Genomic DNA, 72,089 nt, shown 5'->3' with positions numbered 1-72,089 from the left:
GGCAACTGCTAACAGCTATAAAAGAGGAAATCGACAGTAACACAATAATAGTGGGGGACTTTAACACCTCACTTACACCAATGGACAGATCATCCAAAATGAAAATAAATAAGGAAGCAGAAGCTTTAAATGACACAATAGACCAGATAGATTTAATTGATATATATAGGACATTCCATCCAAAAACGGCAGATTACACGTTCTTCTCAAGTGCACACAGAACATTCTCCAGGATAGATCACATCTTGGGTCACAAATCAAGCCTCAGTAAATTTAAGAAAATTGAAATCATATCAAGCATCTTTTCTGACCACAACGCTATGAGATTAGAAATGAATTACAGGGAAAAAAACGTAAAAAAGACAAACACATGGAGGCTAAACAATACGTTACTAAATAACCAAGAGATCACTGAAGAAATCAAACAGGAAGTAAAAAAATACCTCGAGACAAATGACAATGAAAACACGACGACCCAAAACCTATGGGATGCAGCAAAAGCGGTTCTAAGAGGGAAGTTTATAGCTATACAAGCCTACCTAAAGAAACAAGAAAAATCTCAAGTAAACAATCTAACCTTACACCTAAAGAAACTAGAGAAAGAAGAACAAACAAAACCCAAAGTTAGCAGAAGGAAAGAAATCATAAAGATCAGAGCAGAAATAAATGAAATAGAAACAAAGAAAACAATAGCAAAGATCAATAAAACTAAAAGTTGGTTCTTTGAGAAGATAAACAAAATTGATAAGCCATTAGCCAGACTCATCAAGAAAAAGAGGGACAGGACTCAAATCAATAAAATCAGAAATGAAAAAGGAGAAGTTACAACAGACACCGCAGAAATACAAAACATCCTAAGAGACTACTACAAGCAACTTTATGCCAATAAAATGGACAACCTGGAAGAAATGGACAAATTCTTAGAAAGGTATAACCTTCCAAGACTGAATCAGGAAGAAACAGAAAATATGAACAGACCAATCACAAGTAATGAAATTGAAACTGTGATTAAAAATCTTCCAACAAACAAAAGTCCAGGACCAGATGGCTTCACAGGTGAATTCTATCAAATATTTAGAGAAGAGCTAACACCCATCCTTCTCAAACTCTTCCAAAAAATTGCAGAGGAAGGAACTCTCCCAAACTCATTCTATGAGGCCACCATCACCCTGATACCAAAACCAGACAAAGACACTACAAAAAAAGAAAATTACAGACCAATATCACTGATGAATATAGATGCAAAAATCCTCAACAAAATACTAGCAAACAGAATCCAACAACACACTAAAAGGATCATACACCACGATCAAGTGGGATTTATCCCAGGGATGCAAGGATTCTTCAATATACGCAAATCAATCAATGTGATACACCATATTAACAAATTGAAGAAGAAAAACCATATGATCATCTCAATAGATGCAGAAAAAGCTTTTGACAAAATTCAACACCCATTTCTGATAAAAACTCTCCAGAAAGTGGGCATAGAGGGAACCTACCTCAACATAATAAAGGCCATATATGACAAACCCACAGCAAACATCATTCTCAATGGTGAAAAACTGAAAGCATTTCCTCTAAGATCAGGAACGAGACAAGGATGTCCACTCTCACCACTATTATTCAACATAGTTCTGGAAGTCCTAGCCACGGCAATCAGAGAAGAAGAAGAAATAAAAGGAATACAAATTGGAAAAGAAGAAGTAAAACTGTCACTGTTTGCGGATGACATGATACTATACATAGAGAATCCTAAAACTGCCACCAGAAAACTGCTAGAGCTAATTAATGAATATGGTAAAGTTGCAGGTTACAAAATTAATGCACAGAAATCTCTTGCATTCCTATACACTAATGATGAAAAATCTGAAAGAGAAATTATGGAAACACTCCCATTTACCATTGCAACAAAAAGAATAAAATACCTAGGAATAAACCTACCTAGGGAGACAAAAGACATGTATGCAGAAAACTATAAGACACTGATGAAAGAAATTAAAGATGATACCAACAGATGGAGAGATATACCATGTTCTTGGATTGGAAGAATCAACATTGTGAAAATGAGTATACTACCCAAAGCAATCTACAGATTCAATGCAATCCCTATCAAATTACCAATGGCATTTTTTACGGAGCTAGAACAAATCATCTTAAAATTTGTATGGAGACACAAAAGACCCCGAATAGCCAAAGCAGTCTTGAGGCAAAAAAATGGAGCTGGAGGAATCAGACTCCCTGACTTCAGACTATACTACAAAGCTACAGTAATCAAGACAATATGGTACTGGCACAAAAACAGAAACATAGATCAATGGAACAAGATAGAAAGCCCAGAGATTAACCCACGCACCTATGGTCAACTAATCTATGACAAAGGAGGCAAAGATATACAATGGAGAAAAGACAGTCTCTTCAATAAGTGGTGCTGGGAAAACTGGACAGCTACATGTAAAAGAATGAAATTAGAATACTCCCTAACACCATACACAAAAATAAACTCAAAATGGATTAGAGACCTAAATGTAAGACTGGACACTATAAAACTCTTAGAGGAAAACATAGGAAGAACACTCTTTGAGATAAATCACAGCAAGATCTTTTTCGATCCACCTCCTAGAGTAATGGAAATAAAAACAGAAATAAACAAGTGGGACCTAATGAAACTTCAAAGCTTTTTCACAGCAAAGGAAACCATAAACAAGACGACAAGACAACCCTCAGAATGGGAGAAAATATTTGCAAATGAATCAACGGACAAAGGATTAATCTCCAAAATATATAAACAGCTCATTCAGCTCAATATCAAAGAAACAAACACCCCAATCCAAAAATGGGCAGAAGACCTAAATAGACATTTCTCCAAAGAAGACATGCAGACGGCCACGAAGCACATGAAAAGATGCTCAACATCACTAATTATTAGAGAAATGCAAATCAAAACTACAATGAGGTATCACCTCACTCCTGTTAGAATGGGCATCATCAGAAAATCTACAAACAACAAATGCTGGAGAGGGTGTGGAGAAAAGGGAACCCTCTTGCACTGTTGGTGGGAATGTAAATTGATACAGCCACTATGGAGAACAATATGGAGGTTCCTTAAAAAACGAAAAATAGAATTACCATATGACCCAGCAATCCCACTACTGGGCATATACCCAGAGAAAACCGTAATTCAAAAAGACACGTGCACCCGAATGTTCATTGCAGCACTATTTACAATAGCCAGGTCATGGAAGCAACCTAAATGCCCATCAACAGACGAATGGATAAAGAAGTTGTGGTACATATATACAATGGAATATTACTCAGCCATAAAAAGGAACGAAATTGAGCCATTTGTTGAGACGTGGATGGATCTAGAGACTGTCATACAGAGTGAAGTAAGTCAGAAAGAGAAAAACAAATATCGTATATTAATGCATGTATGTGGAACCTAGAAAAATGGTACAGATGAGCCAGATTGCAGGGCAGAAGTTGAGACACAGATGTAGAGAATGGACATATGGACACCAAGGGGGGAAAACTGCGATGAGGTGGGGATGGTGGTGTGCTGAATTGGGCGATTGGGATTGACATGTATACACTGATGTGTATAAAACTGATGCCTAATAAGAACCTGCAGTATAAAAAAACAAACAAAACAACTAATACTAAACTTTCATTGGGTTATTTGTATGGAAATATGTTAATATAAATGTTTCAGACATTACATGAAATTTCTAAAAATCTTATATTTGTATTTGTATGGAAATATGTATGGAACTATGTTAATATAAATGTTTCAGACATTACATGAAATTTCTAAAAATCTTATATTTGTATTTGTATGGAAATATGTATGGAAATATGTTAATATAAATGTTTCAGACATTACATGAAATTTCTAAAAATCTTATATTTGTATTTGTATGGAAATATGTATGGAAATATGTTAATATAAATGTTTCAGACATTACAGGAAACGTCTAAAAATCTTATATGTTCTGGTATAATGTTATAAGTAATAATCCTAGTTATTACTTTAAAATGTATATCTCAGAAATAACTAGTTTTCTTGTCAACTGCATTATTATGAACTTTCATCAAATCTTTAACCATGGTCATTTTTAAGTCTTTTGTCATTTACAGACAGTTCTGGGTGTACTCTGATGATTTTGCAAATATGTTCCTATAAAAAGGTTTCATCTTCAAGAAATTCATGGAAAAGACTCTGACAAGTACAGGTTTCTGGTAACTGACTGTACTGCTGAACTGAATGAATAAGCATTTTCAGAACTCTAATGAAAAACTGATGAACTCATAAAAGTGCTAACAAAAGATCAAGATGAAAAAAAAAAGAAGTTAATTACATGGGACTGAGTGAACTGATGAGGATGAGTATAATTTTTGTGACTTTCTGTCTGAATTAAAAAAAAAAAATCCCACAAGGACTCAGAGGAAAAGAATATACAAATCAATTTTCACTGCAAAGTAAAGGAGCTGTTACAGTGGAGGATTACTGGACTGAATGTCAATATTATGACATAGTATAAGTGTGTTTCATGTTTGGTAATTGCAATCATTGTTGCTTTTGTTGTGGTCATCCATGTACAATGCTCGGTGTCAGTCTATTTATCTCTTGTAAAAATAAAATACAGTGTGTGTGTGTGGAAAAAAAAAATATTTTTAACATTTAAAAAAAAAAAAAAAAAAAAAAGGCTTTGGCCTGGCTCTTCTAGGACCAAGCTATCCTCTTAAGACTGGGTGGGATTGGCTTGCAAGCTGTTTGAATTGAGGTACTTGTGCTGTAAGCTGTTTAAACTGTTTGAAAATTGTTCTTTACTCTAGGGGAAAAACCTCTAAAAAGTGGGATCCCCATTATGGAAATATTTTTAGGCTGCCCCCCATAGCGTCTCTGGTGGATTTGATTTTATGTTTAAAAATCAAGGTTCTTTCTCATGCTCATTTCTAACAAAATGGACCAACCTGACCAAAGGCTATTTAGAATATCACTGGCCATTATGGGGAACTTGAAATTCCCAAACTAATTTCCCTAAAACCGAATTGGACTATAATAGTTCAAAAATTTCCAAAACTGAGTGCAATGCTTCTTTTGATTGGTATTTTGAAGCTTCCCAAAGTTACCAGCAGTTTAAAATTGCCTCTCTGCACAGTAAGATTTTAAGATTAACTAAGGCAAACAAATGATTGAAGAAAGATAAACCAGCTCCTGAAGCCTCAGGCTCTACCTCCAATGCCCTCTTGTCTCTCCCTTGGCTCCTCATAGCCTGATTCTGCCCTCGGCACCATCTTCCGATTTCTCGTCTGTGTAGCCCACGTCGCCACTAGACCCTCAGTTCCTCCACAAAAATTTTATTGCCAAACTCCCCCTTTTCTCCAAAACTCTCCCCACTCCATTTTCCTCTGAATTGTCAGAACCTGTCTCTTTAAAATTAAGCCTTCTGAGAATCCAGAGACTAAACCCTTAATTTCTTATACTCCCTGTATTAAAGCTGAACTGTGACCCATAGTCAAAGATTTTCCCACAGCACCTGGCGATCCTCATAGATTTGGTGAGGAATTTAATATAGTCATTCAAACTCATCAGCCTGGTTTCTCTGATGTATATCCGCTAGTTCATATGCTTGTCACCAAAGGGTAGGCCCAGCATTGAATGAAAACCACTAATTGGGAAAGTCCTGAGAGGTCTCTAGAATTACAACCAGGAGACCAGCCCACTACCTTATTATATGATCAGGCTCAGGCAAACATAGCCAACTTCAATGAACAATTCCTAGGGATTTTCCAAAGCCTATTGATTGGAAGAAATTTCAGATTTGCACACAAATATCTGACAAACCTGTTCATGATTATAACAATCAACTTCAGATTATTTTTAAAGAAAATTCTGGTCTTGCTTAAGATGTTGATTCCACCTGAGTAGCTTTTAATCTATGTTTATTAATGAGCTGAACCAGGACATTTTCCGTCTAGTAAAAAGGACCAGCATGGAATGGGAAACTATGTCCACTCCAGATTTAGTCAATCTGCAAACCAGCTCTCACACTCCAAATGAGTCACCTCAAAGGAAGACCGCCAACATTCTTAATCTTCAACTCCAGAAAATAAAGTTTTCTAAATGAAACCAAAATCCTCCTAGTTTCTGCTATTATTGCAAAGAGCCAAAATATTGGAAAAGAGATTATCACAAATTTCAGCACTTTAGGCAACTTCTGCCCTCCAATCAGTCTTTCCAATGTCCTCCCAATTCTCAATGACAGGGCTCCTAAGACCTACAGGGATTCTTCTCAATCTTCCCTCTTAATTGGCTTGGAGAAACATTCCTCAATATTGGGGATAAATCTTTTCCCACATTCTTCATGCTCAACCTCACTACTATAAAATAGCCCCTGCCTTGGCATACTAAAACAGTTCAAATAGTGGGGATCTCTAATGTACCTCAAGACGTTTCCATCTCTAAACCTACTCCCTTTTATTTAGGCTCTTTGAGAGATACACACCCTTTTCTCCTCAGTTCCTCTGTCCCATCCATTTATTAGGCTGAGACCCCTTAGAGAAGTATCATGCTGGACTTTCTCCAAAGTCCAGCATGAGGGTATAAGTCTAGAAATTGACAATATCAAAGTAACCTACCAAGTGAATTAAATGACCCTTTGACATCTTTTATTTGTTCTATCACCAATGGTACTAGAGCAGATTCTGGAAATACAGATCATTTGTCCCTATTGAATCAGCTACCACCTTCCTTACAGGCAAAATCTCCAACTGATGTTGGCAAAATTCACAGTGTACCTCCCATCAAGATTCTAATAGACCTCTCAAAAACCTCTTCTGAGAATTAATCAGTACACTATAAGTAAAGAAGCCCTTCGAGACATAAAGCACATAATAGAAGATTACAGGTTCAAGGCCTCATTACTCCTTGCACCAGCCCCTGTATCACTCCCATTTTAGCAGTGAGGAAACCTAATGGCTAATGTTGGAGGTTTGCCCAGGATTTCCAAGCAATAAACAACACTGTTATCCCTTGACACCCTGTTGTTCCTAACCTTCACACTTTACTAACATGCATTCCCACTGGAAGTAAATTGTTTACTGTAATTAATTTATGCAGTGTATTATTCAGTACTCCAGTTGATGAAGCTAGCCAATACCGCTTTGCCTTCCCTTGGGAAACAATTCACCTGGACAGTAATGCCTCAGGGTTATACAGAAAGTCCTTATTTTTCACAAATCCTAAAGGTTGATCTAGATGATAAAAAGTTCCCTAGGGTTTCTACATTGTTGCAATTTGTGGATAATTTGCTTTTTGCTTTCCTTCTCAATCAAGCCTCCTCACAGGAAAACAGCATCTACTTCTAAAGCTTTTAGCATTAAAGGGACATAAGATCACCAAAGAAAAATTGCAGTTTGCCCTAACCCAGGTTTGATATTTGGGGCATATGATATCAGAACAAGAGTTTTCCTAGATCCAGATAGACTTCATGGTGTCCTAAGTTTCCCCAAACCCCAAACTAAGCACCAACTGCGAAGTTTTTTCAGGCTAGTTGGTTATTGTCAAAATTGGATTCCAAATTTCTCTCTATGGACAAACCTCTATATGTTTTACTCAACAATAACAACCCCAACTCAATTTTGTGGGGAGAACCAGACAACATAGCCTTCAAGTTTGATGAACCCACCTACCCTTGGGCAACCCAATTATCAGATTCCCTTTTTACTTTCTGTATATGAAAGGAAGGAAATGCTCACCCCAAAAAGCAGGGACCACCACTGACCCATAGGATATAATAGCCAGCAACTGGACCCTGTGGCATGGAATTCCCCCCTTATCTTAGAGCCATTATGGCCAGTGCCCTCTTGGTGAAGGGTCACTGAGAAAGTTGTGGGATCCCCTTTAACCATTTTTTACCTCTTGCATTAGAAGTTCACTTGTTTTCTCATCGCATTCAACATTTCTCAGCCAGCTGCTTCACCTCCTGTGAAGTCCTTTTGTTAACTGCCCCTCACATAACTCTTACGTTGTAATAACCTTAACCCTGCTACTCTTCTCCCCTCCATCACTGACAAAGCACCTCATGACTGCTTAACACTGACAATCATCTCCCGACTATGGGATGATCTACAGGAAATTCCACTGGGTAAGGCTGATGTCTCATTATTCACTGATGGCTCTTAATTAAAAGGGGGCAATAGCAAATATTGCACTGGGCATGCAATTACAAGACCTTCTGATGTTGTTGAGGCAACATATTTACCTTTAGCTACTCAGCCCAACAGGCTGAATTATACACTCTGACAAGGGTTTGTACTTTGGCCAAGGTCAAAACTGCAAACATTTTTACTGATATTAGATATGCTTTTGGCATAGCTCATGATTTTGGAATAGTGTGGAAGCAATGTGGCTTCCTTACTTCCAGTGGAAATAAAATTTAAAATGGCTCCTATGTTCCGGAATTATTGAAAGAAATACTTTTATCTGCCTCTGTAGCTATTATTAAGATTCCAGGGCATTCTAAATTTGACCTTCTGGAAGCTAAAGGAAATCACCATGTTGATATTTCTTCAAGGAATGCCACTCTTGAAGGGACCAACAACAGCCAAACCTCTGCACGGTCCAAAGGGATATTTCCTCAAATGATAATTTAGAAAAACTGGCTAAAGAAGCCCAACAATTGATGTCAGAACAGGAAAAAAAAAAAAAGATTGGAAGTTCAACAGTTGTTGGCTTGATAAAAAGAGAAAGCTCTGGTTTGGACCAAATAACAACCCAGTCATATCAGAGATTCTAAAGTTCCCATTCCTCACCACTACACATGCATTAAGCCATTGGTCTACAGACGAAATGATAGTATTCATTTATCAACATTGGTGAGAAACATTAACAAGACCACAAAGAGTCACCTCACTTGTCCTATTTGTGCAAAGTACAATCCAGGGAAGCCTGATTGTACCGCTTCTAGGCATTTTAAACTGCCTAATGGACAATTTGAGGTCTAGCAAATGGATTTCATACAACTTTCTCCTCTATCGGATATAAATATGTTTTAGTCACGGTATGCATGTTTTAACACTGTACTGATGACTTCCCTGGAAGAGAGGCTATTGCCTCTTCTGTGGCTAAAGTCCTTTAGGAAAAGATTATCCCTACCTGGGGAACTCCACTTGATCTTCATAGTGATCGAGGAACCTATTTTACTGGCCAGGTGCTTCAAGAGGTCTGTGTTATTTGGCTGATTCTACAACACTTTCACTGTGCTTACCATCTTTAATCCTCTAGTTTAGTCAAATGCACTAATGGTATTATTAAGACTCATACTCAGGACATGGAAGCAACCTAAATGCCCATTGACAGAGGAATGGATAAAGAAGATGTGGTACATATATACAATGGAATATTACTCAGCCATTAAAAAAGAATGAAATAACGCCATTTGCAGCAACATGGGTGGACCTAGAGACTGTCATATTGAGCGAAGTAAGTCAGACAGAGAAAGACAAATATATGATATCGCTTATATGTGGAATCTAAAAAAATGGTACAAATGAACCTATTTGCAAAACAGAAATAGAGCCACAGATGTAGAAAACAATCTTTTGGTTACCAGGGGGAAAGGGGGGAGGGATAAACTGGGAGATTGGGATTGACATATATACACTACTATATATAAAACAGATAACAAATAAGAACCTACTGTATAGCACAGGGAACTCTATTCAATACTCTGTAATGACCTATATGGGAAAAGAATCTAAAAGAGACTGGGTATATGTTTATGTATAACTGATTCACTCTGCTGTACAGCAGAAGCTAACACAACATTGTAAATCAACTATAGTCCAATAAAAATTTAAAAAAAAAAGTGACCCAACTGGCAAAACTTGTAGAGGCCCTCCAGATACCTTGGCCAAAAGCATTGCAGTTCATCCTTCTAAATCTCAGGTTCACTCCTTTTAGAACTCATAAACTCTCACCCTTTGAGATAGTCACAGAATTCACAATGCACTTGGCTCCTGCTTCTTCTGACCCACAACTGAAAAAAGGAGAGATACTCCAATATTTCAAAGGCCTAATTGCTTCTATTAAAAATAACCGTGTTTTGGTAGAGCCATCTTTTCACAGTGTGCCCTCAGGAGATATAGACTTTCAGCATTTCTCTTTTCAACCTGAAGATTTTGTCTATTGGAAAAGTTACCTCCAGAAGAACTCTCTTAAACCTCACTGGAAAGGCCTCTATCAAGTATTGCTAACCAAACCTTATGCTGCCAAACTCCAAGGAATAAACCCTTGGATTACATGTCATGCTTCAAGGAAGTGCCAAACCTTGACTGGACCTGCACATCATCTGGTGACCTGAAAGTAAAGATTTGCCAGAATTGAAGCAGGCAACATCTGATAAGACAGCATTCCCAAGATATCCAGACCAGGCCGGTTGGAAGTTTTTGCCAAAATTTTGATGATGACATACGCTTCAGATGACCTCATATGTCTATGATATTAATAACACATGAACTTTAGATAAAAAGTGCCCAAGATTTCTCCCTCCTACCCCTCCTTGTTACTTGCATGTGACCTCAATAGGTCTCCAATCGGTGCACTTGGCCTGTGATGTGAGACACTACACCCAGGAAAGGTATTTCCTGACTCTGAGGGACAAAAAGCTGCTGAAACTAGAAAACCTGACTCTTGATTAGTGATATTTTCAGAGAAAGATCTTGATCAAAAGGAGGAAATGTAAAAATTAATAAACAGAAATCTCTAATAGAGTTGAGAGACCAGTAGAGGGAGCTCTTATGCCCTGTGACAATAGCAGAGCCCAACAGGAAGAAGAAAGGCTCCTTTCCTGGCAAAGACTCACCCAACAAAAAGCCATGGGCTCTTTGTTTGCTATAGCCTTCTTATCTTCCTTTTCCCCTCTGTAAAAGTGTTCTCTTTCCCTTATCGTGTGGGGACTTGCACGTAACTCGCCATGGTTGCAGACCCCAAACTGCAATTCTCTGCTGATCCCAAATAAACCCATCCTTGCTGGAGAAATTCTGGCAGTCTATTTGTTTCAGGTCAACACAGCCAAGAACCTAGAAGATTAAAGAGAATATTGGTTTTCCTCTCTGAAAAGATGCATTTGTATATTTTCTTCCTTGAACTTAACACATCTTTTGTCGTTTTTCTTGTAGGTTGTTTGTATCTTGTTGACATGAAGAAGTTATTTACACAAGTGGAAAATTATCCCTATGTCTAATAAAATCTGCAAATATTTTCCCCAGTTTGTCATTTTTGTTTTTGAAATGCTTATGTTAGGCTTTCCCACAGAGTAATTCTATTTTTTGTATAAATTATTGAAGTTTTATGTAATTAAAATTTAAGGTTTCTGAGTTTTATGTCATATTTCAAAAAGGCTTATCATTCTAAGATTACTTAATATTTTTCTCATGGCTCTTCTAGCATTTTTGTATTTTTGTTATTGGTTTCACAAAGTTTCATAAATAAGTTTTGAAGTAAACAAACATGGAGTTGTTAAGACTTAATTTACGCAGTTTTTCATTGTGGGATGTACTATACTTTGTTTGAAAGTTCTCTCTTGCTGGACCCTTAGGTTTTCATTTTGCTTTGATTGGATTTTTGCAAAACTACAAATTTTAAAATTTTATAGCATGCTCAGTATATCCCAAATGATACTTTCAGCGGGACTCTCAAAAGCATACTACCCGGGGGCTTCCCTGGTAGCGCGGTGGTTGAGAATCTGCCTGCTAATGCAGGGGACACGGGTTCGTGCCCTGGTCTGGGAAGATCCCACATGCCGCGGAGCAACTAGACCCGTGAGCCACAACTACTGAGCCTGCGCGTCTGGAGCCTGTGCTCCGCAACAAGAGAGGCCGCGATGGTGAGAGGCCCGCGCACCGCGATGAGGAATGGCCCCCGCTTGCCGCAACTGGAGAGGGCCCTAGCACAGAAACGAAGACCCAACATAGCAATCAAGCAATCAATCAATCAATCAATCAAAAAAAAAAAAACTTTAAAAAAAAAAAGAAAAAAGCATACTATCCAAGGTTCCCAATACGATTTATATACTTACAAATGTATATATAATCATATTCACTAGAACAAACATATTGATGAAAGTCCACTCTGTGCCAGATACTGTGTTGAACTCTGGAAGCACTACACAAAGAGGAATGCTAATGGTGTAAGTTTTATATTATATAGAATTAGGAGTGGGCCTATACCCTATTTTACCCCCCAGCAGTAAAACAGTTTACTTTTTGTGAATTTTTGAGAAGAACTAAACTAAGTAAATTCTTATACTTGCATCCCAGCATCAGTCAATGAAGGTGTTGTTTAGAAATTTCTGAGAATATATACATTTCTTTATTCATAACATATTATTTCCAGAAGCTAGCTATATAAAAAGTGTCAAACGAGGCATTACCAATTACTAGCATACATTATAGAGGTGACAAAAGATGGTGAATGGATTAAAAATTGCTTCAAGCTAGTGGCACAGATATGCAATGTGCCACACTGGGATGATTAAAGGAAGAAGAGTGAAAGTAGGCCTTTCTTAGCTAGACTTTGTATCAGGTGCTTTCATTGCTCATGCTTGCCCACAAGTGGACCATATTCTAGGTGTGTCTTCACTGACCCATCTGTCATCAAATTAAAAACTCTATGTTTCAAAGTGCACTCAAGAAAGTATAAAGACAACACACCCACTGGATGAAAGTATTTGACAATTATATATCTGATAAAGGACTTGCATCAAAAATATGCAAAGAACAATTACAACTGAACGATAAAAAGACAACACAATCAAAAATTGGGCAAAAGATTTCAATAGGCATTTCTCTAAATAAGATATACAATAGCCAATAAATGCATGAAAAGATGCTAAACATTATTATTTGTTGGGACAAATATAAATCAAAACGACAATGAGATATCACTTCACACTCACCAGGATGGCTACAAATTTTTAAAAATTCAAAAAGAGACAATAACAAGTATTGATTAGATGTGGCAAAATTGGAACCCTCATATTGCTGGTGGTACTGTAAAATGTTTTGAACACTTTGGAGGAAAGTTTAGCAGTTCCTCAAAAATTTAAAGTTGGATTTACCATATGACTCAGCTTTTCTACTCTTCAGCATATACCCAAGAAAACTGAAAATATGTGTCCACAGAAAAACTTGTGCACAAATATTCACAGCAGCATTATTCATAATAGCCAAAAAGTGGAAACAACACAGATGCCTATGAGCTGATGAACAGATAAACAAAACCATAGAGACAGAAGTAGATTAGTGATTGCCAGATGCTGGGGAAAGGGGGGAATCAGGAGTGACTGCTAACAGGTATGTTGTTTCTTTTTGGTCATGAAGATTTACTCCTATGTTTCAAGAGTTTAATAATTTCAGTTCCTACAAGCTTCTGCTTGAGATGGCCATTCAAGCTATATCTCCATCATGTTCTATGTTGCAGCAACAAGAAACTACCTTAATTGTAAGACTCAATTCCTGAAAATAGGTGTTTCTCAGTATTGGTATGTATGTTTAATTTGGTAAAATTTTTCCTTTCCTCAAAAGCCATTATAAAACTATTAAAAGTTATAATCAAAGACCACTTAAAATTTAAATGTATATATTTATATGTATATAGGTATGTGCATATAATATACAATACATATGCAATATATATGTGTGTACATGTATGTGTGTACACACATATATACTGGTCTGTTTTACCAGAGAGCCCTATTACACTATGTTTTTAGAGGAAAAAAGGATTTTAAGTTATTTTTAGTAGGCTTATATTCAGCTTACTTAAGAGCAACTGGTTTTCTGAAGTGAGCTTTAATACAGTGTGACAACCATTATTACCATAAATGAAGGTTGTTGTCAGGGAAGATCAGCTAGTTGTCCTCAGTTATTCCACAGGATGGCGTTAACTTATAGAATTTACTATGGTTCAAGTAGTCATTCTCGGTTCTACTTTTCCAGAAAAATCAGACTTGTACATGACAGTATGGAGAGGGTTCAGGAAGAAGAACTTACTCTAAAACAAGACCATTTCACTAGACTTCTGCATAAATCCAGCCAAGGGACTTGAACAGACAGTCGTCTCCTCCATCAGTGCAATCTCTCTTGACTGAGAAATCTCTAAATATGTCCAGAGATTTTGTAACTCGCAGTTAGTGAGGAAGAGGGGCAAGTTAATTTACTTATAATAATACAAATAAGTTATATTTAGGCAATTATGGGTGGCTAAGCGCTCTCTATATCTCACAGATACAGATATTCTATCTGTATTTCTCCTCACCCACCCACCATTCCTCTCCAGAGCTGACTGAGCATTGTCAACCCTTTCCCTTCATAAATGTTTAATGAGTGTTTATGTGTCAGCAATCTTTTGAGTATGGCATCATAGTGAAAAATGCAAGCGTCTGCTCTATTGTAAATGGCAGGTAATACATAAACATGAAGAAAACAGGTAATGAAAATTATCTAAGAAATCAGGATGATGTGATGCAGTGACTAGAAGGCATCATTACATTGGCCTTCCTCATTCTGTAGGTCTTAGTTGAGTACAGGTCCGATATAGACATACTAACATTGACCATGTCAGTGTTAGCGTACTTTCTAGGGATGGCCCCAAACATATTCTTTTGCTGAAGCACTAACACTAGTAAAATTAGGGATCTCACTCTTATATGCAACATTCAGGAAAGGTCTTCCAAATAAAAACTGCACTTCTTTACTTATTCAATTGTTTGCTTATCTATGTGTTTATATATCTACATATATATGTTTATATAGATAGATTTAAGTTTAAAGCTTTGGCATTAGCAATTTTATACAAAAAGTAGTAAGCATATTAAAAAATAAACACTTTTGTGGCAGGATTAGGAGATGATAGAGAAAAAAATTATTTTTCCTTCTCCAGGCCAACTATGCAAAATGAATAGATTTCTTCTTTAACACCAATCTGCCCTTCTACCATTCAAGCTTGCAGTGGCCCTCTCTGATGATTATGTCATAGAGTGACAGCACTGAGGGTGCTAAAACTCCAATAATAAACAATTCTATCACTATTTCAATATTTATTTCTTAGGATCTAGGACTGAGCTCTCCATCCAGAGGAGATAGAACTATCACTGGAATGTGTACTAGCTTCAGATCAAAGAGATTTGCTATTACCAAGGTCACCCAATTTCCAAATAACTGCTTGATTCTGGTGAAGCTTTGTGTATCAAATGGTACAGTATCAGTATATAGTAAATCTGGTATAATTCCAGGGCCCACAAAATATTCTTTGCACAAGGACAGGTAACATGTTGAGTAAGCCTGGGTTACCCACAGAATTTACACAAAATATGCTTTCTGAGAGAATCAGATTACACCATTTCCTAGCAGCTCTTTATGCAGTCAGCATGAAGATCAAAGTCTAAGTCTGTTTCCTTATCTCTCTTCTTCAGTGGTCTATTTTAAGTTTAATGAAGTATTTCTTGGCTTGCTCTGCAATATAAGCTTTAACAATTCTAGCCATTTACGTACCTGATCCTGAAAATGACGTAAATTTTCAGCCTTACTGAAAAAACAATCATCAAAACAAAAAGTATGTTTGTCTAAAGACTGGTGAGCTATGGCCTAAAAATCTTATCAGCATAGGGATTTGAACAGCTGCTGTTATTTACACAAGGATGATTTTCTTCAGATAACTCAATATACCTTTTATCTCTTAATTCTGTGATTATGATAGCAACAATACCTCCAATATCTGGATTTATTATAGTGACTGGCTTTACATAGGATTTATCACTATAAATGACTATTGCAATTGCATTGTGGAAAGTTGCCCAAGATGTTTTCATCTTAAATGTTCTATTTTCCCTCTGTAGGAAGGCAATTTATTTCTTGGAACTGGGTATGATTAACAATAAATGGGGGACTGAGCTCTGACCGCCACAGCAACAGTCAGCTCTACCCACCACCAGAGCCTCCCATCAAGCCTCTTAGATAGCCTCAACCACCAGAGGGCAGACAACAGAAGCAAGAAAAACTACAATCCTGCAGCCTGTGGACCAAAAACCACAGTTACAGAAAGACAGAGAAGATGAAAAGGCAGAGGGCTATGTACCAGATGAAGGAACAAGAAAAAACCCCAGAAAAACAACTAAATGAAGTGGAGATAGGCAACCTTCCAGAAAAAGAATTCAGAATAATGATAGTGAAGATGATCCAGGACCTCGGAATAAGAATGGAGGCAAAGATTGAGAAGATGCAAGAAATGATTAACAAAGACCTAGAAGAATTAAAGAACAAACAAACAGAGATGACCAATACAATAACTGAAATGAAAACTACACTAGAAGGAATCAATAGCAGAATAACTGAGGCGGAAGAACGGATAAGTGACCTGGAAGACAGAATGGTGGAATTCACTGCTGCGGAACCGACTACAGAAAAAAGAATGAAAAGAAATGAAGACAGCCTAAGAGACCTCTGGGACAACATTAAACGCAACAACATTCGCATTATAGGGGTCCCAGAAGGAGAAGAGAGAGAGAAAGGACCAGAGAAAATATTTGAAGAGATTATAGTCGAAAACTTCCCTAACATGGGAAAGGAAATAGCCACCCAAGTCCAGGAAGCGCAGAGAGTCCCATACAGAATAAACCCAAGGAGAAACACGCCGAGACACATAGTAATCAAAGTGGCAAAAATTAAAGACAAAGAAAAATTACTGAAAGCAGCAAGGGAAAAACGACAAATAACATACAAGGGAACCCCCATAAGGTTAACAGCTGATTTCTCAGCAGAAACTCTGCAAGCCAGAAGGGAGTGGCATGATATACTTAAAGTGATGAAAGGGAAGAACCTACAACCAAGATTACTCTACCCAGCAAGGATCTCATTTAGATTTGATGGAGAAATCAAAAGCTTTACAGACAAGCAAAAGCTAAGAGAATTCAGCACCACCAAACCAGCTTTACAACAAATGCTAAAGGAACTTCTCTAAGTGGGAAACACAAGAGAAGAAAAGGACCTACAAAAACAAACCCAAAACAATTAAGAAAATGGTCATAGGAACATACATATCGATAATTACCTTAAACGTGAATGGATTAAATGCCCCAACCAAAAGACATAGACTGGCTGAATGGATACAAAAACAAGACCCATATATATGCTGTCTACAAGAGACCCATTTCAGACCCAGGGACACATACAGACTGAAAGTGAGGGGATGGAAAAAGATATTCCATGCAAATGGAATTCAAAAGAAAGCTGGAGTAGCTATACTCATATCAGATAAAATAGAGTTTAAAATAAAGAATGTTACAAGAGACAAGGAAGGACACTACATAATGATCCAGGGATCAATCCAAGAAGAAGATATAACAATTATAAATAGATATGCACCCAACATAGGAGCACCTCAATACATAAGGCAACTGCTAACAGCTATAAAAGAGGAAATCGACAGTAACACAATAATAGTGGGGGACTTTAACACCTCACTTACACCAATGGACAGATAATCCAAAATGAAAATAAATAAGAAGCAGAAGCTTTAAATGACACAATAGACCAGATAGATTTAATTGATATATATAGGACATCCCATCCAAAAACAGCAGATTACACGTTCTTCTCAAGTGCGCACGGAACATTCTCCAGGATAGATCACATCTTGGGTCACAAATCAAGCCTCAGTAAATTTAAAAAAATTGAAATCATATCAAGCATCTTTTCTGACCACAATGCTATGAGATTAGAAATGAATTACAGGGAAAAAAACGTAAAAAAGACAAACACATGGAGGCTAAACAATACGTTACTAAATAACCAAGAGATCACTGAAGAAATCAAACAGGAAATCAAAAAATACCTAGAGACAAATGACAAGGAAAACACGACGACCCAAAACCTATGGGATGCAGCAAAAGCGGTTCTAAGAGGGAAGTTTATAGCTATACAAGCCTACCTAAAGAAACAAGAAAAATCTCAAGTAAACAATCTAACCTTACACCTAAAGAAACTAGAGAAAGAAGAACAAACAAAACCCAAAGTTAGCAGAAGGAAAGAAATCATAAAGATCAGAGCAGAAATAAATGAAATAGAAACAAAGAAAACAATAGCAAATATCAATAAAACTAAAAGTTGGTTCTTTGAGAAGATAAACAAAATTGATAAGCCATTAGCCAGACTCATCAAGAAAAAGAGGGACAGGACTCAAATCAATAAAATCAGAAATGAAAAAGGAGAAGTTACAACAGACACCGCAGAAATACAAAACATCCTAAGAGACTACTACAAGCAACTTTATGCCAATAAAATGGACAACCTGGAAGAAATGGACAAATTCTTAGAAAGGTATAACCTTCCAAGACTGAATCAGGAAGAAACAGAAAATATCAACAGACCAATCACAAGTAATGAAATTGAAACTGTGATTAAAAATCTTCCAACAAACAAAAGTCCAGGACCAGATGGCTTCACAGGTGAATTCTATCAAACATTTAGAGAAGAGCTAACACCCATCCTTCTCAAACTCTTCCAAAAAATTGCAGAGGAAGGAACTCTCCCAAACTCATTCTATGAGGCCACCATCACCCTGATACCAAAACCAGACAAAGACACTACAAAAAAAGAAAATTACAGACCAATATCACTGATGAATATAGATGCAAAAATCCTCAACAAAATACTAGCAAACAGAATCCAACAACACATTAAAAGGATCATACACCACGATCAAGTGGGATTTATCCCAGGGATGCAAGGATTCTTCAATATACGCAAATCAATCAATGTGATACACCATATTAACAAATTGAAGAAGAAAAACCATATGATCATCTCAATAGATGCAGAAAAAGCTTTTGACAAAATTCAACACCCATTTCTGATAAAAACTCTCCAGAAAGTGGGCATAGAGGGAACCTACCTCAACATAATAAAGGCCATATATGACAAACCCACAGCAAACATCATTCTCAATGGTGAAAAACTGAAAGCATTTCCTCTAAGATCAGGAACGAGACAAGGATGTCCACTCTCACCACTATTATTCAACATAGTTCTGGAAGTCCTAGCCACGGCAATCAGAGAAGACAAAGAAATAAAAGGAATACAAATTGGAAAAGAAGAAGTAAAACTGTCACTGTTTGCGGATGACATGATACTATACATAGAGAATCCTAAAACTGCCACCAGAAAACTGCTAGAGCTAATTAATGAATATGGTAAAGTTGCAGGTTACAAAATTAATGCACAGAAATCTCTTGCATTCCTATACACTAATGATGAAAAATCTGAAAGAGAAATTATGGAAACACTCCCATTTACCATTGCAACAAAAAGAATAAAATACCTAGGAATAAACCTACCTAGGGAGACAAAAGACATGTATGCAGAAAACTATAAGACACTGATGAAAGAAATTAAAGATGATACCAACAGATGGAGAGATATACCATGTTCTTGGATTGGAAGAATCAACATTGTGAAAATGAGTATACTACCCAAAGCAATCTACAGATTCAATGCAATCCCTATCAAATTACCAATGGCATTTTTTACGGAGCTAGAACAAATCATCTTAAAATTTGTATGGAGACACAAAAGACCCCGAATAGCCAAAGCAGTCTTGAGGCAAAAAAATGGAGCTGGAGGAATCAGACTCCCTGACTTCAGACTATACTACAAAGCTACAGTAATCAAGACAATATGGTACTGGCACAAAAACAGAAACATAGATCAATGGAACAAGATAGAAAGCCCAGAGATTAACCCACGCACCTATGGTCAACTAATCTATGACAAAGGAGGCAAAGATATACAATGGAGAAAAGACAGTCTCTTCAATAAGTGGTGCTGGGAAAACTGGACAGCTACATGTAAAAGAATGAAATTAGAATACTCCCTAACACCATACACAAAAATAAACTCAAAATGGATTCGAGACCTAAATATAAGACTGGACACTATAAAACTCTTAGAGGAAAACATAGGAAGAACACTCTTTGACATAAATCACAGCAAGATCTTTTTCGATCCACCTCCTAGAGTAATGGAAATAAAAACAAAAATAAACAAGTGGGACCTAATGAAACTTCAAAGCTTTTGCACAGCAAAGGAAACCATAAACAAGACGAAAAGACAACCCTCAGAATGGGAGAAAATATTTGCAAATGAATCAACGGACAAAGGATTAATCTCCAAAATATATAAACAGCTCATTCAGCTCAATATTAAAGAAACAAACACCCCAATCCAAAAATGGGCAGAAGACCTAAATAGACATTTCTCCAAAGAAGACATACAGACGGCCACGAAGCACATGAAAAGATGCTCAACATCACTAATTATTAGAGAAATGCAAATCAAAACTACAATGAGGTATCACCTCACTCCTGTTAGAATGGGCATCATCAGAAAATCTACAAACAACAAGTGCTGGAGAGGGTGTGGAGAAAAGGGAACCCTCTTGCACTGTTGGTGGGAATGTAAATTGATACAGCCACTATGGAGAACAGTATGGAGGTTCCTTAAAAAACGAAAAATAGAATTACCATATGACCCAGCAATCCCACTACTGGGCATATACCCAGAGAAAACCGTAATTCAAAAAGACACATGCACCCGAATGTTCATTGCAGCACTATTTACAATAGCCAGGTCATGGAAGCAACCTAAATGCCCATCAACAGATGAATGGATAAAGAAGTTGTGGTACATATATACAATGGAATATTACTCAGCCTTAAAAAGGAACGAAATTGAGTCATTTGTTGAGACGTGGATGGATCTAGAGACTGTCATACAGAGTGAAGTAAGTCAGAAAGAGAAAAACAAATATCGTATATTAATGCATGTATGTGGAACCTAGAAAAATGGTACAGATGAGCCGCTTTGCAGGGCAGAAGTTGAGACACAGATGTAGAGAATGGACATATGGACACCAAGGGGGGAAAACTGCGGTGAGGTGGGGATGGTTGTGTGCTGAATTGGGCGATTGGGATTGACATGTATACACTGATGTGTATAAAACTGATGCCTAATAAGAACCTGCAGTATAAAAAAACAAACAAAACAACTAATACTAAACTTTCATTGGGTTATTTGTATGGAAATATGTTAATATAAATGTTTCAGACATTACATGAAATTTCTAAAAATCTTATATTTGTATTTGTATGGAAATATGTATGGAAATATGTTAATATAAATGTTTCAGACATTACATGAAATTTCTAAAAATCTTATATTTGTATTTGTATGGAAATATGTTAATATAAATGTTTCAGACATTACAGGAAACTTCTAAAAATCTTATATGTTCTGGTATAATGTTATAAGTAATAATCCTAGTTATTACTTTAAAATGTATATCTCAGAAATAACTAATTTTCTTGTCAACTGCATTATTATGAACTTTCATCAAATCTTTAAAAAAAAAAAAAAAAAAAAAAAACAATAAATGGGAATGTTTGAGGTTAATAGTCAGGAGCATAACCTACCTTGTGAATAGGTAGAGGATCTGAAATCTACCTTTTGACTTCCACCTTAGATGATGAAGACTGGGCCATAGAATAGAGCTACAATCAGTCTGAAATAGCTAAGGGATTTTTGAGGTGGCCTGACAGATACAACAACACCTGTTATGCTCCTTGTTATACTTCTGACTGTCATTGTTCACCCAGGCAGAAAAAACAGCAGTTTAGTAGAAGTAAGGTGAAATGAACCATATTCTTTTTTGTCTTTTTGTTGATATATTCTCCTTTTATACATGTGAATATCATTTTCTACACAGTATTATTTAAACATTTTACAAAATACTGCAGTTTGGCTTAGGGACCCTGCTGCCTTTAGTTGCCTTTTTGTATCCATCTAATATCATTCTTTTATTACATTGAATTTTTAACTTAATCATCAAAATGAGCTTGTGTTGCTATTGCCTACATAACGCAACCTCTATGACCTCCTCTGCAATACCATTTTATGTATTTCTTAAAGAATATATGGAAAAATCCAGAGGTAGGTGCAAACAGGAGGTAGTGGTGGGGAGTTGGAGACTGAGACAGCATCATGTTCTTCTTTGCTTGCTTGTTTTTAGGTTTCTGATATTAATGCCATGAAAAAATAAACCTATGCTAAGAAAAGGAGGAACTTATGCCTGACATAATGCTTCCATGGATTACAAAGTATTCCTTTACATAAGATTTTTTAAAATGAAATAGTTTCCCTAGTACACCAGTTATTATTTTTACTTATTTTTGCAGTTTTTTTAACTGATGGAAAATTTACCTGCAATGAAATAAACAGAATTTAAGTGTACAAGTCAATGTGTTTTGACAAATACGTATACTAAAGCAATTAGCATCTCCATAAAAATTTATAACATTTCCATCACTCCAGAAAGATCTTTTGTGCCCATTTTAGTCAACTCTCATCCACGTAGTCAACCATGTTTCTGATTTCTATTACCATATGTTATATAGTTCTTGAACTTTATATAAATGGAATCATACAGTATGCATTCTTTTGTACCTTTTTTCATTCAATGTAATAATTTGAGATGCATCCATGTTGCAGGATGTATCTGTAATTTACTTATATTTATTGTTAATTATTTTTCCATTATATGAATATAACACATTTGATTATCCCTATCCTCATGGGAAACATCTTGTGATTTTCATTTTTGGACTATTATGAATAAAGTTGCTATAAAATTTGTGTACAAGTTATTTGTATGCATATGTATTTTTATTTCTCATGTATCCAGAATCTTATAGTATAATATCCAAAATTTCCAGGGAACAAAGCACATAACTTGAATGAGAGAAGACAATCAACAGACACCAACATCAAGATGAATCAGATGTTGGAACTATTTAGTACAAATTTTGAAGTAGCCATCATAAAAATGGTTCAAAAATCAGTTGAAAATTCACTTGCAACAAATGATAAGGTAGAAAACATCATCAAATAAACAGAATTTATAAAAAAGAAAGAAATGGAAATTATATACCTAAAAACTATATAATGAAAACAAAATCTCACTCTATGGGCTCCACAGTAGAATGGAGATGACCTGTAGGAAATGACTCAGCCACACAGGATGAATATAGCCCATATCTTAGGATCTGGGTTTTGTTCTTGGCTGCTTCATATAATTGCTTCACTGTGCAGAGCTTCATGCACTTTCTCATAAGCCATGAGGTGTTAGAATTTAATTAGCCCACAGCTCTGTTGCATCTAGTGCCCCAAAATTGGCAAAGTACTTGGTCAGAGAACTCCAGTTACCTTTTATTTTTCCTCAGTATTCCCTTGGAGAGGGCCTGTTTCTGACTCTAGATATACCTTCTCCAAGAAGTCACATTGAGCTAGAATTTCCTTTAAAGCTTAAATAAAGTAATAAGCAAAAATAATTGCAGACAGGGATGCCCTCATTCCAATACTCAAGCAAAAATTTGTGTGGCATGGACAGCGTAACTTTGTTTTCTATATTATATGTAAAGAACTCTGCTCTAGCACTGGACCAGAAGCTGCATGTAGCACCAAACAATAAGCCTACCAACTTTACCTGGTAGTACGTATGAACCATATGCTAGTGTAGGGAAAATAGGCCCACTTTGGATCATTATATTAGGCACTGGGGTGGTGATGAACATTCAGTAGGACTCATCATCACACTGTGATACTTTATTTTTTCTGGAGAGTAGAAATTAGATTTTATTCTATTTTAATTTTTTAAAATTTATTTTTGGCCACATTGGGTCTTTGTTGCTGCATGGGTGCTTTCTCTAATTGTAGCGAGCGGGGGCTACTCTTCATTGTAGTGCAGGGGCTTCTCATTGCGGTGTCTTCTCTTGTTGCTGAGCACCGGCTCTAGTGCGGGCTTCAGTAGTTGTGGCATGGGGGCTCAGTAGTTGTGGCTTGCAGGCTCTAGAGCTCAGGCTCAGTAGTTGTGGTGCACGGGCTTAGTTGCTCTGGGGCAAGTGGGATCTTCCCAGACCAGGGCTCGAACCCAAGTCCCCTGCATTGGCAGGTGGATTCTTAACCACTGCACCACCAGGGAAGTCCAGAAATTAGATTTTAGATGCTGTGTTGGTAGAGACTCGTTCCTGGAGTTATCTTTCAGGTAGATATTCCATTTCAGGAAAGTTTAGTTTGTTTTGGAATTTTACATCAGAGGTTGACCCAAACTGAATTATTTTCTTCTTTTAATGATGGAATTTATCAGCAAGCACAGTGTTTTGACTTAATCTAAATCTCTAGCTGATATTTGACTTAACCAATTGCATACGTAGTGCCACACTTGATGTTGCTTTATTTTTCCATTTTGCACTGTTTATAATGTCTATATAAACTCCATAAAGTGGGCTTTGAAATGGGTACTTAGACAATTCTTAAGATGTTTTATTGCTTTTAAAGATTTGAAAAAGAATTGACTTTTGAAAAATAATGTTAAGAGGAGGGAAATGGAAAATTTCCTGAGAATGGCCTTATCCTAAGGTTAAATTTTGTTTCTTTATTCTAAAAGTTAAATTTTGCCTAAAAGATTATTTTTATTAATTTTTAAAAACATCAAAAGTTATTAAACATGCCAATATGAGTTACAGAAATCAGTTGATCGTATATAGTCTATTTTTCTATTTTTTTCCATTGATATGTTTGTTTATACAATTGCCAATACCATACTGTATAGATTTCTGCAGCCTTATAGTAAAGGTAGAAGTTCATTGTGAACTTCCATATACATTTTAGAATGAACTTATCAAGTTTTCAAAAAATTTACTGAAATTTTGTTTGGAAGGGCATTTCAAATTGAAGAGCTTATATTTTAACAATATTGTCTTTTATTCTATAAGCATGGTACATCTCTACATTTATTTATGTCTTTTTAAAGTTCTCAGAATTTCTGTAGTTTCAGTGAATAGATACTGTGCATATTTTGTTAGGATTATCATGTATTTCATGTTTTTAGATGCTGCTGTAAAAGATAGACTTTTTAAATTTCGATTGCTAATTGTTAAAAACGTAGCAATACATCTAATTTTTATATATTTCTATTGTATCCCTTGATCTTTTTGAAGTGACTTATTCTAGTAGTATTTTAATGTCTATTCCTTGGGATTGTCTATGTAAATGACCATGACATCTGCTAAGAAGATAATTTTACTTCTTCCTTCCTAATCTTTCTGATTTTTCTTTATGTTTCTTAATACCGTGGCTAGGGTATCAGTATAAGGTTAGAAGTTACAGTCATAAATATCCTTTTATTTATCATGATCTCTGCAGAAGAAAAATCCAGTATTTTATATTCAGTATAATTATAAATGTTGGTTTGTAGATATTACACTGTACTTAAATTTCCATTTTAATTTATATTAATTCCAATTCTAATGTGATGTGCCCTATCTCTTCACTTATTATCTTTCTTTTTTCTTTAAAATATTTGAATATATTTATAAAAGCTGATGTAAAGTTATATTCTGATAATTATAATTTCTGGCATCATCATAGGATCAGTTTCTGTTGACTAGTGTTCTTTCTGATTGTTACATTTCTTGGCTTGTTTGTCCACTAATTTTTTTATTGTACACTGGATATTATAAATAATATGTTGCTGTTAGTTTAGGTTATGTTGACTTAGTTAAATAGGTATTAGATTTTTCTGGCAGACAAATAAATTGCTCTTGATCTGGCAGGCTTGGGTTTATTCTTCATTATGGCAGCGTTTTTTCAGTTTTATCCTTACTCTTATGGCCATTTATTTAAAATATGGTACTTATTTTTAAAGTATGTCCTTTCTTCAGTCTCAACTGAAGCCTGATGTTTTCAGTGAGGTTATTTCACTATGACTTGACTGTAATTTTAATATGTCTCAGAACCCACAACCTCTGTTATCTCCATTTACCTCACAGCTCCACAGCTGTGAACCTACAGGGAGTTCTCTGATAGGCCTCATGGAGCCTAACTCCGTATGTAGGCAGCCCAGCCATTGGCCATGATCGTTTAGAAACAACCCATTCAGACTTTGTCCCTCTTGTAACTCCCTGCAGGTCCCTCATCTATGACTTCATGCCCTGAAAGTTTCAGCTATTCCAAACTCTGCAGCTTCAATGAGATACAAGGTTTCAGTTGGGCTTGACTCCCTGGATCATAGCTTGAAAGTTACTTCATACAGAAACAGAGGATAAACTTGGGGTTCACTTCATATGTTTCCCTTCTCTCAAGGATTATTATCCTACCATATCTGTTGTACAGTGTTTAGAAACCATTGTCTCATATATTTTGTCCAATTTTATAGTTGTTTGTGGAAAGAGAATAACAACTGCCAGTTACTCCATCATGGCTAGAAGCAGAATCCCTTTTAACTCATCTGTTAATTTATTTTTACAGAGTTACATAATAAAAAGCAAAGAGGAGAGAATAAAACTTAAATTACCGTAACCTCAATCATTTAAAAAGAAATGATGGGCTTCCCTGGTGGCGCAGTGGTTGAGAATCTGCCTGCCAATGCAGGGGGACACGGGTTCGAGCCCTGGTCTGGGAAGATCCCACATGCCGCGGAGCAACTAGGCCCATGAGCCACAACTACTGAGCCTCTGCTCTGCAACAAGAGAGGCTGTGATAGTAAGAGGCCCGCGTACCGCGATGAAGAGTGGCCCCTGCTTGCCACAACTAGAGAAAGCCCTTGCACAGAAGCAAAGACCCAACACAGCCAAAAATAAATTAATTAATTAATTAATTTTAAAAAAAAAAGAAATGATTAATTGTAGTGTGAAACATAGCAGCATTACACCACTGTTATATCTTAACAGAGATAGACATTATCCACAGGAAGACTCAGACTTTTTATCTCTGGTACGGTCCATCTAAGAATCAATATCTCTGAAAATTCATGAATAGCCCTAGAACTAGAGAAAATTAACTACTGAGCCTCTTTGAGCAAAGCTTTCAAGTGGGCTAAAACATGACATAAATGATAAAATGATTAAAAATTGTTACAAAGAAACATTTTTCTTTTAAAAAATTAGTGATCTTCTAGTAGGGTTGGTTGTGAGATGCACAAAGGGAAGAGACACCAGAGAGTGCATAAAGTACCACAGATGGCTAGATAATTCTTGGAGTTCTTGTGAAAAACAAAGACAAAGAAAAAAAGGGAAAAGAAAAAGAAAAACAGAGGGGGATAGAAATGAAAACCAAAGGAGGGAGTAGGGGAAGGAAAGGATTTTTTTATTCTATCATGTAACTATGGTTTTGACACTTCACTAAAATATCCATTCTTATCCATATTGTTCCTAAAATTTGGTTACTTATTTCCAATAACTAGCTTGGATTTTTGCCTAGCCCATTAGTCTTAGCTCCATACGTGAATTCTGTTGATTCTATTAACCTGCCACACTGGCTACATTTTGCAAATACGGTGCTTCAAAAGCCTCCCTTCTTAGAATTAGGACATATCAAAACTGTCCCAAGAGACCTGGATTGCTAGTTTATTTTATAGTGACATTTAGCCATTCTGACATGTGTTCCCCATAAAGGTTGTCTCTGACAATATGTGTAAATCAAATAAATTAAAGCAATATAAGCTATTAGTTTTCCGTTCTGGTTGACATCTGTGATATTTGTTAATAAATATTTTAGTACATTTACAGACAATGATAAAGAGAGCATCATTAATGCTGGGATAATTTTCTCCCAAAGCATATACTAGGCAGCTGCTTACCTCTAATGAAGTAAAATCTAAGGCCATGAGTTTATACTTTGTCCTACTATTATAACAGCCTAAATATATCATATTAGTTTATACTAAGAACATGCATCATATATTGCTCTGCAGCGTGGTACAGAGGAAGGACCATTATAGCCATCAGGAGTCACATATTTAAGTCTCAAGTTCTCTGATGTCTTGTAAATTATTTCTCCTATCCAGATCTCAGTTTCCTCATCTATAAAGACAAAGTCATGAACTAGACGAATTCTAAAGATCTTTCTAGTCCTAAAATTCTGAAATTTTGTGTTTTGTTAAATCTTTACTGGAAATCTAGCTGATAGGTAGGGATTATTCTTTCTCATCTCATTAACACCAGGCCTTGCCCAACCCCATCTGTCCTCCACACTCTGAGTATCTGACCCAACAATATTAATGATGAGATTAGGTTGGGGCTACTTGAAGTATATGTAATTGTAGTATAGAAAATAAGTCAAAAGTTGATTCTTAGACCATCTAAAAACTGAACTAGACTTCAGTTTGTTTTTGAATACACCAGTTTTCCTAGGTTCCTCAAATATGATGAGGCGGATGGGTGGGTGTAAAGGGAAAAGTGAGGTAGATGGATTAAGGAAGAAAAAAAATCTTTACTTCACTTATCTAATTAACATTTGCTGAAGTACCTGCAACGTGCTAAGCACCATGCTAGGTCCTGTGCTAGTAACTGAGGATACAAAGACGAATAAGACCGTCCCTGCTTTCAAAAAGCTCATAGCCTAGCAGTAGAGACAGAGAGTTAAAATTATTTTTATACTGTAATGTGATGTGAGCAGCATTTAACTTTTATGGGCACTTAAAATATGTCACACTCTTTGCCAAGAGCTTTACAAGTATTACCTAGTCAATTACCAAAAGAGATCCGTAAAGTAGGCATATTGTTATCATATTCACTTTTTTTTATAGATGGAGAAAAAAGTGCAAAGAAGTTAGTTAAAACTACTCTTTACACATGGGCCCTCATGGTCCTTGCTGCCTCATTGCTTCTCTGAATCTTTTTCAACTTTTCTCCAGTTAACAATTCTCTGGTTCTATTTCTATTTCACATTCCAGAGAGAATCTGATTAGACAAGTTTAGCAGTATAATATGTTTTGGAAACAGCTTTGCTCTAGGTGAGCTCACTTCATTTACATTTGGATTTTGTCAAACTGTAGATTCATGACTCTTGAGCCAGATGCCTTCCTCCTCATGGAATTATGTATGACAAGCAAGCAGGGTAACGTGATATAGAAAGTGGCTGTTTCCTTGAGCAAGACAAAATTCCTTGGAAGACTGTTGTGCGCAATAGGCTGCATGATTGGCTTACTCAGTTTAAAAGGTAAGGATGAGTTTTCAAATAATGGAACATGTCAACTGTGTAGTGTGCTTTAAGATTGATCATAAATAAATGCTATGTAGTACCACTAAACTTAGAAACTTAAAAAAATAAACTAGTTAACCATTTATAGGATCTAAATGAAAATATTTCCCTAAAGCAATTATACTTAATAATGATCTTACCATAAATATTTCAGGTATAAATTGAATGAGTGCTTTGTATTCAAGTTTTGATGAACACAAGTTACTTTTTAAAATGCTCATATGTTTATGTTCTTAAGTTTTTGCTCTATTGCATTCTAGCAGTTCTGGTTACAAAACCATGATATCTGGGATACAATTTCATGTTTAATTTGATCATTTGGGGAATGGAGGCCCCAGGTACACATAAGTGAAAATTTTGGCAACTATTCAATATAATTGATATGAGAATGTAGATCTTAGCATTTGAACAATGCCTTAGCTCTCTGAGGATCCATCGTCAGAGTGACGATTCTCAGGTATTACACAATTCTCTCTTCCTGTCCAATTAATTGCTTTTCTACATTACCTTGGATCACCTTCCCTAACATTCTACAAGTGTATGGCTCTATTTTGTGGCATGTAAGATTTATTTTATTTATTTATTTTTTGATATGTAGATGTTTAATTTGGGGAGGACACAGAGGTTTGGAACATTTTGTTAATCCTGAGAAAATAGCATTATCGGGATGTTACTGATCACAGGATGTCAGAATAGGTATAACGCCACTCCCTCACTCTCTAGGAAATGGAGGTGGGGAAGCAGAGTTGAGAGAAGGGGATATATTTGTACTTAATGGTAGAAAATGGTGTTTCCATTTGCTGTGCCATTTTCAGTAGGGTGGTTGATAGCAGACTATAATTGCCATAAAACTCAATCCACAGCTATACAAAGTGAGAAGTTATTATTAGAAGAGTAATTACTTAGGATTATTGTTCATCAACTATTTTACACTTTCAACACAAGAACTGTCCAGTATGCACCTGAATTAAAATCAAATTTTAAATGGAAATAAAATTGCTGGTAATTGGTCCTTGTTCATAGGAACTACACAAAAGTCTCTAGGAGTTCAGATTGGGCCAAGGGATTTGAAATTCAGTGTTTAATGGGCCAAGCAGTTAATGTAAATGAATGAAGTTGACCTTGTGCATGAACGCTGGGATTTGCAAACTGGAACCTGGATGCCCCATCTCAAGATGTCAACAACTCTGCAGATAACTCTTAAGAATAGTGTCATATCATGCAAGAAGCTGTCCCAGTATTGCCAGTCTGATATTTCAAGAGAAGCCCAAAGTTCAGATTTTGGTGAAAAATCCATTTATAAATATAAATTCAATTTTTAAAACTGCATGGGGTCAAATACATGTTTTTCAGGTCAAATCAGGCTACTTATTTGAGATGTTTGGTTTAATGACATCCAACTTGATATCCAGTGTGTCCATCTCATAACTGTAATAGATTTAGAAGTTGCTCAGGATATTAGCATAGGAATTTATAAAAAGAATGGATGGACAATGTTAAAGTTTGCCTCTATATTTGTTCCTTACTTATGTTTTCAATGCTCACTTCTACCCATCCTCCATCACAAATCTTTAATTTTGCTATCAAGTTTAGCTGGGTTTAGGACAATTCTCTTTTGAGGTATATTTTGCATAGTTGTGCTTTGAATGACTGTTTTGATTTTATATACTATTAACTTTACTTCTGTGTTCTCAGAGGTGAAGTGGGGGAGATCTCATTCATCAAGTGCAAATGCTTTCTAGAAATGAAAGCATTGCAAGAATCACCTAGCTAATATTGTGTGAAAAAGAGTTTTCAAATCTTATGCACTGATAAAAGTTCCACCTCCAGACTTGAAAGATCATTCCTTAACTGGGCTTGTTAATGAGAATATTATTGCTAATTTTCTTTTCTAAAAAGTACTAGGTAATGTCAATATAAATTTGCAGTCCAGCCACACCATACCCATTTATGCAACAGCTGAGGACTCCACATGATCTTGATAGCAAATGGTCCTTGATTTTCTATCTATATGCACCTGTGGAAAAAGGCTAGCACTCTCAGCTCATGTTTTGGGATTTTTCCCAGTCACATTATCCCAATCACCATACTGTATATTAAGGGTGCAATAAAGTGTTTTTTTTGAAGGTCCTTGTGATTTAGAGACACCCCAGGAGACAATGGATATTGTCATACGCATCATGGTATTTTGCTCCCTTTCCTTCTCCTAGCCCCATTTCCCAGAGAAAGTCAGATTTATTCCATCTCTGCTGAATTATGATCATGCTGGTTCAAATCTTGGTGATTGATTTATTCATGGGTTCTAGGCCCTCTAGCAGTTATCTATCCCGGGATTCCAAAGTTTTCTCTCCTGGGTACTCATTTTCTGATTTTCAGATAGAAAAAGACTACATAGCTCTCAGTCTAAAGCAATTACCCATGACTTTATTTCATATGCTCTTGATCCTCAACATCATTACGTTTAATGTTTCTGTTATATTCCCTGCGCGTGGTTTGGTTCATATTCGCTTAGGGAAAACAAGATTCATGATCCGATATTTAATATTCCAGTTGTACATCAACTTTTTTACATCTCTGAGGGTTAATATCTTCTCCTAATTCCATAGTGTACTGAATCCCTTTATGCTCTATATATGTGCATATGTTAGGATGGTAAGACAAATAAATTCTATATATTACTGCATTTTCCCCCATAGGGTCTTGTAAAATACTATGTAATTCTTATTAAACTTATTTTTCATTCATTCAAAGATATTTATTTCAGGTACTTACTGTCGTGTAGTGGAAAAAGATGTATAAGATTCATTCTTACCTTTATGTAGGTTATAATCTAGTGGGTAAGATAGTTATGCTCATGAGAAACTAGAATAAAGTTAGACCACTGTAAATAGAGCTGCAAATGCCCTGAGAGAAGTATGACCAAAATGCTATAGGGCACACAGTGATTAATTCTGATTTGGGGCATTGGGAGAAATCTGATAGTTCACTGTAGAAGGAATTTTAACATTAACCCAATAAAATTATTTTTCAAAGAAACTTTCTTCTTACATAAACACTAGAAATCATGTCTTCCAAAAAATAAATAAGCTGACATCATTAGCCATGGAAAATGCCCTCCCTCAATGTTACTATTAACAGTAATGGGCAACTCAAAATCCCATTCTTCCACTTCGACTCATGAATATTAATGAGACAAAATGCCAGATATTCCTCATGGAAATACAGAAAAGGTGAAAATGAGACATACGATCTGAGATTTTAATTTGTAAGTGTGAATATAATAAAACAGAGTACATCTAAAATTTATCAGAAAAGTTAGCTCAGATTTTTTAATATCTCTTTTTCTTGTGATATTTAGGCTTCGCTCTCCCTATTTTACTCTTAAAATCATCCTCTCAAGGGATTCTGATTTGGTAGTTTTAAGGCTGCAGGGCATGACAAGATAAAGAAAAAAATTTACCTTGCTTTTATTTCAGGCATGTTAGTTGTGTTTTCAAGTGGCTCTATTTTAAAATCAATATAGCCATAACAATTCTAGAAGGCAGTTAACCTTTTGAGTACATTTATGCTAGAAAACAGTGGGCTTGTGATCCATCTGGATTCTACTGAAATACTCTTCCTCCCATGCCCAGGTTTAATGACCAACTTTTTTTCCCATTATTGCTTTCACCTTTCAACTCCTAGCCTGAATATAACGTAGGGTTTGTTACTACCAAAGTGGGTAGAGGAAAACGGCAGCCTAACCTTGAGCCAGATACTACTGTGGCCATTAAGTATTTTTAGTCTGAAGCCTGGCTATGTTATACCAGTTGTTTACGTTGGAGGAGATCCCTATATCCACTAATGTAAAGCTACCAGGTCACTTAGAAATACCCCTTTACCACCCAGCACACTTGGAAAAATATATACACAGAAAAGCTGATGTTCTCTTTAAATCCTTGTGAAATTCTTAATGAGTGCTATTGGAAATATTGTTCATTTTTAACATACACATAGAGCCAAGATTCATGTTTATCACAATTGATGAACAAATATGTTATTAACTGAAGTCCAAGATTTGTAATAGGGTACAATTTTTGTATTGTACATTTTATGGATTTTGATGACAGTATAATGGTATGTATCCAACATAACAGTATCATAACGAATAGTTTCACCACCATAACAATCTCCTGTGCTTATGCAACACCCCCTCACTCTTCTCAGACCCCTGGCAAGCACTGATCTATTTACTGTCTCTGAAGTTTTTCCTTTTCTGAAAGTCATATAATAGGAATCATATGGCATGCAGTTTTTTCAGATTTACTGCTTTCACTTAGCAATATACATTTAACTTTCCTCTGTGTCTTTCTATGGCTTGATGTCATTTCTTTCTTTTTTTTTTTAACATCTTTATTGGAGTATAATTGCTTTACAATGGTGTGTTAGTTTCTGCTTTATAACAAAGTGAATCAGCTATACATATACATATATCCCCAAATCTCCTCCCTCTTGCGTCTCCCTCCCATCCTCCCTATCCCACCGCTCTAGGTGGTCACAAAGCACTGACCTGATTTCCCTGTGCTATGTGGCTGCTTCCCACTAGCTATCTATTTTACATTTGGTAGTGTATGTATGTCAATGCTACTCTCTCACTTTCTCCCACCTTACCCTTTCCCCCTGCCCAGTGTCCTCAAGTCCATTCTCTGTGTCTGCGTCTTTATTCCTGTCCTGCCCCTAGGTTCTTCAGAACCATTTTTTTTTTTTTTTTAGATTCCATATATATGTGTTAGCATATGGTATTTGTTTTTCTCTTTCTGACTTACTTCACTCTGTATGACAATCTCTAGGTCCATCCACCTCACTACAAATAACTCAATTTCGTTTCTTTTTATGGCTGAGTAATACTCCATTGTATACATGTGCCACATCTTCTTTATCCATTCATCTGTCAAATGGACACTTAGGTTGCTTCCATGTCCTGGCTATTATAAATAGAGCTGCAATGAACATTTTGGTACATGACTCTTTTTGAATTATGGTTTTCTCAGGGTATATGCCCACCAGTGGGATTGCTGGGTCATATGGTAGTCCTATTTTTAGTTTTTTAAGGAACCTCTGTACTGTTCTCCATAGTGGCTGTATCAATTTACATTCCCACCAACAGTGCAAGAGGGTTCCCTCTTCTCCACACCCTCTCCAGCATTTGTTGTTTGTAGACTTTTTGATGATGGCCATTCTGACCAGTGTGAGGTGATACCTCATTGTAAGTTTGATTTGCATTTCTCTAATGATTAGTGATGTTGAGCATCCTTTCATGTGTTTGTTGGCAATCTGTATATCTTCTTTGGAGAAATGTCTGTTTAGGTCTTCTGCCCATTTTTGGATTGGGTTCTTTGTTTTTTTGTTATTGAGCTACTGAGTTGTGAACTCTAATTTGAAAAACACTTCACTAAAAGAAAACTTTTACTGATAATCTTATATTTCCCTACCATGTAAATTTTCATATTTTCTTTTTTCACAGTAAAAATATGTGGCAAGTACATTAGTACATTAGCAGTCAGTGACATCACATGCCACCCGTGATCTATCTTTTCTTTGCCCTTACTAAAGTGTGATAGAAGCATCACATGACAAATGATGAGTAAGAGCTTTTAAAATTTGGATCTAATCGGGCCCAACAGGTGCAAGTTATTGTTTACTCTTCTTTTTCATCTGGAGAACTCAGAGGAAAAGGATAGTTATATGCTAAACTAATTTCAGATACTGTGCAGTTTTCTCTTGCAAATGAATCCATTAAAATCTAGGGAGCACCTGCTGACCTGTGCACATAGCTATTCAATGCTGACTCAATATTTTCAGGGAGAGAGTGGAATAAAAACTTGTATTTTAAATATTTTAATAATATCTACTGATCATTTGTCTTAGCAGCTGTTTTATTTTTGCTGACATAGTAGAGAAAAGGGTTCCTCATCCTTGGAAAGTGTGAGTTTCTGTTGGAGATTTGCACAGTTCTAAGCATCCTGAGCTTAGTTCATTTCTTAAAGCATGCCAAGACCAGCATGAATTGCTCTCCTATTCTTTCTTACTACAAGTTTTAGCACCTAAATCTATCTTCCTCTTTTATTTGTACCACCACCCACTGTGTCATGTAACATTCCCCAAACTGGCTGCCAGAGGTTTTTAATAAAAAGCTTTACTAAGAAGATAGACTGGGCATAACATATTAAAACTATAAATATGGCAACATGACAATAGTTTAAGGACTATTACCAGTTCTTAAAGGCATTATTCTAGGCTTCTCAACGGGAACAGGAAGGTTTCAAATAGTTGTCTGGTCTTCCTTTCTATTTTGAAGAGTAGAATACACCCAACCTTCTCCTCCCTCAGATCCTGGTTCTTTTCTGGATTGCTCTCTCTGTGTTTTATTTATTCATCCTGAATATCAACTGTAATGGATTGATAGGTTTGAACTTGTCCCCATTTAAGTATCCAATTACATCAAGTAAGTAGTTTGCATTCCTGGGGACCCCCAGTGTATTTTCCACATGGATAAACCCTATATATGTTTCCTATGTCCTCGGGAAATATCCCATTACTATCTTTACTCAAAATTGTATTTTTATATTATTTGTGTTCTTTTGTTAACCACAAAGGTTAAAACTAGTGATTTCCTCAAATAACTTTTTCTTCAAATATAATCTTATGTGGAAAGTGATATCTAAAACCAATAAAAAAGGAGCACCTCTATTTGAGGAGAGGAGAAGAGCTTCGGAGCCCAGTGAACCCATCACTGAGGTTTCCTCAACCCTGATGTTCATCTCTGATGGAACTCCTAAGACTTCCCAGTTGACATAAAACCCACAAATACATACACGTGAGCACACACATACCATATATGTCTGAACAAACAGATCCCATTGCTCCTACTTGATGTTGAGAAGCTTTTGTCAAAGAAGGAAAAATAATACTGATTTCTGATTAACTATTTAATCGCTGCTACTAATTGAAAGCACATGAATAAAAATTGTATTGATTCCCAGTGAGAATGAGAGAGAGAACAACTACAGACAAAATACTTCCACAAATTTTTGGAAGACAAAAAGCAGATGGAGAGATGGAGAAGTGGCAACTGAACCTAGAAATCCTCCCCCGCCCCCGAAAAATCTACAACTTAAAAGCCTGAAGAGGAGTTTACCTAAGAATCATATTAAAAGTAGTTAAAATCTGTTGAGTATGGACTAGGTGAACAAATTCCAGCCCTGAGAAAACTGATGAAAATAAGCATCTCTATAAGCTCTGTCATGGCAGCACCCACAGCCTTTGGGTGAGAGGTCTCCTGTATGAGCCAGAAAACTGGAGGACTGGTTGAAAGTTTGTCTAGAGTGTTTACTTATACAGCACTTACTATGGTACTTACATACCACTCACTGTGTGTTAGGCACTCTTCTTGTAGCTTTACAAAACATATATTTTTATTTCTGTAAGACACCTAAGAGTAGAGTATTAACATTATCTTTTTATACATAAGGAAACTGAGGCACAGAAAGGTTAAATTGCTCAAGCTCAACCAGACAGTAAGTAATGGTGCAATGGATTCAAACCCAGCCAGTCTATCTCCATTCTCTTAATAGCATTGCTATGTTGCTTCCTACTTTTTTCCTCAGGAGAATTTGAATGGAAGGAGCTCTATCTGAGGAAACTAATGCATAGCAGACAGCAGGGCCAAAGGGAGGAGCTGAAGACAATGGGATTAAATTAACCTTTTTATTCTGAATTGTGTGGCCTTCACTCCCACTCTGCTCTCTGACAGCATGGAGGTACTTTTTTCTTCCATGCCCTGAACACACATATCAACAGGAAATTGGAGGATGTGCACCTGAAGGAACATCTTGAGAGGAAAGATCTTCACATGCTGAATCAGCGGTCTCATGGTGAAAAGGTTGACTTATTTTTTTACCTTAAAGCCCACCAACTGACAACCTCACATTATGTACTTTTATTGGTTTATTCTTAAGAGAAAAAGGCCAGAAAATGTTCACAAAGAATTTGAGGCATAGTTTCAACGTGAAAAAGATACAACCAATAATACTAATACTAATTGTTATAATAATAATTGCTCAGAGTGAGATAAATGAAGCCAAAGAAAACAATTAGTAATATTCTCAGAGTGATGTATCCATAAAACAAGATCTGAATTCTGTGACAAATGTTTTGTAATAAAATGAGAAACAACTCTTGAAAACTATGAAAAATATATGCAAAATTTTAAGATTCCAGTAAATGGGTTGGAACATAAATTGAGCTAAAGTATCAGAAAGTAGAACACAACAGCAAAGAGACCAAACAGAAGACTAAAATATAAGAACAATTTTCCTGAATTTTTACTGTTTCCATTTGCTAGTCTATATGTGCTCTTGAATTTTCTTTGTGAACCACCACATGCATAAAAATAATTTCAGTATAATCTATGCTTTGTACACCAACTAATGATGTTGAGCATCTTTTCATGTGATTATTGGTCATTTGTGTATATTCTTCAGTAAATAATTCAAATCTTTGATTCTTTAAAAGTTGGGTTATCTTTTTATTATTGGTTTTAAGGGCTCTTTTTATATTAAAGGATATAAGTCCTTTATCAGATAAAATTTACAAATATTTTTTCATATTCTGTAGTTATCTTTTTGTTTTATCAATATTTACACTCATTTTTCTTTGCATTTTTCATCTTTCTCTGAAATCTATTGGATCCTTCTGAAGTTTTAAAAGTTTCCCTTTTCACAATTTGGAAGCAACAGCTTGAATTTCTCTTCTTGCCTTAAATTTTTAGCATGTTTGACTGAATTTTTGACCAAAGTTTACAGATTTCCAGTATATCTTTCCTCTTAATAATAAAGAAAAAACTACCACTAAAATATACTAACTGAACTCCCTCATTCTTATTTGTATTATCTAAAGTTTTGGTTTTACCTATTAAAATTAACAAAAATAAATGTATTTATTAATTTATATACTTATTTGCCTACTATCAGTGGTTAATGCAATCTCTTTGTTTTTTTTTTGTCTGTTTTTAGTGCATCATACACCTTCTATCTTGGTACCTTTTTTTAAGTACTGAAATATTGTTAATTTGATACATCTGAAAATGTGTTTATTTTGTCCAATTATTAAACAGTGATTAAGCTGTGTGTCATGTTCCAGTTAACATACTTCCTCAAGACATTGAAAATATTATTCCATTTTCTTCTTGTTTCTTTATAGCATATGAGACATCTGCTATTTGTCATTTCTTTTTTGGTTCTGGTTGAATACTATCTTTAAATTCACTAAATACCCTTTGATTCTGTCCAGGCTATAATTTATCACATCTATTGAAAGAAATTTTTAAAATCATTTTATTGAGGTATAACGGACATGTAAAATGTTTACAACTTGATAAGTGTGGGGATATATATACACCAGTGAAACCATCACCATCATCAAGGCCATAGACATATCCATAACCTCCCAAAGTTTCCTTTGGCCCCTATTGCTGTTGTTATTATTACTATTATTATTAATAATAATATTATTATTAGAATATTTAACATAAGATCTACCCTCTTAGAAAATTTTAAGTATACAACACAGTATTATAAGGTACAAGCACTATTCTGTATACTACTGTGAGTATATTTACATATGTTCTCTGGAAATTATCTATCTTTTGCTGAAACTTTGTATCTTTTGACTATCACCTCTCCATTTCTCCCTGTCCACATTCTATTCTCTGCTTCTATGAATTTGACTACTTTAGATTCCACATTTAAGTGAGATGATACAATATTTGTCTTTCTCTGTTTGGTTTATTTTACTTCACTTTATATCTTCTAGGATGTGTCATATACATACAATGGAATATTATTCAGAGAAGGAAATCCTGCCATTTGGTATTTTTTAATTTTAATGGTTGCATTTCATATATAACTTCACTTCAATCATGGCTCTTTTTTTAAAAAATAGGGTTTGTGTTCATACTTATTTCACATTGGTCTATCATTTACATTTCATCAGAAGTAAATTAATTTTCCTTTTTTTTCTTAGCATTAGTTTTACTCTTTTACTTTGACACGTTGTTACACATTTATCTGTGTGAGAGGGATTTTGTTCTCTTCTCTCTATCAGTGGGTTGGGTACTAATATGCTTTTGAAAATCTAGTTTCTAAATGTAGAAGCTCACTGATTGTAGACATGTCTTCTTTTCTATTAAAGCATTTATATATAATATCATGTCATCTGCAAACAGTGACAGCTTTACTTTTTCTTTTCAATTTGGATTCCTTCTATTTCATTTTCTTCTCTGATTGCTGTGGCTAGGACTTCCAAAACTATGTTTAATAAAAGTGGTGAGAGTGGACATTCTTGTCTTTTTCCTAATCTTAGAGGAAATGCTCTCAGCTTTTCATCATTGAGTATGATGTTAGCTCTGGGTTTGTCATATTTGGTCTTTATGATACCTAGAAAAACCTACTATACATAGCAAATCCTAAAGTCACTACCACAAAACTACTAGAGCTCATCAATGAATTCAGTAAAGTTGCAGGATGCAAAATTAATACACAGAAATCTGTTGCATTCTATACACTAACAACAAAAGATCAGAAAGGGAAATTAAGGAAACAATCCCATTTGTCATTGCATCAAAAAGAATACAATACCTAGGACTAAACCCACCTAAGGAGACAAAAGACCTGTCACTACAAAAATTATAAGATGTTGATGAAAGAAATCAAAGATGACACAAACAGATGGAAAGATACCATATTCTTGGATTGGAAGCATCACTATTGTCAAAATGACTTACTACCCAAGGTAATCTACAGATTCAATGCAAGCCCTATCAAATTACCAATGGCATTTTTCACACAAATAGAACAAAAAAAATTTTAATTTGTATGGAGACACAAAAGACCCCAAATAGCCAAAGCAATCTTGAGAAAGAAAAACAAATCAGTCCCCTGACTTGAAACTATATTACAAAGCTACAGTCATCAAAACAGGATGATACTGGCACAAAATCAAAAATATAGATCAATGGAAAAGGATAGAAAGCCCAGAAATAAACCCACACATCTATGGTCAATTAATCTACAACAAAGGAGGTAAGAATATACAATTGAGAAAAGACAGTCTCTTCAATAAGTGATGCTGGGAAAACTGGACAACTACATGTAAAAGAATGAAATTAGAACATTCTCTAACACCATATACAAAAATAATCTCAAAATGGATTAAAGATCTAAATGTTAGACCATATACTATAAAACTCTTAGAGGAAAACATAGGAAGAACACTCTTTGAATCACAGCAAGATCTTTTTTGACCCACCTCCTAGAGTAATGGAAATAAAAACAAAAATAAACAAATGGGACCAAATTAAACTTAAAAGCTTTTACCCAGCAAAGCAACCATAAACAAAACAAAAAGACAACCTACAGAATGGGAGGAAATATTTGCATATGATGCCTGACAAGGAATTAATCTCCAAAATATACAAACAGCTCATACAGCTACATATCACAAAAGCAAACAACACAATCGAAAAATGGGCAGAAGATCTAAATAGACATTTCTGCAAAGAAGACATCAAGATGGCCGACAGGCAAATGAAAAGATGCTCAACATCGCTAATTATTAGAGAAATGCCTATCAAAACTACAATGAGGTATCACCTCACACCAGTCAGAATGGCCATCATTAAAAAGTCTACAAATAATAAGTGCTGAAGAGGGTGTTGGTGGGCATGTAAATTGATGAAGCCACTATGGAGAACAGTGTGGAGGTTCCTTAAAAAACTAAAAATAGAGCTACCATATGATCCTGCAATCCCACTTCTGGGCATATATCCAGAGAAAACCATAATCGGAAAAGATACATGCACCCCAATGTTCATAGCAGCACTATTTACAATAGCCAAGACATGAAAGCAACCTAAATGTCCTTCGACAGTTGAATGGATAAAGAAGGTGTGGTATGTATATTCAATGGAATATTACTCAGCCATAAAAAAATAATGAAATAATGCCATTTGCAGCAACATGGATGGACCTAGAGATTATCATACTAAGTGAAGTAAGTCAGAGAAAGACAAATACTATATGATATCACTTATATGTGGAATCTAAAAAAATAATACAAATGAACTTATTTACAAATAGAAACAGACTCACAGACATATAAAACAAACTTATGGTTACCAAAGGGAAATGTCGGGTGGAGGGATAAATTGGGAATTTGAGAGTAACGTATACATAGGACTATATATAAAACAGGTAAATAACAAGGACCTACTATATAGCACAGGGAACTATTCTCAATATTTTATAATAACCTATATGGGAAAAGAATCTAAAAAAGAATATATGTACATATAACTGAATTGCTTTGCTGTATGCCTGAAACTAACACAAATTGTAAATCAAATATACTTCAGTCAAAAAAATTTTTAAGAATTTAATGCCATAATTTTTCTAAGCACAGCTCTAAGTCCCACAAATTTTGATAACCTGTGTTTTCATTTCTACTCAATTAAAATTCTAATTTCCTTATGCTGCTTTTTCTTTTACTCATGGGTTATTTGTAAGTACGCTATTTAAATTTTAAATATGTGAAAATTTTACAGATATTTTTCTTTTATTGGTTTTTAGTTTAATATCAAAACTATTGTTGTCAGAGATCATACTTTTCATGGTTTAATTTTTTAAAAACTTGTTAAGGGTTGTTTTCTGACCTAGTTATGTTCAAACCTGGTGGATATTTCATGTACACTTAAAAAGAATACATAGTTGGCTTTTTTTCAGTGGAGAATTCTGTAAATGTCAATAAGATGAATTGGTTGATTGTGCTTTTCAGGTCTATATTCTTATAGATTTTCTCTTTGCTTGTTCTATCCGTTACTGAGAGGAGTGTTAATATCTCCAAACATAATTGTGGGGTTTGTTTACTTCCACTTTCACTTCTGTTAATTTTGTTTTATGTGTTTTGAAGATGCAATGTTCAGTGAATTCACTTTTAGGATTTTTATGTCTCCTTATTAAAATGATTCCTTCCCTTTATATAATTTTTTCCTTTTTATCCTGGTAATTTTCCTTGTTCTGAAGTCTACTTTGATACTAAGTCTACTTAGATAGTAAAGTCTTTGATACTGAAGTCTACTTTGATACTCCAGCTTCCTCTTGATTAATGTTTGCTTGAGATATAGTTTTTTCATTATTTTACTTTTAACCTATCAATGTTTTTCTTTTGTTAGGTCTTTTGTACGTGGAGTGAGTCAATCTAATCAGAAGTTGAACTGGGTTTGTTTTTATATTGCTACTGTGGATACCTTCCAGGTAGGACTGACTTCAATTTCTCAATGTCCCTGCCCAGCATTCAGTCTTTAGCAATTGTTAAACATTTTAGCTAAAATATTCTTATCTGCTTGAATGGCACTTGACATACAGCTTATATGGTTTGCTACAAGGAAGCCAATGCTCTGTTTCTTTGGAGGAAATGGTCTCTTCCTAGATTTCAGGCCACTTGGATGTCTTGAGACCTCAGCTATCTGATGAGTTCAAGTATAGTTATGATTCTATAGATTATCTGGCTTTTTCTTGTTGCTAGAATTTCTAATTTCCTACATTGTCAAGAGGAAGTGAAACTACTCTATCCATTGATTTTTGGATTTTGACCTTGCATTCTGAAGCCACTAAACAAAAACTAGGATGAGTATTATTGACTCAGTTCAGGAGTCAATGGGCTGTGGTCAGGTAGGCTCAGTTACAGAGGTAAGGCCAGCCCTGTTTCTTCCCAGTTTTCTACAAGTCCATTTTTGAGAAATTTTTTCTCTTCCCTCAGCTTGTTATAATGTGACTAGCTGTAGTTTTCCATCAGATATGGGACATCTCTTATTCTTATTCTTATTCTACAGGGTTAGAGTATCTAACTTCTTTGGCCTGTTTCTGGACCTGGAGACTGGCATGTCTTTGGCCTCAACACTGGCTCAGTTTCTATTCCACACCTGTCTAAAACAGCCAGTAAAACTGAACCACTGGGGAAATGCAGTGTTCTAAGTGAAGAAAACCATCTTGGCTTTGGAAGGCCTGGATTCAAGGTCTGTTGTCACCAGTGGTGAGATGTAAAAAACACCTTCCTCACATTATTTGAAATAATAAATATGTATTTTAGTTGGCTGCATTTGGGTCAGTCTTAAAAGTTAAAAATGATGCATTTGGCATACAATGTTGTACAGTATCAATGAGTCAATAAAGATTATTTTCAAAATGAACTAGAGATAAATAAGTAGTATTTCAAAATAGTATTTCCTTTTTTTTTTTTTAACAAAACCTTTTAATCTGCCCTCATTTTTAGATTCTTACAGGCCTGAAAATCATTTGGAATAATATATCCATTTTAATGAAGCTATAGCAGTGGAATAATAAGGGACAACCACTAAGAGAGAGACCTGGGATACAAACACAAGTCTTTCCAGCTCTACCACAATGCACTTCTACTATGCAATGATGTCTCCTTTTAAAAAAATACTATACATTGCAATCCCAAATGTAGCCTCAGTTATAATGGTTCCATGGAAGAACAGGAACCCCCTTCAAACACTACAAAATAATTCAGTGTTTCCACCATAAGCATAAAAGAAATGTTCTGTCCTGAATGTTTAGTTAAACTTTGCTGAATTGACAGTGGAATGATGGAAGTAGCTGATATTAATGCTTTTAAAAAAACTGATGGTGAAAAAAGGAAAGTATAAGTGTGGGCTGTCTATAGCACCATAACAGAATGCAGGAGTGCTGGTAAAAATCAATTATCCAGCCAGGGTTATTGAAGCTGAGCATATAAAGTTCAGGTTGGTAATTAAATTCTGCTACTTTGGTACCTGAATGTTGTCTGGATAACAGACATCTGAGAGTTTACAGTTATCCACAAGCAGTACCAAATGCTATACTCTGTCATAAGAAATATGCATGGCAGGTCTTGTTGCTGTATCTTTAGGCAGTAGGACTAGAGGGGCATTGGCAAATGGGCTTGTTTTTCAACAGCTTTAAGTTCACTCCCCAACTTCTTAGAAAGTATAACTCTTTGCAGAGTGCCACTACCCTCACTTTGTTTCTGCCAGCTCTTTCCCACTGGATTCCCTCCATTTTCCTATCACTTCTCACATTTACTCAGAAGGCCTAAAACAACTCATAAGCAATGGGTCAAGCCTGGGTGAGCAAAAGGAGATTCAGTTTTCAAAAACTTCATTCTATAACCATTTTACCCTTTAAGAGAATCTATTGTAGTTGTCAGAAATATTTTAATTTTACTTTTTGGTGTGCTAGTCATCTTTCTAAACAATTAATTATATTTTATAAAATCCTTTAGTGACCTTTGTTGGCTACAGGAAAAATATTAAGAGAAAAACATACGAATATTGAAATGCTAAGAGTTTGAGGAATTAAAAAATAATCTTGTATTTAGGGTTTCAAAGTCTTTTCACACTTCATATTATTTTACATATGTGAGGATTGGTGAAGTTCATTTCAGTAACCTGTTTTTCAAACAACTAATTATTGTAGAAGTGAGATTAAATCCACTTCTCCAGAATTTTAGCCTTATATTCTATTAGGCCCAGATATTTCTTATTTCTAATGCCTTGACCTAACTGGACTCTATATCAACAGCTAAACTTATTTCTTCACTTTAAATTTAAGGCTAGAATTACACAGAAGCAAATCAGGCCAAAGAGACCAAGAAAAATTATTCAGTGATGTGACTCAAAAGATGCATATATCTAGGAAATCTGAGTTTAAATAAACCACCCCTGCCCCTCACCAGCCAGTCACACAAAATCACACATGCTTTGTTCCTATGTGTTTAAGGCTAGACAGTGCATAAAGGCAATTGCATGTTCCAGGTTTGTCCTGCTCAACTACAGGATATTATTCACAATTTTTAGAAGGTACTCATAAGACAGTCAGACTCAGCAACTTAGGTTTGATTTATCTGAAAGGCAACAAAAGGTAGTTAAACTGGTTTTTCCTCGGGCATATTTTACCTCCTACCACTCCACTCAGGCTAGAAATAATGGCGTCATGCACTCTCGGAACTTGGGTCAGACTCTTCTGACACTTTGCGTGTATAGATGTGCGCACAGGCACATAATCCCACATGTGAAGCCTGCTATAAGACGTTATGATAATAGGAAAAGTTGTATGCACAACTTCACTTTACTAGCAAGAAGCATTTATTATTTGTACATAATATTCTTATGAGGTTTGATTGGGAATGTGATGAGAATAACTTTCTACATTTTTGTTAATGACTTCACACTCTAGAATATCTGAAAGCAAGAAGTTCAGGCTGTCTGACCTAAAGCAGCAGCACAGTGCAGTAGTTAAGGTAACTGCTTTCAGTAAGGGATCAAAACCTTAGAGACATCTTTGATGTCAGCTTATTCACTGAGGTAGAGATAATATTGCTCATGGCACTTTTTATAACTCATTATGTTATTGAGGTCCACAGTTCATATTGCAAAAGTAATTTGCTAAGTATCTTTGATCACTTTTACATATTTCCAGTTTGGGAGAAATACTGTGCTTACATCATTTCTCCTGGTTTAGATCTTACCACTCAATTTCATAAATGATTCTTGATTTTTCAAGTTATTTTTTAAATGTTTGGGAAACTTTCAATGCCCTTACTTCAGAAAGCCTCAGGGATTTCAGTTTCCTAAACAAGAACAAAATACACCATTTTGTCACTGCAGGGTTTTTTTTTTTTTTTACTTTAAATCTCTATTATCCATGAAAAGTTCATTCATAAATTTACACATGAAATTGCAGTTATTCTTGTACCCCATGTCTAACCCTCATATATGAATTCTAAATCATCATTTAGATTAGCTGAGACCTGAATTCTATAATAACCACAATGGGAAGCAGTAAATGGTATGAAAAATATTAAAATATAGAGATATTTATTTGAACTTGTTTTTAGTAACTAGAAATTAAAAATAATTTGGACAGCTCTTGGGTTTAAAAAAGGGAAAGTTTAAGAGCTATTAACGTTTAATTCATCTGCTCAGAAAAATCCTAGTTTAACATCAGATACATGGATTATTATAAGATAAAAATCTTGTTTGATAAAATATTTCTTATATTTAATGATATACTCAGAATGATAAACACTGTAATTTAATTTTGTTTACTGAAGGTATTCAAATAGATGATATGGAGTTGGTATGACCAAGTGAAACAAGACTCTTCAAATATTTGCCAACTTATATGGTGGGTAGAAAATTCCTCTCATATAAGTTAGGTATAGAGTTAATAACCCAAAATTAAAATGCAACATTATATTTAGGTGATCAATTTTTAGAGTACTTATGATGCTTAGGTGATACGACACTCAAACCAGCTCTTTAAGGTAGGTAAATATCATAAGAATATGAATGCTATAGTATGATTCCTTTCCCAAATTAAAGCTAAGATTACCCTCCAAAAATGAAATTGGGGAGATGGTCCTATGGCGGAAATGACACCATCCATGCATGAGGTTGCCTCTATATACATTAGCAAAGACATTCAAAAATACTAAAAATGTCATCAAGAATGTCCTGTCTACACATCCTAGAATGCATGACTGCAAAGCCATCTTAAACTAACAGGCTCTGTGATAACAAGGTGGGGGTCTTCAAGAAATTTGTATATGCAGAGTCCAGTGAGCAGAATATCACAGTATATTTCAAATATTCTGCCTAGAAGAGGTTTCCCTAATGAACCAGCACAAATATTTATTTGTGTGTCTCTTTTTGAGAAAGGTTGAATACATCAGGCTAATATTATTTGAGGTCACAGGCAATTAAAATCCTCCAACTTACATCTCTTTTTCTGTATCTATGGTAACAAGATGACATCCTATTTTGACAATAAATTTGCTTAACCTGTATGTTTTCAATGGAAAAGAAAAACAATTATCAGGCCTGTAGATCATTTAGGTCCAGCTTGGAAATAATAAAATTATGAGGCACTTTGGTAAGATGGTAATGTAAACTCATTTTGGTCACATAGAAATGAAAAATCTGTTGAAAAGATCTAACTTTCCCACTCCAGGGTCCTACTGAAATGAGTATTCACTATAAAATATTAAAAGGAAAACAAGCATCACTAGAAACTGGAAAAGGTGCCATTAACATGTTGCAAGCTTTATGTATTTATTCTACTGTGATTTATTAGGTGTTAACTAGAGGTCAGGTGTATTTCTAAGTGCTTGCGATATATCAGTGAATAAAAGACACAAAGATCCCCACCTTTATGGAGCTTACATTTTAGTTGGAGGACTCAGAAACTAATGGTAAACATAAAAATAAGTAAATAATATACTATGTTAGAAAGTGATTAAATCCTTTGGAGAAAGGAAAACTCAAGCAGGGTAAGGGATGTTGTAAGCCTTGGAAATGAAAAGGCAATTTGTGGTGTTAAACAGGGAGGCCAGAGTAGATTTCATTGAGAAGGTAAAAATGGAGCAAAGATTTAAAAGAGGAGAAGGAGTTAGACAAACAAATAACTGGCGGAAGTGCAGAGGGAACAGGTAACGTAAGGCCCTAGGTGAATGTAATTTGAAGGTTTTCTCATGTATTAATACCATGGCTCACATTGAGTGTAAACAAAAGGACAGACTGATGACTCTACTTCCCTTGTCCACCCCAAAGCAATGCAAGTACTTGGAGAAGAATCTAGGGGAAGCCTGCTAACGCTCCATAATTATAGGGCCATGGAATAGACAACAGCAGTAACATCAGAAGAACAGTTCATATCTTTAGTTCAAAAAACCTCTTTGCATAGATTTAGTCAAAGAAGAAAGAGGACAGAATATTTCTTACTTCTATTCAATAATAATTCAATAATAATTGACTAGTTCTTGGATCTATAAAGTTACACATTTATGAAAAAAGAAAACTTTAAAATTAATAGACTACATTGAAATGACTTCTGCTACAAATATGGTGATTTTAGCCTGTGGTTTCCACTTGCCCCGCTTTCCAAAATGTGGATAAATGATCGAAGAAATAAGAGGACATCTGTGTCAGCCTGGAAACCAGTGAAGGGTTTATAAGGAAACTCTGGAAAACTTAGATCAAGCAAGAATGGTTTGAAGGAAGAGTCGTTTGACTCATATGAGGCACCAAATGGAAAACTGATGAGGCAAATAAGTGAAAGTAGTGTATTCCAGCTACAATCCTGAGTTCAGAGCAGCAGAAGTTGAGGGCAAAGGCTGACTGAGGGGCAGCTGGTAGGCAGCACAGAACCTGAGTGTCTCAGTGCACAGTCTCAAGTTATATCTGATACAGATATATAAAAGTTTATTAACTACTATCTGCTAAAATACGTCTGGAATATACTGGCAACTGTTATAAAATACTGCAATGGAAGACATAGATACTACAGCAAGATTCTTTCCCCTCTTTCTAACTATGAATCTCCAGCAAACAAAAATAGATTACAGTAAGTCCCCTACATACAAACCTTCAAGCTGCTAACTTTCAAAGATGCGAACGTGTGTTTGTATGTCCAATCTCATAAGTTAGTTCCTGTGTCTGGTGTATATTTTCACGTGTGTGCATCCTCTACAAGTGGTTGTGCTTTTGTGTACTTTACTGTACAGAACTGTATAGAGTACAGTAGTACAGTATCTTTATTTCAAGCCCAGGATGTCCAGAAGCAAGCATAAAAGTAGCAGTGATGTAGTTGGTACTGCTAATAAGTGCCAAGCAATAACATTGGAAACAAAAGTGAAAATAATTGACAGAGTGGAGCAAGGCAAAAGATGGTAGACATCGCTCATCCTTATACAGTATTACACTACAGTACTATATAGCCGAATGTGTTAGTTGGGTACCTAGGCTAACTTCGTTGGACTTACAAAAAAACTGGACTTACAAACGCGCTCTCTGATTGGAATTCGTTCATATGTAGAGGACTTACTGTAATCATAATCCTTGGTTTATGATATATTGACATAATTGGCCTGTGCAAAGGCCTTTTTATTCATTCAATCTTGTATTTATTTATTTTTAGTAATATAATGAATACCCTCAAACTCACCACCCAAGCCAAAAAATTATAATAATAATAACATAAACTTACTTCTACCTATTTGTAGAATAGAACTTACTTCCTCTATTTGTCTCCTGGCCTCTCTCCTAGAGGTGATAACTATATCAATTTTATGTTTGCCATTGTTTTGCTTTAAAAAAAAAAAAAGAGTTATCACATATATATGTATGGCTAATCAACATATTATTTAGTTTTGCTCGATTTTGAATTTCATAAAAGGGACTCATGTGAATTTAGTCTTCTGGGTCTTGGTTTTTGAAATGTATTATGAAGATTCAACCATGGGTTTGCATTGAGCACGGATGTGTAGCTTCTTTGGAAGTACTGCAGTTGCCACAGCACAGCACAGTTTTCTGACACAGATGAAGTAATCACTGGCTGATCTTTTGTTGCCTCCCTAGAACATCTGTATCAGCGTCTACTCTTGATGGTACAATCATGGTGTCATACTTCTGATGTTCTCAAATGGTAAGACTCTTTCTTGGGTGGATGCTTTTGTCAAAAATCCAGAAATAGTAATTAAAATCAGATCATTAAAATAGTATCCAGTAAGAGTTTCCTGTATACAAAAGAACAGTTTGCAAACTTGGAGTCTTCAAATCCAAAATCTACGTGACGCTTAGAGGTGTGATGTTATAAAATGGCTTATAAAGTGAAAAAGAGGACATTGTTTAACGTTTACAGTGGCTGGTTATTACAGTGGGGGTTTCCAGACAGCAGGCAAATAGTTAAAACTGATTATGTTATACTATTTTAGGAAGATGACTTGTTTCTTTTATGATTATCAGAGGCATCACAAGAAATAACCTAAGTTAAATTTCACTTATGTTCATGAAATAAGCTAGATTTAATTTTGCTTATGTGACATAAATGGTTTTATCTCCTTGGGGGATTCTTAGACCTGGCATCTATTTTATTTTATTTTAACAATTGTAAAGATAGCTCAAACCAGGCTATGTTTCTCAGAGACTACTTGGCCCATGTAAACTTCCAAATGATGGGAGTCAAGCTGCTTCCACTATTGCCCTCTTCCCTTGTCCTGCCATTATGTAGCTGTTCCAGCCAGGCTTTGCCTGAAGGATTCCCCAGGAAGGACAGAGGCAATTTCTTGATGTTCAGGGACTGGATACTTCTAAATTCCAGGAGATGTATATCTTGCTCACTCAAGGACTTTCACTGAGTTCCCTCTGGTATGATGGTGAGGGCCTGTTTCTGCAGTTTATCAGGCAGCCAGTGGGAGACCTGGACCAAGCTCCCCTTCTCACAGGGACTCCCAATCTCTCTAGGAGCCCTCTCCACTTGGCTTGAAGGGTAGGGAAGCAGCTCTCTGCCTTCTCACAAGGGGAAGCGAGTGGAAACAATATAGCACTCCCCACCAAAAACAACTCACTGCTCAGAAGAACATTCTCCTTTAAAGCCTTCCTATCTGTTTATATGAGGTGAAGATCAGATTATCCAGCTCAGATCCACTTTGCAATTTTTATGTCTTCTCTTTCCTCTTTCTTTCTTTTTCTTGTCTTCTTTTTTTTTTTTTTTTTTAAATAGGTAGTTTCCATCTATTGTTTTCAGCTTTGATGCTTCAGCTAACATTTCTAAGCAAATTGGAAAATATATCAAACACTGGGCAGATATCAACTGTTGACATTAATTTTGAGAGGGGTGGCATTAAAGGTGGGTAAGACAAGACTATTTTTTTTGCCTTGTGTAATTTTTTTGCATTGTTATAATGATTATGTATTACTTCTTACAGTTTGAAAGACTACTTGGGAAAAACATGAAAAACAAATAGAGTTAGAGGAAAATTATCAACAGAAGGGGTAAGGGTAGCAAATCTGCAAATACACTATTTCTAAGGGATTTGTTTTCTTGGAGTCCATCTGATGAGATGATTATCTTTATCTCTAGAACCATTCGTATGCTTTCAAGTTTTAACCAATCAACTCAAAAGTAGGAAACTCTCTGTAGTTTAATTGCACAAAACAAATTAGTCCTTCCCCAGACACTTAACAAAACACTTAATCATCAAAGGGGACTATAAAATATTCTAATACAAACAGGAATCAACAATCAGGGTTATCAAGTTAAAATGGTGAAACAAACAAACAAACAAAAAATGGTGAAACATTCTGAAACACTCTATTGACATGTATGCTTTAGAGTTGACTCTGGGCATAGAATGATTAACTCACTTTGAAGATTATTTAATTAAATAGAAAGATGGGGTATTACTTTTTGAATTTGAAAAACAAAACAAAATTTTTAAATAAGTATGACTCCAGTGATAAAAAATTTTAATGTGTTTAGAGATTTAAATTACATGAATTTTTCTCCCAAAATTTAATCTCACTGTATTCCATTGTCCTTTTTATATTACTATAAAATGAAGATCTGCTCATGACAGTCTTTAGCTTAAAAAAATTCAATTTTCACCATTTTCCTGCCAGACAAAATTAACACTCCTTAGTATGATGCACAGAGTTGTCCGTTATTAGGCATGAGATCCCTTTTCGTTTTAATTTCATAGCATTTCTCCTCATGTACTCTACATTTCAGTATCATTGAAGAATTCACTGTTCCCTGAGCCCATCATAGCCTTTTATATATCGATTCCTTTGCTCATTCTATTCTTTCTGGCTGTAATCCTGAAATGACTTTCTGCACGTGAACTACAAATTATCCTTATATACCCAGCCCATACGTTATCTTTGTAAGGCCCCTCTTAGAAGTCTGGGGTAGCCAGCCACTCCATTCTCTTGTAATTGTTCCATTCTCTTGTAATTATTAGCTTATGGCAGTTACCTCTATCTACTGTAACAATTTCTTATTCAACTCTCTATCTTAAACTCCTAACAGAGTTCTTACTGTAGAGTAGATGCTCAATAAATATTTTTCAGCTGATAAATTAAGAAAATTACTCCCTAGATTTAACTGAATATACTAAAAAGGTTCAACAATCATAATCTAATTTTATGATTTACTCAGGAAAACCAAGATTAATTTGTAATCTATCTCCCTACATGGTAAAGTCTATTGCAGTAGCTAATTTCATGGAAAAAGCATTCAATAGCCTGAATATAGGCATAGGAATTTTATACAGAGCTGCATAAAATCTAATTGTCAGCAAAAGCTAAAATTTTCTCCAGTTTGAGTTTAAACTGTTTAAATTTCAGCATAAAAGTTTCACTTTGACACTTTTTGTCCCGCTTCCTAGGTAAAAAGATACTATATTCCCTTAGAAAGTGAACAGAGAGATTGAATATGCTTTTCTCTCTTAAAAAAAAAAAAAGTTTTGTCTTGTTTTGTTGTTTTGTAATGTCAGCTAGTTGCTCTATGCCAAAACTTGTATAGCTCTCTTATTTCTTACATGTCCAATGTTCTCACGTGTGTAAGGAGGGTTGTCTCTATCCTGTGAATGAGTCCACTTACTTGTGAAGCTCTGTATTAATCTTGTCTTACCCCAGGAGTGGCTGCCTTATCCAGCTCTGCTGATTTATTGTTTTATAGATCACTGCAAAGGTGATTATAGCAGGATGGTAAATGATTAGGAACACAGTTTATTGCTCTGGGTTGCCCCTGCAGGTTTAAAATGACTTCACCCAAGGTTGATGGCATATCTGCCACCTTGTTTTTTCCTGGGCAGAGGTATGTCTCTTGCCCCTAAGGTTTTTCTATGTGATGATGTGGTAAGTACGACTTTTTCAAGTCAAACAGTACATTCTGGCTTACCAGGACGCTAAAGTAACATGAGATTCGGAAAAACTGCCAGAGGCCCAGGCTGAGGGAGCCACTGTACTCTCAGCTTTGTGAAGTTTGCATTGATGTGTTCTCTACCAGAGCAGTGTAGGCCCCAGCTGGCTGCTATTGCCAGATAGCGTTGCTAAGGCAGCTTGCCAATCTCTTTCCTCTAGGCCTGCTTGTTTTCCCAGAGTTGTCTTGGTAGGCTATATATAAATATTTTAATTATGAAAAAACATGCAGGAGGGAATTCTGGGAAAGATCATAGTGTAATAGATGACGTAGAAGAAACTGATCAAAACAACTAAAAAGAAAGAAAAGAAAGAAAAATTAAAAACCTTCACCAGAGCTGAAATTATGGAATGGTGCCAACCACAGGCTCCAGATAATTCAGACTGACCCAAATCAAAGGCAGGCACTAGGAGAACATGAACAATTCCTCTTTCTAGAGAATAGTGTGGTGTTGCAGGAAATTATAGAAAGATCTTTCAGTAAACCCCTAAAATACCCCTAAAATCTCTCAGTAATTTGTTGGGTAACGGTTGATGAAAAAATACAAAACATTTCACTTGTTGACTCAAGTTACTGACCTGCCACAATTAGTAATCTACATATTATCCTGACAAGCACGCAGAAGTTAGCTTTAAAAGCACACGTTGGATGATTTACTTCAGGAAATAGACATTTGGAGGAATGAAGGCCCTAGTGACATGGCTGTGAGACAAAACGTGTGATTATTCCTTTCTTTGCTCCAGGTTCTTAACAGTGATGTGAGATTATTCTAATATGGGAGAGACATTTCTATAGAGGCAGAAGGGATATAGAGATAAGGTTGGACCACAGAAAAGATAGGAAAAACCTACAAGGAGCCACTGTTGTAGTAAAGTCCAGCATCAGCAAAGGCAGATGAAGTAGGAAAGGTGACAATACATACAGACTCACTAACCTCAGTTTTTTTCTAATCTAATTCCTCAACAATGTTGTCATTTAATTTTAATGCAAATAAGCAATCCAGAAACAGAAGAACCCTCATTCACTAGGGGGAGTTTACCAATCCCTCCAACCCCACAAAATCAAAACAATCACAATAAGCACCAAACAAACCAAATATAATTAAACACACATTATTTTGGCTGAAACTACCCAACTTTTCTCAGATTGCTGTATGGCTGAACATATAATATGAAATCTGTGTCTTAAATAAACTCTCTTACATAAATCACAGGGAGGAGCTATAAAAAGAATTCACCTGCCCTATTTTTTTGGAAATAGGGAAATACTCAGATTGTTTAGGCTTGTTCTTACTTAAACATGAACAACCATTTAAACAAACACAGAGTTACACAAAATTTCTGAATGAAAATAAATGTAATAAACCTAGCTTGTATACTAATTCATAGTTCTAGACTTAAAGTGGAAAAAATATTATCTAGTATAGACTCTAGTTTGAATCTGAGCCTCTAGCCTAGTTCCATTTAAGTTCACTCTACTCTCTCATCACATCTCCTCTGTCACAGGCAGCAAGAACCTTAAGGGAGAACTAAGGCCTTCCTTCCTAGCCCCCACCAGACAGAAAATTTCACGCTCACCATTAACTATCACTTCTTTCTCATACCCTACCCCCACTTTCTTCTCCTGTTTACAGATCCCTTTATTTTATTTAAGCAGGAGAGAAAAAAAATCAGTTTTTATGATATTATATTCCTTTTTATTTTGGCTTCCTTCTGGTAGTTATTTTCAGCCTAATGATTAGAACCTAAAGTCTTTCTTTTTCTCTCACATATTTGTTGGATAATAGTTGATGAAGAAATAGAAAACATTTCATTTGTTGACTCAAGTTACTGACCTGCCACAAATTAATAATGTATATATTATCTTGACAAGCATGCAAAAAGTTAGCTTTAAAAGCAAATGTTGGATGATTTACTTCAGGAAATAGACTATTATCAGAACATTTGAGGCAGCATAAACTTGTATTCTTCAGGAAATTAAAATATAAGTTCTGTAAAATAAGAGATAAAAATATGCTGATAATAAAATATATTGAGATGAAAAAGTTCCTGGCATTTCTAAGGAATGAATTTAAGAGAACAGAGACTATCAGTATAGACCCTAAAACTAAATTAGAAGCAGTATAATACAAAATTGAAACTGCTGAAAACAAAATAATTGATGTGGAGTATAGTTGAATGAAAATGTTCCGGAAAAGAGAGAAAAGGAACAGAGATAAAAGTGATCAGAAAAAAAGCATAATTTATATATAATTGATATTAATAATTAGTATAATTAAAGGAAAAAAGCAAATATATCTGAAAAAATAATTAAAATTGAAGGAAAAACAATTCCTGAAGGAAGACTAATGTATACATATAAAATTATTTGTGATAGATACACACAATGAAAAGCCATCAAGTGGATGTTTATTTTGGAAAAAATACTGAATTTTAAAGACAAGGAATCATACAAACACTGCAGTAAAAGAAACATGTCAAATGTAATATGAAATTGATATAGGTTTTAGATGTATCCTCTTTAATATTAGAAGCCAGAATACAATGTAAAAATTTGTACCAAGTTTTAAGGAGAAAACTGTGATATATGACTTCCCCACCAGTCATGTAAATATACAGGCAAAGGTAGCAGAAATACATTCCCCAATACACTAGGGCATAATATATTGGTATGTCACCTAGTTATCTTACTTAAATTTTACAATGAGAGAAAGGGAAACTTGGACATTACAATTACAGTATTGAAAATCACAAACATTTGAAGATATAGTCTAGTTTATTTATTAGATATTGTTTGATTATAAACTTATCTGAAGAAGAAAACCTAAAATAATATGACAGATGTAAGATCCAATATCTCATAAATATTAAAGAAATGAAGAAACTATTGAAAGAAAAGTCTCTCACATTAGAGTCAGTAAAGAATCTCCATAGTATATGCCATTTATCAGAGATCCACCTAAAACAAAATGGTTGAGAAATGATGGGTGTGATAGACCAAATAAAGCCCCTGCCAAAGATGTTCACATTTGAATCCCCAGAAACTATGAACATATTATTTTACATGGCAAAGGGAACTTTCCAGATATAGTTAAGGGTATGAACCTTCAGATGAGGAGATTATCCTAGATTATCTTGGTGGGACCAATGTAATTATATAAATCTTCAAAAGTGAAGAATCTTTCAGGGCTGTAAATAGAGAGAGGAGATGTGACGGGGGAAGAAGCGTCAGAGAGATGAAACAGTGCTGGCTTTAAAGATGAGAGGAGGGAGTCGTGAGCCAAGGAATACGAATGACCTGTAGATGTTGACAAAAGCAAGGAAATGGATTCTCATCTAGAGCCCATCTTCCTTCTCTGAACTTATACCTCAACCCTTGGCTGCTAAGCAAGGTCCTGAAAGTGAAAATCACTATGGCCCAGGCTTACCCAATCAATACATTCCATAGCACTGTCAGTGATTGATTTAGGGAAGAACTCATGACTCAAGCTGGCCCAATGAAGTCAAACCTAATAATTTTGCTGAAACTATTGGAAAAGAAGTACCTCTGCTTCTTGCCATAGTTGCTAGTCTGATACAATACAAACCTAGACATTCAAATTATCATTCACAAAGAAAATTAGGATGAAAATGTAGTCAATGTAAAGAGGAAACTGAAACAAGAAATGGAGAGATCTGTTAACATCTTTTGTGCCAGATGTGATTAAAGTCATATCAACTTTGTATTTCCCAGTTAAGTTAGCCAGACATATCTCTTTTTCTTCTTCAAACTATTTTGAATTGGCTTTCTCTCACTTATTGCTAAGAGTTAAAACTAAAACACCCTTGAAATATCAAAGCATACGAATTATACTGACAGAATTTGGTTCAAGAATGAATCAGAGCCATAATGAGTAATATAGAATAAGGAACTTGTTATAGTGATTCTACCATCATGCAATTGTTGAACCTAGTGTAGAATTCTACAGGTTTTTGCTCTGAGTCTGGTAAGGGCCTGAACATATTGTACTTCTCTAGGTCAGTAATTGGAAGTAAAGCTGCACAGGAAGGGGCAGTGGGAAATAACAAGGACAAACTGCAAGTTCTGAGCAAAAAATAGAACCCATATCTGTCTCTCACTGTCTCCCACAATAACGACATGGTGATCTGCAGGAAATGATAACCTTCACCATAGAGTTGCACACATACTTCTCCCAGGACTTGGAGAAACTGAAGGATGAGATAGGAGATCCAGTAGGAGATGAAGGAGTTGCAGGCTGGCTGCTGCCCAAACAAGGTAATCTAGCAAATGAACTACAATGCATACAAGTTGCAGCAGAGCCTCATATCTAACACCAACCCTCAGAGAACAATGGCAGCCACTTACCTTCCACTTTCCAAATCTCATGCAAACGTCTCTTGAAACCAACCTTAACTCAAAACCTTAAAGGGAAGAAATTCTGGGAAATTACTTCCAGCTTAGCTAAACTGACACAGCAACAAATCCAAATCCATCACACCAACTCTTCTATCACTTTCTGTAGCAAAATATGTCTTCTACTTTAGATAGCAAAAAGAAGACATTGGACAAAAACTGACAGAATGTCCTACTTTCACACATACAAAAGTACCTGTATGCAAATCCATCCACAATTCCTTTTCACTTTTCCTGCTCTTTATCTTCTAACTTGTACTCCATATTCCATCTCCTCTTACCTTCTTGGGTACTTCACCATACTGATTCTTTTTCAACCCTTTCCAAGGGATTCTTTTCATACTAATGAAATTCCATACTACGGAAAACTTTCCATCGAATTCTAACCCAGGTCCAACAATTGCATAAAGATACAATGGTGCCATTAAAATAATTAGATTAGTATGAACTAAATATGGAAAGGCTGTCCAAAGTATATTTTTGAGTGTAACAACAATAGATATGCAAATATAGTGATACATGCTATGATGCTTTAATTACATACATACACACACATATACACACATACAAATAGTATGTAAACATTTCTCCCAAAAACATAACGGAGGGGAGGGGAAGTTTTGGAAGGATACACATGATACTAAGAGCATTTACATTTGGGATGTGAGATTAGGGTAGAACTGTGGGGTTTTATTTCTAGTTTATAAACTTTAGTACTCTTAGATTTTTGTTTTTGAAATTATTACTTAATTCTCTAAAGAAAAATAATAAAAACCAGAGCAAATTTATGTTTTGGAAGTCTCTCAATTTTAAAAATTCAAAGCTAGCCTAAGATTAGGAAAGAGAAGTGATCAACTGGTCAAAAGCATAAAAAAGCAAACAACCAGAAAAAAAAAAAATCTAGACTTTATAAACAAATTTATCCATGAGTTTGTTCTTCGCTAAAAGAGATAATTGAGAGCTAGTTCATTCAAGACGTTGAAGAGAGAATTAACAGTTATGAAAAATCAATTATAAGAACATAGGTATTAATACATATAAAAGAAAAAATACAAATATATAGGGGAATGGTCAATATTATAAATAACAAAAAAACTAAAAATATACATGTAATGTATGAATTTGTACATATCCTTCTCACAACTCATTTTTTTGTGTGTATATGATTATACTGTATTGACTGGAGCCCCTGAGATTTTTGGAACACAATCTGGAAAATATTACTTTGTAAATATTAAGTTTTTATTTTCTTAAAAAGTAAGTCATTGGAGGAGTAATTTTATTCCTGAAATTATCTGGACTTAAACAAATGATAAATATTTGCATATTTGAGAAATTCTTGCTGAATTTCTTTGGGACATATATTTCACTAACTTAGGTGAAATTTAGCACTAATAGGGCATAATGAATTCATGGAAATTTTTGTTTTTATTAAACTACCTTTATATTATTAAATTGCTTAGAGAGATTTATTTTTTTTCTTACCTTTGGCTGAAAGTAGTAAGAGAATCAAATTAACATATTTACTAAATGTTTCTCATGCTTATTTATAAAAATGAATATTTATTTATATATTGTTAACAGTTTGTTTAGTATTGCCTATTGAAAATAATGTTATGTTAATGAAGTGATTTTTATATAGAAATGTATTTTTTCCTCAATGATCATACTCATTTCCCTATGAAAAAGATATCTTTTATTTATTAACCATCAAACCATACAACTGAAATGGAAAATGAAGTCTCCTTGATTCATCATATGTACACAACTTGCTGATGAAACACTTGAATTTGTTATATTTATTGATTTTATTTGTTCTTGAATACATTTATGATAGATAAAAATACAAAGCAAATAAATTAACAATAGTGAATGCAAAAGGCATATTCTGGAGAAATCCCATTTTTCTTTTAGACTATGTCTACTCAGAGAGGTTTGTGGTAATTGCATCAATTCTTAATGTTTATGTTAAGTTGTGTTCTGTGGGGGCTTACAAGATTGTTAGCCAAATCGACATATTGCCTATGAAAGACACAGTGGGATAGGAAATCTCTTGTTATTGGTTTAACAGGGTATTGCTGTTGAATTATATGTTTTGGGATTTTCAGTGGTCATAATAATTAAAATTATTTTTATAATTTACTTTTGAATAAATGAGTTCGTGTTACTGTCTTTCCTCTCATATGCCCTAATTGTTAAAAGAAAAGAAAAGAAAAGAAAAGAAAAGAAAAGAAAACAACAGTGAATGTCTTTGGAATATGCTCACTGACTTGAAATAAGAGGACTGATAAATATTTTCTCCTTAAAATTTCGAATTAAAAGCTACACATTCTACATGTTACCCTCTAAGAGGAAAAATATAACCCATTCATTTAATGTAGCTGATCTCTTGAAAAGTTCCAGGTGATTGGTGGAGCAGAGCCATGTGGTTCTTTGGATTGCTTCTGCCCCAGGTGCTGGATCCTATTCGCTGGGATTCCCTTTCCCTTAGTTTTCAGTCAGTGTAAGATTAGCTTTGCTGTGACCTCTATATCCATGGCAAGACATTGACCTGAACAGGATTCAACAGAATTCTACGGAGCTTAGGTCAGAGAAGATGTATCATCAAACTCTGGACCTCTGAATCCCAGCGCCAGTTACAACATAACTATATTAATGTCTTTACCCTTCTCCACATGGTCAGAATTTATGTGTGCCAGAGGATTGTTTCCTCACTGTATGCTTTGGTAACAGAAATTTTTTTTTTTTTTTTTAATTTATTTATTATTTATTTATGGCTGTGTTGGGTCTTCGTTTCTGTGCGAGGGCTTTCTCTAGTTGCAGCAAGCGGGGGCCACTCTTCATTGCGGTGCGCGGGCCTCTCACTATTGCGGCCTCTCTTGTTGCGGAGCACAGGCTCCAGACGCGCAGGCTCAGTAGTTGTGGCTCACGGGCCTAGTTGCTCCGCGGCATGTGGGATCCTCCCAGACCAGGGCTCGAACCCGTGTCCCCTGCATTGGCAGGCGGATTCTCAACCACTGCACCACCAGGGAAGCCCGGTAACAGAAATTTTGAGAGCAAATTTCCATTCATCCTACATTTTTTTCTTTCTCTGTCTAGGTTTGCTTTCTGTTGAACAATAATCAGCATCATCGAGGGTGTAAAGAACAAAAGAGCTTTATTTGAGGTCTTAAGAATTGCAATTTGCGAGACACAGACTTGGGTAAACTCAAGAGTGTTCCAGGGAAGAGAAAGATTCAGGGGCTTATAAAGACTAAAAGCCACAAGCTTGTTAAAGTTGCTCAGAGAAAATTGTGTTTGACTCTTCAGAAAATATTTGTCCTTAGGGAATCATGGGTTGTTTTATGGTAGGGTCTGTCACAAGTTATTTTAGGGTAAGGGTCTGATAAATACCTTGAGTTTCTGGCAGATGTTCTGGGTGTCTTTGTTAGGAATATAAGTGGTCAAAAAGTCAGACTCCATCCAGTCTGTGATGTGCATAAGTCACACTTCCTCAGTGGTCTCCTGTCTCCATTTTAGAGAGCTCTCTTAGCAATGCTGCCTCCATTTTGATTTTACTTTCACATTCCCTTCCAACCTGAATAAAATGGTAATGGCCTAACAGTAGTAGAGTTGATTCCATGAGGGATGTTGGTGTGGTTCATGTTGCCAGGCTAGTGCTGACTAGTGTCTCTCAGAACCGTATCTATATTGTCTGTGACTTGGCCTATGTATATAATTTCAGAGGGAGTTCATAGAAAGTTAATCAACATGTCTAGACCTAAATTTCTAGTCTATTATTAGAGAATGGGGGGTAAACTGCATATTATAAGATTGTAAGATTCAATTGAGATAATTTATGTGAAATAATTTTGAAAATGTTGGGGGCAAACTGATGCCAGTGATAATATCAGATGATTTGAGGATTAGGACACTATTAACTAATAATAAAAAAAGAATTTTAATGCCGTTAGGTCAGGCATGCACTCTATTCTTGATCATGGTCACTACCTCAGTCAATTGTCATTTATCTCTAATGTCCTATGCATTTATATTACCTGCTTGCCTGCTGAAAGCATTTGAATTAACATCCCCTGATGCAAGCTTTAAAACTGAATTATCATTACAATATAGAACCTAAGATACTCTTTCCAAATGGTAAGTTTACAGTTTATGCAAATTATTTCTATGTAATCAGAAGTTCTATTATCAGATTGTATGCTATTTAATGTTTCACAGGATGGTAAGTGCTCAATTTTATTTTGTTTGTCATAAAAAGATATTAAAGATAAAAAAAGATAATAATGTATAAAATTTGAGCTCCATAATGACCCTGAGAAATAATTCTAATCACTCCTTTAATATGTAGAAATCTCAGTTTAATAAAATTTTCATAAGATAATTTTGTTCCTTGGCAACAAGTGCTTGTAAAAACTATGGTATGAACTATAGTATTATCACAATGCTTTGTGCTTGATGTGCTATCTTGGGATCAAAAATATTTAAAAGTTGTTCTTTGAGATTTCCTTTTTATTATAACGAAGCAATACACAAGCTCTATACCCCCAAAATTGAACAGCTGTTTGGAGAGAAAGAAATCTGGTGCTGCCTGAAATCTTTTTTTAAAAAAAGATGTATATTTATTTGAACATATAATTAAATTCCTATACAGGTAAATTCTAACAATTTGTGTTTTGCATGGGTAAGGGAAAGGAGAAGTTTAACTTTGTGTCTCTATGTGGAGTTATTTCACCAGAATAAACTTTGTTCTATTGACTTGATTTGCAAGCAGCTACTATCAGAGATTGCTATTAAAATCATATTTGGTTATTAATAAAACTCGATTGCTTTCCTCATGCTTTTTCTTCATAACACATTTTCAATAGGTATCTACTCTCATTTTATTTTGGCTTTGGATGAAACCATACAAACATGCTTAAAATGTACAAAATGCCTATCTGGAAAAAAAATGAGAAAGGGCCTTACAAATGGAGTCAATTTAAAAATCCTGGAATCAACGATGGAAACAGAAACTTGGATCTGAAAGTAAAAGCATCAAATTCGAACCTCAAATGCAATTGGAGGGGTTCAAAGAATTTGGGGATGATCAAGGGAAAAGATATGACCACAAGAGGCAGAAACATAGAGTAAGCACTTTTGGGAGACACTTGAATATAGTTGCATAAGAGAGAAAGTCTCACAAGCAGGAGTCTGTCCAAAGTCTTCAGTATTGGGTCCCAACTCAAAAGGGGAGGAGGGTAATGGAACTTCCTAGGGAGAGGGATATCAGAGAGGGGTGTACTTATCTAGGTGATGTCACTCTGCAGCATGGCACAGAGTCATTGTGTCAGAAAACTCCAAAGGAAAAATCTGCTCATTTGAACTATTTTTTAAATAATTGGATGGGAAAAATTTTGTGTTTTGTGCTGGCAGACATTTGAGCTAATAGGTCTCAGTCTACAGTGAAGAAATAAACAATCCCAGGTCCAGTTCACAGAGGCCATCTTTGGCTCACTTACTAGAGAGAATAAAATAGGAGAGAAACATAACACTTTCTCTATAAAGGCACCTCCATGTATATAAAGAGTACTGGATACTTTAAAATGTTCCCCTCTTGCATGATACTCAATGATTTTGTATTTTAATACACAAACACACACATACATAGTCGTTTTTGCAGTCAAGAAAGGGAAATCATCATGTAACTGAGACAGAGTACCCAAGGTAGTAAATGGGGACTGAAGGTGCATAACACAGGGGGAGCTAGGAACATAAAAGGTAGGCCTTTGGGCTTGAGGTCTTTAAACACATGTGGGTTAGGGCCTTCAGCAAAGAACCGCACATAAACTGAGATTGGAGGTGGGCACCAGTCTTGAAGTAGAGAGCAAGACTATACTGAATGGGGCCCAAAATATGTCTTTCCTCTGCCTAGATAGATACCAGAAAAGAGCTGCCTACTCTGGTAAGAGTGGAAATAGATTTATGGCTATGAGACCAGAAACTGGGTCTAAACAGAATTGCACCATTAGATCCAAGATTGAACTCTGAGACAAGTCAGTGATTCAGATCCCAGCCTCCTTTAGGGCCATGATAAGGGCTGTTGCTACCTTGAGGTGTTTCCTATGGGGTGTGTGTGTGTGTGTGTGTGTGCCTGTCTGTCTGTCTGTGTGACATTCTTTAGCAGGAAATATAGGAGGCATGCAATGTATATAATTGCCTGTCATAAAGTTTACATCTTTTTTTTTTCAATTTTACCTTTTGCTACTGCAGGAAGAAGACTGTCTACTATCATACCTGTCATCCTTCTAGATACAGCTTTTTAGATTTTAGTCTTCCTAGAACAATTAGTAATTCCTAAAATTATTCCTATCTTCTTTCTTATGCTATTAGTAGATATTCCTTTGTCACATAAGGATAACCATCATTACAGGCTTTGTGTGTGAGAACATGGATCCAGTCCTTGTATCAATCAGCTCAGATATCCTCGAATTCTATATTCTACAGCAACAAAAGTGTCCTCAAGTAAAACATTGTTTACATTTCTCATATCCTTGCCTTATCTACAATTCTCATGCATCCAAAGTTGTGGAAATATCCTTGGAGTACAGGTTCCCCTTTTACTTATCTCCAAAGAGAATATACTGTTTACTTGGAAGGTGAGTATCAAGCTTCCCACAAGGTTATATCCTAAAATGTCCAAATTAGAAATAGCACATTTTCTAAAATTTGAGTGGAAATTTTCCCTAGCTTTCAGTAGTAATGCAGATTTTCTCTTATTTTTACATCTCCATGTTCATTTCTATCATAATTACTAAGGATCATGTGGGAGGGGAGCTGGAAAGAATGCAACACCTATAATTATTTGACATATTTATCTTGAATAGTTTATATTCCATAAAACCATATTTACTAAACTCACTAATTATAGAATTAATCAGAGTATATAAACAATTAAGTAGGAGAAGCAATTTAAAACTACTAACCACTTTCACACCTTAAAAAAGAACATTAAAAAAAATCTTATTCTACTATAAATACACTGAAGTTAACATTACTTTCTATAAGTCCTTGTTTGCATAGTGAATATTTGCTGAGGATAATTTTATAGAAAGTTCAAACTGTTTAAACATTTGAAAACAATTTTTATAACATATTGAAAATTACCCTTATCATAAACAACATCCCCTTCCTATGGGAGGATTATACATCACTGTCTCATTGGTGTCAGACTTAACCATGTGACTTGCCATGCTCTGCCTGGCTGGGAATTGTATATCCACACCCCACCCCCAAGTTATAGGTTTGGCCAAGTGACCTTCTGTGGCTAATGCATTATAAATACAAGTGACATAAGTAGTAACTTTAAGAGCCAGCATAGGATTCATCATCTCTTTTCCTTCTGCCTTGAGACTGACAGTGTTCTAGCTAGAAGTTGCTTCATCAGCCTGGGTCATAAAAGGAAGACAATATGGAGCAGAGCTGTAGACAACCCAAAAAATGATGGGTAGGATATGTGAGGAATAAACATGTGTTTTGTCAGTCTCTCAAATCCCAGAACATTTATTACCAGCATAACCAAGGCTAAGCTAACAGATACAGTCCTCAAGAAGAGTTGTATCAACCTGACTCTAAAAAGCAAGGTGTAAGTATCTTGGCTAAATTTTATGTGTCGATTTGGCTAGGCTATGGTGCCCAGCTGTTCAGTCAAACAGTAATCTAAATGTTGTGATGTTGCTATGAAGGTATTTTGTAGATGTGTTTAACATCTACAATAAGTTGACTCTTAGGAAAGGAAATTACTTTGATGATGTGGGTGACCCTCACCCAATCACTTGAAGTCCTTAAGAGCAAAAATTGAGGTTTCCCAGAATTATGAGTCAACGCTATAACATAGAAATCCTGCCTGACTTTCTAGCCTGCCAACCTATCCTACAGATTTTGAGATTTCCCACCCTTACAATCATCTGAGCCAGTTTTTTTTAAATAAATCTTTTCACACACACACACGCACACACACACCACCCTACTGTTTCTGTTTCTCTGTAGAACCCTGACTAATACAATAAGTATCTAAAATTGTGACTTGTATTCAAAATACTAGTATGAATTGGCCAAAGAAATATAGATGATACATATAGAAAACGAATCTAAGGATATATTAAGATATTGTATCTGAGCAAGTAGTTTAGGTAACACATTAATTTAAACTTCTAAGTTTAATAGAGTATTTCTAATTCTATAATTGTCCTCCCAGAGCATGAAGAAATACAGAAAATTATCCAATGATTTATAATGATAATGTAAATCTGATAGAAAAATCCTGAAAAAATCTCAATATTAAAATATACATGGTTGTCAATTATGATAGTAAATGGGAAAACTCAAAGTAAGCAAATAGAAAGTCATATCCAAAATTACAGAAAAACAATTTACATAGCAATGTCAATTTATCCAAGAAATGGAAAGAAGTTTAAATATTAGGAAAATGTCTTTTTTAGGCTACCTTTTCTATCTCCAATGTTATAGAAAATTTTCACTACATCTTATCTTGTCCATACATTGATATTGTTTTCCCAACACAGTGGTTGAATGATATTCATCCAAGACATCAGTATGGTTCCTTTTAATTTTCAAAATGACCCTACCTATGTGGAAGTTACTATTGTTATCTCCACTTTACATAAGCGAAAGATGAGGTACAGAGATATCATGCAACTTACCCATCATTATATAGATACAATCATGAATGTCCACTGGTTTCTATGTTGGATTTCTAGTGCTCTTGGAAGCAGAAACAAGAAACTGTTTCTAGGTGATGAAAACTAGGAGATAGCCAAATAATTGCAAGGAATATGAAAAATATATATATATTCATATATGAATATATACACACATGTATATATTTTTCTCTTTCCTTCTTTTGAAGACCATGGAGGATGTGTGCAGGAAAGGCTTGGACCTAGTTCCAGTGGGCAGAGTGTGGGGTTCCCAGGAAAGCAAACAGGTGGCAGTTGAAGCCTGCAGGGTGCACTAGGTTACTTTGGGTATGTGGTTAGTAAGTATGGGTCCTGATGGAGGTAGGGAGAGGATGGCCTGGCCTGCACTGAGCATTAGAGGCAGCTCAGGGAAGGCTGAATCGGGCCCCAAGGTGCTGCAGAAGGGTGCACACTTCCAGGAGGAAGCCTGATCTTGCAGGATTTCAGGAGCTCTACTGGGGTCCATAAGGGAGTCCTGGGATGAGAAACACCTGGGTACCCCTCTGCCCGACTCCCCCATAAAGAATTTGACTCACACCACCTATCACACAATCCCACACAACTACATGTGTGTGTGTATAATTTACATTTATTTCTTTACTTTGCTTTCAACACACATCACACTGCATGAGAACACTCTATATTTCATTAAAATTGGAGTGATTTGAAAGTAGAGTAAGAACTCATGTATCTAATGCAGTGGCTGTTATTCTGTGCTTACTCTCTTCAATATTTTCTCTTTTGTTCTCTGAAAAAAGGTGGGTAAAATATGTGTATTTTCCTGTGTTGGAAGGGTGCTGCAGTATTTAGGGACTACAGTCCCTATTCTCTGAGTACTCTGTTAATCATCCTGTTTTGTTTTTGAGATGCTTAGCCCTGTTAATTTTCTTACTTGAAGAAACCTTCATGTACTACACAGACGGACTGAGAGACACAGGTTGATCAAACTCAACATACAATTCTACAGATACTTATTTATCTTTACACTTTCATTTTCACACAGGCCCCGAATTATACATGGCTAGTTACAGAGACCACATTTCCTGACCAAAATTATAACTAATCATCTGACAGAAAAATGTTTCAGAGTTTGCACATTCTAAAAAGTATGAATAGTTTTATATAATTATTTTAAAACACCTGCTTAGTAACACTTCTAATAAGTAGCCTTCAGTAAAATATATAAAATTGCATGAAACTGAGACAAACTGAAAATATAGGGAATGAAAATAAAGGGCTTTTACAAATTCTAAATGCTCCTCTCTCCCTTCCTATCATTAATAAGTCCATTTTCAGATGACTGAAATTTCCACTATTCATATTATTCTTTAAGGACCTTCATAATATTTTAGGGCTTGAAGAAACCACATAAATATTTCTGAGAGTCCAGAACCTTGTTTCACAGATAATTGAAAAAAGCCCAGAGAGAATTAGTGACTTGTCCAAAGCTCCACAATGGAAGAGCCAAAGTTGGAATCCAAATGTCTGACTCTTGCTCTTTTTAGATCATGTTACTCATTTGTAAACTGTGATCTCAAACAATTTAGCATTTTGAGGCTTAGTTTCCTGATCTGTAAAATAGGGATAATGATCATGGTGTCAGAGCATAATTAAAAAGTCAATGACATTTAACTGGAGACTCAAAACTTCAACAAATATCATGGATGGGGGTAAGAAATTGTGGAGAAAGTAGATAATACAAGTGTGAAAGTAATTTTCGGTTCCACATGGAGGAACCAAGATGCCCAGAGGCAGTTTAAGCATAATACCTGGAAAGAGTTCAGAGGATAAACTACCCACAGGTCTACTCCAGATGATCCTGAAATGTAAAACAATTTTTTACTTTCCCACTTTATTTGGGATACTCTTTATTTTTTTTTGAAATATTTAATCCATTATTCCACCTAAATACCAAAGCCATTGTCCTCAATTGCCAAACGGAGTCAAACCACAGATGGTTTTCTATAAAAATAATTAAAGATAATTATCTCCTCAAAGATAATTTAATGGACTGGCTTATCATTTCATACTTGCTGTTTTGCACATATTTAGCTAGTGAAGGTGAGTGGCTATCGTGGGAAATTTAGTAAATATGGTAGAGTTTAGATTGATTTTTATAAATCTGATGTAACACAACAATTGAAAATGCACAAAAAATTCCCTGTATGATATGCCTTAGATATAGGTATTACATTGCTGAAGTTTATAAGAACTAGGTGTCAATAACATTGCAAATCCTGGAAGAGTCTGCAGTCTGCAAACCAGACAGAACCAAATTAAGAAAATATGCGAGGATCACCCTTATGGAATAGCTGCAAATTTGCACTAATGGATAATATCTATTCTCCCTTAGTGACTTTGAAATATCAAAAGATATCTATCTTTTTAAATTAAAAAATAGTAAAATAGATAATTGCATAAGGAAAGCACATGGCAAATAGAGGATACAAATATTATTTATTCCTATAAGGCCATATAAGGCATCTATACAGTTGATGGAGGTACATGGAGTTAGAGTGAGCATGGATACTGGTAGAAATGACTGTACATTAAGCTTAACTGTTCCATCCTTTGTGCAGTGCATTCACCTTGCTTTCACTGACACCTTTTTTTGGGACAAAAAAGGACACTACATAATGATCAAGGGATCAATCCAAGAAGAAGATATAACAATTGTAAATATATATGCACCCAACATAGAAGCACCTCAACATATAAGGCAAATGCTAACAGCCATAAAAGGGGAAATTGATGGTAACACAATAATAATGGGGGACTTTAACACCCCACTTACATCAATGGACAGAACATCCAGACAGAAAATCAAGAGGGAAACACAGGCCTTTAAAAAACACATTAGAGGAACTTCCCCAGTGGTCCAGTGGTTAAGACTCCATGCTTCCACTGCAGAGGGCACATGTTCAATCCCTGGTCAGGGAACTAAGATCCCACATGCCGCTTGGCACAACCAAAAAAAAATAAAGACACATTAGATCAGATGGACTTAATTGACAGTTATAGAGCATTCCATCCAAAAGCAGCAGAATACATATTCTTTTCAAGTGCATATGGAACATTCTCCAGGATAGATCACATGCTCAGCCATAAAGCAAGCCTTGATAAATTTAAGAAAACTGAAATCATATCAAGCATCTTTTTCTACCACAAGGCTATGAGATTAGAAATCAAATACAAGAAAAAAAATTGTAAAAAAACACAAGCACATGGAGGCTAAACAATATGCAACTAAACAACCAATGGATCACTGAAGAAATCAAAGAGGAAATCAAGAAATACCTAGAGAAAAATATAAATGAAAACACGACAATCCAAAACCTATGGGACACAGCAAAAGCAGTTCTAAGAGGGAGGTTTATAGCAATAAAATCTTACCTTAGGAAACAAGAAAAATCAAATAAACAACCTAAAACCTAAAGCAGCTAGAGAAAGAACAACAGCCAAAACCCAAAGTGAGTAGAAGGAAAGAAATCATAAAGATCAGAGCAGAAATAAATGAAATAGAGATGAAGGAAATAATAGAGAAGATCAATGAAACTAAAAACTGGTTCTCTGAAAAGATAAACAAAATTGATAAACATTTAGCCAGACTCATCAAGAGAAAAAGGGAGAGGACGCAAATCAATAAAATTAGAAATGAAAAACGAGAAGTTACAACCAACACCACAGAAATACAATGGATCATAAGAGATTACTATAAGCAACAGTATGCCACTAAAATCGACAACCTAGAAGAAATGGAAAAAATCTTAGAAAGGTACAATCTTCCAAGACTGAACCAGGAAGAAATAGAAAATATGAACAGACTGATCACAAGTACTGAAATTAAAACAGTGATTTAAAAACTTCCAACAAACCAAACTCCAGGACCAGATGGCTTCACAGGCAAATTCTATCAAACATTTAGAGAAGAGCTAAGCCTTATCCTTCTCAAATTCTTCCAAAAACTTGCAGAGGGAGGAACACTCCCAAGCTCATTCTATGAGGCCACCATCACCCTGATACCGAAACCAGACAAAGATATCACAAAAAAAGAATATTACAGGCCAATACACTGATGAATATAGATGCAAAAATCCTCAACATGCAGCTCAATAAAAAAAAAAAAAAAGCAATCAAAAGTTGGACAGAAGATCTAAAGAGACATCTCTCCAAAAAAGACATACAGATGGCCAACAGGCACATGAAAAATGCTCAACATTGCTAATTATTAGAGAAATGCAAATCAAAACTACAATGAGGTACCACCTCACACCAGTCAGAATGGGCATCATCAAAAAGTCTACAAACAATAAATGCTGGAGAGGGTGTGGAGAAAAGGGAACCCTCCTACACTGTTGGTGGGAATGTAAATTGGTACACCACTATGGAGAACAATATGGAGGTTCCTTACAAAACTAAAAATAGAGCTACCATATGATCCTGCAATCCCACTCCTGGGCATATATCCAGAGAAAACTATAACTCGAAAAGATACATGTACCCCAATGTTCGAGTAGCACTATTTACAGTAGCCAAGACATCAAAGCAACCTAAATGTCCATCAACAGCTGAATGGATAAAGAAGTTTTGGTACATATATACAATGGAATATTACTCAGCCATAAAAAGAATGAATGCCATTTGCAGCAACATGGAATGACCTAGAGATTATCATACTAAGTGAAGTAAATCATACAGAGAAGGATAAATATCATATGATAACACTTATATGTGGAATCTAAAAAAAAAATGATACAAGTGAACTTATTTACAAAACAGGAACAGACTCACAGTCATAAAAAACAAACTTATGGTTACCAAAGGGAAAAGGTTGTGGGTGGTAAATTAGGAGCTGGGATTAACATATACACATTATTATATAGAAAAAAATAATCAACAAGGACCTATTGTATAGCACAGGGAACTCTACTCAATATTCTGTAATAGCCTATATGGTAAAAGAATATGAAAAAGATATATATATATATATATATATATCTGAATCATTTTGCTGTACACCTGAAACTAACACAATATTGTAAATCAACTATACCCTAATATAAAATAAAAAATTTTTAAAAATAAGAAATTAGAGAAATTTGGGGGCAAATGCAGTAAATGGTATCATTCTTCTTCTTGTGTTTACTTTTATGCTTCTTGATTTTGCATTAGACACTGATACTCTTTTGTATAACATGGTTACTTTAATTTACTTCCACATCTGCATCAGAATAGCCTTTTCTTTTGATGAAGATTGATATATTAAGACAAATTAGTCTCAGGGTTTCTAGCAACTGTTGTTCAAATGTCAGATTTTAGTCAGGCACAGAATGTTTAGTGCATTTCTTTAACTTGAGCTACTATTGTACCTAGTAAGCTGCTACTAAATCCTTTCAATACCAAAACCTAAAAAGTATTCATGCCTATTCATTTTATTTTTCATATAGTTGCCTAGTACATCTGCTGTAGGGTCTTTTTTCCATGCCCTGTGGTTGTAGATCAAGCTACATTAACTGCCTTGGAATTTCTGAACTATAATATCAACTACCAGGTGTATATAACCTAAAAAACTTCTCTGTTGTACAGAAGTTAATGCCTCAATCTAAAATCCAGCTCAGTACTGTCAGACATCTCTTTCAGGATATTATGTTTTGCTCTTTATTTGTGTGTTGTCCTCAGACCTCTTTTTTTCCAGTTCACAAGTTAACCATGCCTTATCTACTTAAATCTTTCACTGAATTTTTAATTTTAAGAAATATAAAGCATTCAGTTTTAGATGTACTTTTGCACATCTGCCTATTCATTTCCCTTGTATCAATTCCATTTTTAGCCACCTAAATTTTGAAATACTTATTTCATATTCTCAAATTTTCTTTCAACTTAGTTTTTGTAAAGACACAAATCCTTTTATTTGTGTGTTGGGAGAATC

This window comes from Balaenoptera acutorostrata, chromosome 6 (assembly GCF_949987535.1).
Source record: "Balaenoptera acutorostrata chromosome 6, mBalAcu1.1, whole genome shotgun sequence".
NCBI lineage: Eukaryota > Metazoa > Chordata > Mammalia > Artiodactyla > Balaenopteridae > Balaenoptera > Balaenoptera acutorostrata.
This window is presented reverse-complemented; position numbering follows the sequence as displayed.